The sequence below is a fragment of the Indicator indicator genome, chromosome 4 (genome assembly GCF_027791375.1).
Source record: "Indicator indicator isolate 239-I01 chromosome 4, UM_Iind_1.1, whole genome shotgun sequence".
Lineage (NCBI taxonomy): Eukaryota > Metazoa > Chordata > Aves > Piciformes > Indicatoridae > Indicator > Indicator indicator.
Genome location: NC_072013.1, coordinates 32,918,649 through 32,988,941, shown reverse-complemented (window position 1 = coordinate 32,988,941; position 70,293 = coordinate 32,918,649). Strand labels below are relative to the sequence as shown.

General features: G+C 52.1%; 1 protein-coding gene across 3 annotated transcripts; it reads left to right on the top strand.

Annotated features, from left to right (window-relative positions):
• Window positions 1-39,376: 39,376 nt before the first annotated feature.
• FRMD6 (FERM domain containing 6) lies at window positions 39,377-49,404 on the top strand. Of its 3 annotated transcripts, none has more exons than XM_054400352.1 (13): window positions 39,377-39,475; window positions 39,956-40,046; window positions 40,294-40,373; window positions 41,252-41,328; window positions 42,762-42,948; window positions 43,685-43,840; window positions 45,284-45,349; window positions 45,435-45,503; window positions 46,435-46,609; window positions 47,550-47,885; window positions 47,994-48,119; window positions 48,883-48,974; window positions 49,120-49,404. In XM_054400352.1, the coding sequence occupies exons 1-13, from the start codon at window positions 39,377-39,379 to the stop codon at window positions 49,402-49,404; spliced, it is 1,839 nt and encodes a 612-aa protein (XP_054256327.1). The 3 variants fall into 3 exon arrangements, with proteins under 3 accessions (XP_054256327.1, XP_054256326.1, XP_054256325.1); XM_054400351.1 differs by having other exon boundaries at window positions 40,294-40,409; XM_054400350.1 differs by having other exon boundaries at window positions 40,294-40,436.
• The last annotated feature ends 20,889 nt before the right edge of the window (window positions 49,405-70,293 follow it).

Genomic DNA, 70,293 nt, shown 5'->3' with positions numbered 1-70,293 from the left:
TTAGTAGCTCAGGGACCCTTTGATGTGGGGAGCAGCCCAGACCTCATGCAGGTATCTCAGAGAGGAGATGTCTCCACATCAGCCAGCTGTCTAGACTCCCTGTGCAGAGAGGACCAGCTGGGAGGGTGTGATTCAGCTTGGCTAACAGCCAACGTCTGCATCCCACCCAAGGTGACTCTTCAGAGTAAGTGGCAATGAAATTGCAGCCCTCAACGGAAGCCACGGGGCTAGGAGGCACACCCAGGAACCCATCTGTGCCCTGGGCATGGGGCGAGCTGCTCTATGCAGGCAGGGTTGGCAGGTTGCTTTGCCTCTGATGGTGCTCCTGCTTCACAAACACTTCTACAGGCTCCAATTTTTTCCCTAGATCCTATTTTTTTTCCCCTATATCCTATATTTCCCCTATATCCTGGCTGCCTAGGGAGGTGGTGAATTCATTATCCCTGTTCAAAAAACATGTAGACCTGGCACTTCAAGGCATGATTTAGTGGGCATGATGGTGTTGGGCTGATGGTTGGACTTGATGATCTTAGAGATATTTTCCTACCTTAATGATTCTGTGAATTTACCCTTTTGCATCAGACAGTGAGCAGCAGCCCAGTGCTGGCCTGGGGACCATTTCTCCTGCAGTACCCCAGGCTGACCATCCATTCGAGCTCTGCCAGCACCACCTCAGGCATTTCTCTACACCACCAGCCAGGGACAAGCTGTGCCTGAGTTCTGCATGATTTGGGGTGAAACCAAGTCTTAATTGGAGCATGGGTGTCAAAATAGCTATTGGCAGGCAGCTAGAATAATTAAAGCCCATTTAGGAGAAGGAGCTGCCCTTTGAGCTGCCCTTCCCATCACAGGAGGCAGCAGCTTCATGTGCTCTCATAACGTCAGGGAGGAAGCCATGGACATGGTCATGGACAAGGGGATGCTGCTTGTTAGTTGTCTCTGGCAGAGGAAGTCTTGTTTGTTTGATTAACTGGAAATGAAGGACCACATCTGGAGGACTGGGTCCAGTTCTGGGCTCCCCAGTTCAAGAGAGACAGGGAACTATTGGAGAGAGTCCAGTGAAGGCTATGAAGATGTCAAGGGGCCTGGAGCATCTCTGTGAGAAGGAAAGGCTGAGGGACCTGGGGCTGTTGAGCCTGGGGAGGAGCAGCCTGAGAGGGGACCTGATCCATGCTCAGCAAGAGGGGCAAGGTTGGGCACAAGAGGATGGGGCCAGACTCTTTTCAGTGATGCCCCGGAACAGGACAAGGGCCAATGGGCACAAATTGGAACCCAGGAGGTTCCATCTAAACAGGAGCAGAAAATTCTTTGGTGTGAGGGTGCTGGAGCTCTGGAGCAGGCTGTCCAGAGAGGTTGTGGAGTCTCCTTCTCTGGAAAGATTCCCAACCCACCTGGATGTTGTGATCCTGAGCAAGCTGCTGTGGGTGACTGCTTTAGCAGGGATATTGGACTAGCAAATCTCCAGAGGTCCCTTTCAACCCTCCCCAGTTTGGGATTCTGTGATGGCAGCCATGCCTTGAATGTTTTGGGCAGGCATCTTCTCTGGATTGTTGGAATCATCCTGACCTGGAGAGCTGATGCTTGGGCTTCCTTCTAGGTATGGGTGGATGCCCTATCCCTAGAAGTGGCCAGACCCAGGTTGGATGGAACTCTGAACCCATGGCAGGGGTTGTAACTCGATGATCTTTGAGGCCCATTCCAACCCAGAGCATTCCTGATTCTGTGACTCTCTACATCTGGGAGACAGAGCAGAGTACCTGCAGCTCGGCAGCAAGCTCCGCTTGCTTGGTGCTTTCCCCACTTTTGATCTTAAGAGGCAAATGAAAACACCCAACAAGCAATGACACAGTCCTCTTCCAGGCCTTCCCCACCATCCGTGGTGAGGGCATGGAGCTGCTCCCCTCCAGGCCCTGCCCTCATGACCTTTGGGAAACAGCCACAGGTGAAGACCAAGGCTGTGCAGGGATTTATTCTCCCAGTCTTGATGGGCTTCAAGTATGGTTTCTCTTGGCCTTGTGCCTTCTGCAGGAGACACAAAACCAAAGCAAACTGGATATTAGACTGGATATTAGGAAGAAATTCTTTACAGGCAGGGTGGTGAGACACTGGAACATGTTGCCCAGAGATGTCCTGGATGCCCCCTTCCCGGAGGAGTTTGAGGGCAGGATGGAGGAGACCTTTAACAACCTGGTCTAGTGGGGGGGGTGGAACTAGATGATCTTTGGTGTCCCTTCCAACCCAAACCATTCTACGATTCTATGAAACTCTGACTTTCTACCACTGCCAAGCTTCTCCTGGAAAAAAAGCTCCATGTTCCCACCAGCACACCCTGGAAGTGTTGGCTTAACCCAGGTCCTGATTTCTATCTTCCAGCAGTCGCCGCTCCTGCGATAAAGAGCCACGTGAAGGTTATCTCTCTTTCATTAAATTAAACCAATTAAGCAACGCTCAGGAACCTCTGGTCCCAGCCAGCTTGGTCAGCTGGTGTAGCCATGTTTCCAAAATGTCTTCTCTCTCTCTGCTTACCCTTACATCAAAGCAAGCTGTGGAGCAGCAATGTCCTCAGAGCACTTCAGCAAAGTATGTCAAGAGATTTGGGAAACAGCTGATTTAATGCTGAGGAAATTAGTAACCAAATGAGTCCTTAGCCAAACGGCTCCCCTTCTTGATCTTGGGAAAAGTGGTGTTTAAGTTCTCCATCTCCTGGTTTTGGACTCAGGAAATGTGATTGCACATCTGTCATTATTTTACTCTGCTGCGTTGATGGCTCACATTAAACAAACCACATTCCTGCATGGCTTAGTAATCTCTGCTGTTCCCTTTCCTTGCTGAGGAGACAAGTCCCAGCTTGACATCAATATACCTGTTGATCAGAGCTCCACTGCTAACCAACCAGCAGAGCTGTGTAGACACCAGCTGCAGGGAGCCTTCCCACCACCGACCTCTTTTCTGCAGCTTGCTGTAGCTCTGTATCCCCCCCCTTTTTTTCCTAACTATCCTTTGGATGAAGAGCAGGAGGAGCTGGGTGAGATCCACACCTTGCTGAGATCCATGTGTTTCTCGGCAAGGTGCTTGAGCCTTCCCCCATCTTCCACCGAGCAGGTAAGAACATGTGCTTTGGGGTTGGACACCAGTCAAAAAAGGGTAGGTCTCTCCAAGTGGAGCACAGTTCCCAGGAATCCTGGTGCCTCAGCAGCCTGGGAGGACGTGGTGAGCCCCATGGGATGGGCTCCCCCAGGCTGTGCAAGAGGAACATACCTTAAAGTGTCCCACCTGTGCAGGAGCACTGAGCTTTTCTCTTGGCGGCTTTATCTTCCAGCTCTACTGAGATAATCTTGACTTCACCATGGAGCTGCTGGAGGAACTTGACTGGTAGATGTTGTCAGCATCAGGTAGGAGAACGAGTGCCTGTTTTTAATGGCGTTGGGCTGCGGAAGCAGAAGGAAGGGTGGTGCAGATGGTGACCTGGTTCTGGAGGGGCCATCTTAGCTGGCTCCCAGCTGAGACACGGGGCTGTGGTGTTGGCTGAGAAGTGCCTGGCCGAGTGTTGGTACCTGTGGCTTGTGAATCGTTGCAAATGCTTTCCAGCTGCTGGAAACTCAGCAGAAGATCTCAGGGTGTTACCAGGCTTTGTGTTTTCCCAGTGAGGACATGGCTGGCCAAGCGTTGACAGCTGTGCTCCTCAGGGCCACCTTTTCCTTTATCACAGCATTTTGGCACAGGAGCTGTGCCAGGAATGGTGCTGGTTCTGGGGATGTTTGTGGAGGACGATGCTGTCTTGAGAAAACCATGATTTCCTTGGGAAAAGTGAGGCTGCCTCAGAGATGTATGCAGTTGGTTTAAAGTAACTCCTTTTGTTCTCCACCATCGGAGATCCTGGAGTAGTTTTCTCCATCAACTCCTACAGGAAAAGAAGGGAAGATCCTGGAAATGGGGAACTAGAATGAAATGGTAGTGAGGGTGGGAGGGCAAGGCTTGGCAGCAGGCAAAGGGACCACTCCTCGCCATGGGAAGCTGGGTGGAGGGACTGGGGGCTGCTGAAGGATTGCCAGCCCTGGGGTCTCCCAGAAGGTTGCTTTCCCTGGGCAACTCCACTCCCACCCCCTGCACACCAGAAGCAGGGAGGAAGCTGGTTTCCTTGGCACAGAGCATGGAACGCTCACTCTTCCTCACATACATCCACCCACCCAAGAGTGATCTGGGAAGTGGATGCAGCTCTGCCTTAGGGTCAGAGTGGGAGTGATGGCAGGTCCCAGCTGCTGGTTGAAGCTACCAGCTCATGCATGTGCCATAACCTGAGAAAGGTGCAGGTTGCTGGTCTATTGCTGCAGACAGCTTTGGAGGTTTCTGTGCATGGTTACAATGATGCTGAGGGCCTGGAGCATCTCTGTGAGGAGAAAGGCTGAGAGACCTGAGGCTGTTTAGCTTGGAGAAGAGCAGACTGAAAAGAGATCTTCTCAAACTTTCAGATGATTCTCAGCCCTTCTCTTCAGCCCTAGACCAGACTGCCCAGGGAGGTTGTGGAGACTCCCACCACACCAAGACAAACGGTGGGGCACCTCATGGCAATCCAATAGCGGCATCAAGGGATGACCATGATGCAGACTTCACCCACCTGTCTCCTTGTGGCTGCCAGTGTGTCACATTGTGCTAAACCTGGGCTGGGATGAGATCTTGCTTGAGCTCTTGGGCCATCTAGCAATAGCTTGCATGAGGGAGATGCTATTTCGTCTGAACTGGTTTCATCCAGGGGCCCATGGATCCTCCTCCAGAGTCTCACTCACTCTGTGGGCAGAAGGTAACAGCATGGTGCTGGGTGCTTGGTGTGACCCAGTTTAGGCACGGAGTTTTAGGAGCACTTCAAGGCTTGCTGTTGATCTTTGCTTCTTTGGAAGCATCTGCAAGGCGGCTGACCCTGACACTGGCAAAGTCCTCCAGTCCCAGTGAACCATGGTTGCTCTTGGCAAGCAGAGCGTCTTGGGAGGAATGTTAGTAGAACAGCTTTTTGGAAACAATTAAGAGCTTCTCCAGCTGATTTCCTTCCATGCCCTTGCAGAGGAAATTGGCTTAATTAGCAGTCTTTGTGAATAATTAATTTTCTCCAATTTTTTTGATAGCTTCTTTAGAGCGAAAGGAGGTCCTGAGATGCTCCAAAACTCCCAGCACAGTGTCTCTGCCTGTTAGCTGGTGACCCCAAGACCCATTTCATTCCCTTATGGGTGGTGGAAACATCCTAAAAGTGACATGAGAAGGGACCAGTGGCATGAGCCATTTTCCAAGTGGTTCTTCATCTCCAACATCTCATGGAGATCAGTGTTTAGATTGGATATTAGGAAGAATTTCTTTCCTGCAGGAGCAGTCAGGCATTGGAACAGGCTGCCCAGGGAGGTGGTGGAGTCACCGTCCCTGGAGGTGTTGATAAAATATATGGACATAGCACTTCAGGACATGGTTTAGAGGGCGTGGTGGTCTTAGGTTGTTGGGTTGATGATCCTGGAGGCCTTTTCCAACCCAAACAATTCTGTAATTGCTTCTATGATGCTCTATCAGAGCATGAATGTGTGGCCCTAAATTCTACTGCCCGCCCTTGATAAAACCAAGATGGTAGGAATGCTGAGGCTCCTCAGCCACAAAAATGAGGTTTCTGTTCCACTTTTAATGACAGGAGGGTCTGCTGTTGTTTAGACCTGAGCAGAGAGACTTTAATTACTACTTCTGAGCAGAGCAGGATGTAAATATGGACTCGGGGAAGCAGTGAGGGTTATTAAAGTGAAAAGGCTGTAATTGCTGTGCCCCTCCCTCTCCATCAGATTTTCCTCTCGCTCTGGTTTGGAGAGGACCGGCTGATCCAGTCGGGCTGTCTCTGGCCATGAGTTGCAGGTTCTCCCCAGGCTGCCTGCTGGCAGGGAAGGGATGTACCCACCCCAGTTAGGGCTTCTACCAGCACAGCACACAGCAAGGAAGGAATCCCATATATCCAGGAAGGAAAAGCATTGGAATAGGCTGCCCAGGGAGGTGGTGGAGTCACCATCCTTGGAGGTGTTGGAGAAATGTGTAGATGTGGCACGTTGGGACATGGTTTAGTGGGCATGGTGGTGTTGGCTTGATGGTAGGACTTGATGATCTGAGAGGTCTTTTCTAACCTTGATGATTCTATGATTCTGTGATTCAATTATTTTATGATTCTGTGATTCCATGACTCTATGATTTTGTGATTCCATGGTTCTATGATTCTGTGATTTTATGATTTTAATAGTCCATGATTCTATCCCCAGGCTTTGGCATGGCCACTCAGAGATGTTAGCAGTTTGAGGAGCAGGGCAAAGCATTTTTGGGTGGGTTTTCCTTGGGGAGATCCTTGTGCAACCAAAGAAACTCCCAGCCCAGCTGTAAACAGCCTTTCTCAGATGCAAACACTCCCATGCCTTACTTTATTTTTCTTTTTTGTTGTTTTTTTAAGCTCCTATCTTTGATTTCATTTAATAATGGATGAATTATCAGAAATATGTGCTGGCAGGGAGCCTGGGTGTTGTCAGGAGGCAAATGGCTTCAGTAACACATCGCTTGAAAATATTTCTTCCAAAAAAAATAATAAGAGAGAGAGAACAAATTAAAAGAAGAAGAAAAAAAATTAAATAAGTTTCTGCCAAAGCCTTCAGGGATAGGAAAAAAACAACTCAGCTGCAGAACTTTTTCTCTCTTTTTCTTTCTTCATGCCTGTGCAGAGGGTGGGACTCCTCTCACCTCAACCAGCCACCCCAGACAGCTCAACTGGGTCCCAGATGACATCTGTGTCCCCACCTGGGAGCCCCATCTCTTCCCAAATGTCCAGCACAGCACCTCAGAAATGTGGTGCAGAGAGGAGTTGCCCCCTTAGCCTTGGATGATGCTCTCAACCATGTCTAAACCTTCAACTCTTGCACCTAAATAATGCATTCCCCAGCTGTGTCCCCTTGTCAGTAGCACAGCATCCCTGTGGAGCAAGGAAAGGGTGGCAAGGAGACTCTTCACCCCATGACCAGAGCTTATGGGATGAAGCAATCACACCCAGTCATCAGGCAGGAACGAGGCAAAGCCAGGGCACACAGGAGCAGAGGGGGAGGCAGCAACTCCCCGACGGCATGCACCGACACGCCAGGTGGCACGGCTGGCAGCACCCACACTGCCATCCCACTGGGGTCCCTGCCTGGCAAGGTGGCCAGGGCTAAATAACCTCTTCAGAGCACTCCCTTTGGTCCTGTACTTAAAGGGGACCTAAAAGAAATCTAAGGACAGACTTTTGAGCAGGACCTGTTGTGACAGAACAAGGGGTGATGGTTTGGAGATTCAGACTGAAGAGAAGAGAGAGAATTTTTACACTGAGGATGGTGAGAGGTTGCCCAGAGAGGTGGTAGATGGCCCATCCCTGGAACCATTCCAGGTAAGGTTGTTCCCAACAGCCCTGGGCAGCCAGCAGCAATAGTAGGGCTGACGGGAACTATCTGCTCCCCAAAATTAAAGGGAATAGAAAACGTGGAAGCTCAACTTTGACAAAAGAAAATATCTTGTGCAATGAGAGAGTACCTCAGCTTTGTGTCCCAAGGGGTATAAATGGCTGAGCATTGCAGATCTGGGGTTGTTACCACCATGGAAATGAGGGTGGTGAGACCCTGTTCCAGATTGTCCAAAGAGGTGGTAGATGCCCCATCCCTGGAACCATCCCAGGTCAGATTGTTTGGGGCTGTGAGCAACCTGCTGTAGTTGCAGATGTTCCTGCTGACAACATGGGAGTTGGACTAGATGACCTTTAACTGTCCCTTCCAACTCAAACCACTGTGATTCTATGATTCTGTGATCCCCACTGGCTCTGGACATGTTTACAAGCTTCAGGGATTTGGGATCCCTGCCCTGGTGGCAGCATTCTTCTTCTCCCACGCCACAGTGGCTTTTTGGCTGCATGGAGGGGGAATTCCCACCCTCCCTGCACTTGGCCAGTCTTAAGGTGAAAACAGGGAGATGAGGACCTGCAGCCAAAAGCCCTGACTCCATCTAAGCTGCTTGCTCCCACCAGTGAAATGGCTCCATTTCCCTGGAGAAAGTGATTTCTCTGCTGCAGAGAAAGCGATGGCAGTGCCAAGCAGGTCCCCACAGGGATCCTGGGTTGCAGCAGGTCTGTGTTCAGTGCCCACAGCCTGGCCGCTTGGCTGGGGCAGGAGTTGTGCCCACGCCAGATTTCAACCCACTCTTTGCAGACTGAGTCAGAGTGAGTCAGCTCTCTGGATCGCTCTCCTGCTGCCCTGAGCCAACCCAGCTCATTTATTAGTTAATTAGTTTTCATTTCCTTCTCCTCTCTTTCCTTCCCTTTGCAGCAAGCTCTCTCCCCACTCTCTCAAAGCAAACCAGCAAAGCAAAACTTCATCTTTCCAGGGAGGGGGCACCTCTCTGGGCAGTTTGGGACAAAGTCTCACTACCCTCAGTGCAAAAAATCTCTTCCTTCTCTCCAGTCTAAATCTCCCTCTTCCAGTTCAAATCATCACCCCTTGTCCTGTCACAACAGGTCCTGTTCAAAAGTCTGTCCCCAGCTTTCTTCTTGGCCCCTTTAAATACTAAAAGGCCACCAGAAGGTCTCCCTTGAGCCTTCTCTTCTCCAGCCTTTTCTCCTCCAGCCTGAACAACCCCAGCTCTCTCACCTCAAAGAGGGATATTCAAACTCCACAGGCAGAAGAAATGTTTCATGCTGAGGGTAGTGAGACCCTGTCCCAGGATGCCCAGAGAGGTGGTAGATGCTCCATCCCTGAAACCATTCCAGGACAAGTCATCCAGGGCTCTGAGCAACCTGCTTTAGTTGCAGATGTCCCAGCTGACTGCAGGGGTGGACTAGATGACCTTGAAAGGTTCCCTGCAACCCACACTTTTCTGTGATGATGTGATTCTATGATCCAGGGACCTCCACTGCATGAGCACTCCACCACCACCAAAGCAGCACCCTTGGGCTTGGCTTTCTGCAGAGGGGCCTGTGGCCACCAGATCTTGGTCCTTTGTCCATGAGGTGGGGACAGGAGTAACCCACACTGGAGATGATAGACACAGAATCATTTTGGTTGGAAAAGATGTTTAAGATCATCATAGAATCATAGAACTGCTGAGGTTGGAAGAGACCTTTGAGGTCATGAAGTCCAACCACTTGCCCAAAGCTCACAATCCCACCATTACTGCTAAGCTTCTACCACTAAACCATGTCCCTAAGTACCATATCCACACATCTTTTAAACACCTTCAGGGATGGTGACCCCACCACCTCCCTGGGCAGCCTGTTGCACTGCCTGAAAACCATTTCTGTGAAGAGATTCCTCCTAATGTCCAACCTGAACCTCCTCTGGCACAACTTGAGCCCACTTCCTCTTGTCCTGTCACTTGTTGCATGTGAGAAGATACCAACCTCCACCTTGCTGCTTGAGTCCAACCATTGGCTCCCAGGATCTCTGCCAGCCTTTTCCTCCCTGTAGTCCCACTTTTGTCTTCCAAAGAACCCCCAAAAGGTCATCATTTGGCTTGGTTTTCTGGCAGTATTTCCTGGCCTATCTCAGCACTCCCATGTTCCAGCACAGGGTTGCTGGCTGAGGACTTGGGAAGGGTGCAGGCTGTTATTTTGGCATCCCATCAAGTTCTTGGCAGAGATGGACATGTCTTAAGGATTGTAGGGTAGAGAAGGAAAGCTCAGTGGCTTTGCAACAGCTTGTCCTAAGGCTAGTTTCTCTCCATTTCCATGTTCTTCTCTGCTTTCAGAAGGTTTTATCCCTGGGGAAGTGGCTGAGTGGGGTTGTCACCCATGGGCTGGGTCCTACAGACAGGGTGGGTGCCTGGCTGAGCCCTGCACATCTTGTCCTGCCCACACCAAAAAAAGAGAACTTTGGCTAAAAACCTGAAGGAAAATAGGACTGGCTGCAAAAAAACCCTGCAATGTCACTTCAGCTGCTGGAGGAGAGGGCTCCATGGGGAAGGGGATGGAGAAAGGGATCATAAAATCATTTGCACTGGATAAGACTTTTAAGATCATCAACCATGATGGGGATGGGGATGGGAAAAGGAACAGGTGTAGGGGTAAGTATGGGCATGGAGACGGGAACTGGGATAGTGGTGGGAATAGGCATGAAGATAGGAAGGAAGACAGGGGCCTTGGATAGGACGTAGTAATGGAGAATGGGCAAGCAGGACATGGACACGGATCTACGGACATATGAGACAGGGACTAGGACGTGCTCGAGCTAAGGATCACGAAGGCTTATGTGCCGTTGACCGTGCCGCGGGCTACGTGCCGGTTGTTGGCCAACGGCGGCATCAAGGTCGCATAGTGAGTTCGAGTGGGCATGAGCCGAACCGGTGCGCGCTCATTGCACGGGCAGCCGCTTGGGTCCAGTGCCCGGTCGCCCGCCTCGGAAGGGCAGGGCGATTCCCATGCGTATCGGCATCCTCCATCTGGATGTCCCATGTCGCCACCGCAGTCCCATGCTGCATGGTCATGCGGCACCACCAGTCGGAGTGCTCAATTTCTGTTTCCGCCGACGGCGCATTGCCCCGTGACCCTACGTCCCTGTCCTGCTCCCCCCTGTCACTTTTACCGTTATTGTCCAGCGTCATGCTTCATGTGGTCATTCCATGTTCCTCACATTCCTGTTTCATCCCCATGTGCGAAGTTTGCATCTCCAACAACCACTCGTCATTCTCATTACCTTACCCTCTCATATTCCTTTTCCGCCCCGCACTGTCACGTTCCACTTGTGCATCGGCACTGGCACTGTTATTTCCATCCCATTTTCATGTTTCACTGCATCGCACGTGCCAAGTTTGCAGTGTCCTCACTCCCATTTGGTCATTCCCATTCGTCATTGGTCATGTTCCTCCTACACCACGGTCCCCGTACCACTCCTTGTCGCCGTGTCGACCTGCCTGTTCATTGCCGTTTCCCATGGTGCTCCCACCATGCCCCTGGCAGCCAGCATGGCTAGTCACAACTCACAGCTCCCCGCCGTAAGTGCTGATGCCCTACCGCTTCCCAGCCAGGGTGGGGCGGACATTATTACCGGCCCAGCGCGTTTGCAGCTGCGGCGAAGCAACAAGCAGTCGCCCGCGCGCGTGACCAAAGAATAACCCCAAGCCCTTCCAATGTCATTTCACTTGGAAAATGAATGAATTTTCCTGCTGTTTCCCTTCCCCCACCCTCCGTTCTTCCTCATCTTGTTCCACGCTAGAATAAGGAACCTGCAGGACCAGGGCAGTTTTAATGGGGCATGTTACATCTGATAGGTAATCAGAGCTGTCTCCATCTCATCTGGGGTGGAAAAAAAAAATCTCAGTTTCTTTGGCTTTGCTGATTAAAGTTTAATTACCTTGAATGCAAATCATTTATCAAAGGAACAGAGGTGATGTTGTTTTTAAGAACTTCATGTGTAGACTGGGAGGCGTTGGGTTGATGGTTTGACTTGATGATCTTAGAGGTCTTTTCCAACTTAGTGGTTCTATGAAAAGTGTTTACCAAGCTGCTCATCTGAGGAGGGTCTGTTCCATGCAAGGCAAAACATTTGGGCAGAGGCAGGGAAAAAATTACCTTTGCTTTTTCCCAAATAGCTTCTCCCTCTGTTAAAGATCTCTTGAGCACTTGACAGCATCGTGCAGCCAACATTACCAGTGACTTACATTTTCCTGGTCTCCACCTTTACAAACCTATCACTTGGAACTGCCCAAACTGGGGGAAAATGAAGCTTTTGCTGGTTTTCCATGTTCTTTGTGTAAGTTTGTGTGCTGGGAGATCTGATTACAAAACCAGGCCCAGAGTCTGGGAGACAAAAGTGCAGGTGTTCCCACTGCACTCAGCCATGCCTCTTCTTTTCTTTGGGGTGGTTTAATTTCTTTAGCTAGCTTATCTTTCTAAAAGATGCTTCTTTAAGCCCTGGGCAGCCAGCAGCAATAGTAGGGCTGATGGGAACTATCTGCTCCCCAAAATTAAAGGGGACAGAAAATGTGGGAGCTCAACTTTGAGATTAAGAAAGTATCTCGTGCAATGAAAGAGCACCTCAGCTGTGTGTCCCAAGGGATACAAACGGCTGAGCATTGCAGATCTGGGGTTGTTACCACCATGGAAATGAGGGTGGTGAGACCCTGTTCCAGCTTGCCCACAGAGGTGGTAGATGCCCCATCCCTGGAACCATTCCAGGTCAGGTTGCTTGGGGATCTGAGCAACCTGCTCTAGTTGCAGATGTCCCTGCTGACTGCAGAGGGGTTGGACTAGATGACCATTGAAGTTCCCTTAACCTATTCTTACTACAAGGCCAGGAGACTCCAGTGCCACAGCTGGTCCCACTAGAATGTGGCATTGAAGATGGAGGGAAAAGAACTGCTCTGCAAAATACTCCCCTTTGAGGCCTGTGGAAATAGAAACCACAATAAGTGACACTGTGTTCCCTACCCTTCCCCAAAACTCCCATATGCTTCATCTCCAAAGCCAGTGGAAGACACCAGATTGACCATATGTTGATTGTCCAACTTCCCCTCAGCCTCTTGCAGATGGTGTAAGATGCTCAGGGGCAACCCAGTCTGGCTGCTAACCCCTACCCAAGGAACGAGGGCTGTGGATGTGGCTCACCTCCAGCACTGGCACAAGGGCGCTCCTGCCCTTGGGCGCAGCACCCACGGGGTGAGGGGTGGCTGGGCAGCTTGGCCCTGAGGAATCAGACGCTCCCCAGAGCAGATAAAAGGGATGGAGCTGGCCGCCTGCCCACGGAAAGTCCCAGCTTGCTCCTCACCACCCAATCTTCTCACCTCGAGCTGTTTGCAGTCGTCTTCTTCCCAATTAGCATAAGCAAAGCTAAGCTGGCTGGATGCTGGCTGCAAGCTCTTTTTGATAGCACTAAGCTGCTGCTCCTCTTGGTATTTGAGGCTATTTTTAATGCTCTTTCCTACTCTGCTCTGCCACCTAAAGCATTTCCAGCAGTGACAAGTCCAGCTCAGCATGTCTCAGCTGCCTGCGTGGACAGACAGAGGCATCCTGGTGGCCTTTCATCAGCTGGGCAGTGGCAGCAGGCTCGGCCCTGCCTCACAGCCCTCACCCAGCACTGGGTCAGCCATAGAATGTCCTGTGCCAGCCATCCCCTGGGTTGGGCTGGCTGCTGCAGGAAGGATTTTCTGCTTTTGCATCTCCAAACCGCTGCTTTCGTAGCTCGTAGCAAAAATATACAGAGTCCAAGGTGCAAAACATGACTGCATTTGGAAGCAAATGCAAGGGCATTAACATGGCATAGAATGGTAGAATCACAGGATGGTTTGGGTTGAAAGGTCACCTAGTCATACTCCTCTGCATTCAGCAGGGACATCTGCAGCTAGAGCAGGTTGCTCACAGCCCCAAACAACTTCACTTGCAATGGTTCCATGGATGGGGCATCTACCACCTCTCTGGGTAATCTGGGCCAAGGTCTCACCACCCTCATCATGAAGAACTTCTTCCTTCTCCTACTTTAAATCTCCCCTGTTTCATTTCAAACACATCACTCCTTGCCCTGTCACAACAAGCCCTGCTCCAAAGTCTCTCCCCAGCTTTCTGATCATCTCCATTAAGCACTGAAAGGCCATGAGAGGGTCTCCCTGGAGCCTTTGCTTCTCCAGGCTGAACAACCCCAACTCTCTCAGCCTGGCCTCACAGCAGAGTAGTTCCATCCCTTGCATCATTTTTCTGGCCCAAATCGATCTGCAGAACATTCATAGCCCATTTGCATAATACAAAGATATTATTAATTGCCAATTAGTTGCCAAAGAAGACTAATGGCACCTGCTGCAGTGAATGCAACTGGCCCTTTACAACTGGAAAAACACCTCGTGGTGTGTAATTAAATGTCTTCTCCATGCTCACCCCACCCAACTGGCCTGGGCACTACTGTAAGAAAGCTTCCCACGATGCTAGGATAGGGCACTGACAGGATGGGATGCTGCTCCCAGAGATCACAGAACGCAGGGGCTGGAAGGGATCTCTGGAGATCATCCAGTCCAACCCCCCTGCTAAAGCAGGGTCACCCACAGCAGCTTGCCCAGGATCCCAATGTGCCAGTGGGTTTGGAATCTCTCCAGAGAAGGAGACTGCACAACCTCTCTGGGCAGCCTGGGCAGATGTGTTTTCCTTTCCTAGTGTTGCTGGGATGACCATATCTGCATCACATGCAGGGAGTAAGCTGGTGTGAGTTGGGAAGGAGCAGTTCAAGCTTGGGTGCTGGCAGGAAAACATTGAGCAATCACTGAGGAAGGTAATTAGTGTGTCTGATGGACAGGGGCAGGAGGGAGGTGTGGTATCATCTTAGGCTGGGTGTGAGCCCAACTCAAAGGAGGACAAACCTGGTACTTTTCATGCAACAGTTTAAGATCCAGCCCTGGCATAAACACAAACAGAGGAATGTGATAAAGCATCTGAGCCTGCTCCACAGGTAGGGTTGTTTGCTGAGCTTGGAGGTGGAGAAATAGAAAAGGTCTCATCTGGAACCTGGCCTGATTATATCTGAAAAAAATGGGGATTTATCCTGGGAAAAAATACAGTCAGCATTATTTTCAGTCTTGTTTATGGCCTATTAGGATCACTGGTTGGGCTGATGCACATCTGCAGCAGCATCCCATTCGCCTGAAGAGCTAAGAAAGCCTCAGCCAAGGACAGAGCTTCTTGTCCATGATGTAAAAAGCCCCACCATGGATGAGGGCTGCTCCCTTCTGAGCTAGGTGCAGCACCCAGAGGGTTCCACTCCAGTCCTCTGCACTGGTACCAGCAGGAAAAGGCTCTTCTTGAAACCTGAAAGGTGGTGAGGGGGCTCTAATAGAACCAGTGGAGTCTGGAAGCTTCTCTGAGCAACATGGGCCAGTGCCTCACCACCCTCAGGGACAAAAATTTCTTCCTTCGCTCTAGTCTAAATCTCTCCTCTATTAGTTTTAACCCATCATCCCTAGTCCTGTCACAACAGCTCCTGCTAAAAGGATGATCCCACCCGATAGCCCCCATCTCACTGACCCACAGCCCCTGTTCTGCTCCAAAGCCCAGAGCAGGTAGCACAGATGCCTCCTTCATCTCCAGCCATCCTTGTCCCTAGCCCATGGCACCCAGCTTTTACCCTCCCCTGTGCAAACACAGCCCTCAGGCCCTTCTCTCTGATGGGGTTCATTCATTTTGGTGCTCTGCAGGAGAAAGTGGTGATCCCAAGCACAACCATGGTAACTGAACCCCTGACACCACCTCACCCTGATAGTCACCACTACTGCCATTGCATTTAGCCAGCAGTGAATCCCCTTCCTCTGATTCACTCAGACCCTTCAGCACACAGTTGTCTGTGGCAGAAGGGATCTTTTTTGGTCACCCTGTAGCCTAACTAATCATGGAAACTGGGGTGATCCAGCACTTTGCATGCACAGACATGAAGGGATGTCTGCAAACCCTGGGTCTGGTTGTCAGTGGGTAGCTTTGCACTTCCATGGCCAGGGCATCCCAGCTCCTCCATCATGGGCAGTAGTGCTGGCTGGAGTGGGGCAGGTTGTCCCTGTGAAGGGCTGAAGGTGGGTGGGAGTTTGCATGCACCTAAGTGTGGAATCACAGAATTGAATCAGAATCGTTTTGGTTGGAAGAGACCTTTCAGGCCATTCCCTCTTGTTCTATCACCTGGCACTAGGGAGAAGAGACCAACCCCACCTTGGGCTCCAACCTCCTTTCAGGGAGTTGTAGAGAGCAGAGAGGTCCCCCTCAGCCTCCTTGTCCCCAGACAAAACAATTCCAGTTCACAGAATCACAGAATCACACAGAATCACAGAATTTCAGGGACTGGAAGGGACCTCGGAAGATCATCTATTCCAACCCCCCTGCCAGAGCAGGATCACCTACACCAAATTACACAGGTGCTCCTCAGCTCCTCAGCTGCTCCTCATAATTCTCATTCTCTTCACCCTTCACCAGCTTTGTTGCCAATCCTCTTTCCCAGTCCTTTCCCAGGAAGCCCCCAGCATGCTTCACCTTCATTTGGGTAAGACCTTGGGCAAAGAAACGTTGGCTGAGGGCAGGGTTGTGCAAACAGGTGCTGAGGTACAATCGGGTGAGAAACACCTGGGATTTCTCCCCTGCTGCCCATCACCACCTTCCAGGCACTTTATTTTTAGTGTTTTGTTGGGGAGTTTGTGTTTTTGGGGTTTTTTGTGTGTGTGGTTTGGTGTTTTGTTTTGGTTTGTTATTGTTGTTGCTGGTGGTGGTTTTATTTTGTCTGTTTCTTGTTGTTCGGTTGGTTGGTTGGTTTTGTTTGTTTGCTTGTTTGTTCTTTTTTTTAAAAACAGAAAATGTTAATCTGAAATAAGTGTCCTGGGAAGTGGAGGTTCTGTGCATGGTGGGAACCACCATAACCTCCATCCCTACCTCCAGCTCCTGGCACGCATGAGACTCAGGGCACTGCTTTAATGGATGTCAGAGCTCTGCTGTGGACCACTATTTCCCAGGGCTTTATATCTGGACCATAAAAATTTAGAGGAGGGGTTGGCAGAGAAAAAAAGTCACATAAAAGGGGGTAGTAGCCACAGATGCTTTTGCTTTATTGTGCTCCTACAGCTCATAAACACCCTGGCTTTGCAAAGTGGAGGCTGAGACAGAGGCACTCTGCTGGCTCCTGCCATGGGTCTGTGGTGGGAACCTAGCAGTGTGCAGCACCCCAAAAGCTTCCTGGGGATTTTGGGGGCATCAGGAACATGTGAGTATGCATCAGGGCAGGGGGTTGCACCAAGGGCATGGGTGCTGTCATGCAAGCTATCCCCTCTGCTAGGCACAGCACCCAGTGTTGGGGTGGCACCCCGAAAAGGGGTAGAGGGGCTAACGAGAGGCTGGAGCATTTTTGGGGTCCACAAAGCCTTTGTTCCTCCAGCCACCCTGTGCCACCTCCCAGATGTAGCCTCGAGGAGGGGTGAGCTGGCTCATTCCTTCCAAGTTTGCTTTAATGAAACTAGAGCCTATGCTTCCATCGAGCTCTTCACGTTTTTCCAGTCCAGGGGTGACAGGGGGAGGAGTTATCAGGAAAGAACCCAGGGAGGTTCTCAGTGCTCTGAAAACTGAGCACACTTCTGGTAGCCTTTCAGTTCTTAAAGGGACTGATCAGAAAGCTGGGGACAGATTTCTGAGCAGGCTCTGTTGTGACAGGACAAGGGGTGATGGTTTGAACTAAAAGAGGGAGATTCAGACTGGAGAGAAGGAACAGACTTTTGATGCTGAGGGTGGTGGGACACTGGCCCAAGTTGCCCTGAGAGGTGGTAGAAGCCTCATCCCTGAAACCGTTCCAGGTGGGGGTGTTTAGGGCTCTGAGCAACCTGCTCTAGTTGCAGATGTCCCTGCTGACTGCAGGGGGGTGGACTGGATGGTTTTTGAAGGTCCCTTCCCACCCAAACTACTCTGATTCTACAATTCCATGATCCATGGGATGTGAGGGCACCCATAGCACCCAGTGGTGGATGGCCTGGGCACCATGTTCACCCTGGGGCTTCCCCCTCACCTCAGTTGATGCCAGAGGAATCCAGGATGGAAACCACAGATTCATAGAACCATTTGGGTTGGAAGGGACCTTGAAGATCATCTAGTTCCTGCCATGGACAGGGACATCTTCCACGGACAGGGACACCTTCCACTAGACCTGGTTGCCCAGCCTGGCCTTAAACACTGCCAAAGGGGGAGCATCCACAACTTCCCTGCCCAACCTGTTCCAGTGTCTCACCACCACAGGATATTTCTAATATCCTATCTAAATCCAGCCTCCTCAGGCTTCAATGTAGTCCTCCCCGAGGAAGCTGGTCCCTGGAACATCCCCAACCCATCTGGGCACATGCCAGGTGAAAGGGGTGATGGTGTCGTTTCAGAGCTGTATTTTCCAGCACATTTAAGCTGGGTGATGGTCTGAGACATGATGCTCTGCCTCAACCCTGCCCTGCCTTTTCATGCCTTGCTTCCCATGGGATGCGTGGTCCTCAGGGCAGAATAACGACGGGTGGAAATGTGGGGCTGATCATTTCGGCACGGGGCCGTGCCTGCTGTGCCTGACTCACCATTTAACCACGTTCTTTTCTTTGTGTGATCAACTGGGAGCCGGCGGGGGTGGGGGGAACTGGGCGGCTGACGGAGACGGCACAGCTGCTGCTTCCCGGGGAAATGGTGTGTCTGGGAAATGTTTCCACGGAAAAATCACCCTTCAAACCAAACCAAAACAAAACACAGCGTTCCTCTGCTGCCCAGAAGGGAGGGAAGGCTGCTGGGAGAAGCTGCTCTGATCTCAGCACCATCTCCCTTCCTGCTGGGTGATGGTCTGGTGGCATCACACCAAGAAAAGTCTGGGTCTCATTCCAGCCACACTCCTCACATCTGCTGGGGTGGTGAGCCCCTTTCTTGCACCCCAAAGCAGTGTTGGAGGAGGGGAACCTCAAAGCTGGGGGTTTGGAGAGCTCAGCTGTTACGAGCTGCCTGCCAAGTAGATGTGGGCATTGGCAGGGAGGTGGCAGCAGCAGGCACTGGGGGAATGCCGACTTCCCTGGGCTTTATGTGTACTGGTGGACAAGCAGCTCACCATGAGCCAGCAGCCTGTGCTTGGGGCCAAGAAGGCCACTTGTCTCCTGGGGTGAATTAAGAGCGTGGCCAGCAGGTCAAGGCAGGTTCTCCTGCCCCTCTACTCTGCCCTAGTGAGGCCATATCTGGAGTTCTGGGTCCCCAGTTTAACAGAGACATGGAGCTACTGGAGAGGTTCCAGCAGAGGCTGCAAAGATTCCAGCAGAGGCTGCAAAGATTCCAGAAGAGGTTGCAGAGGTGCTGAGTGGAGCAGAGCATCTCTGTGAGGAGGAAAGGCTGTTTAGCCTGGAGAAGAGCAGCCTGGGAGGGGATCTGATCAACATCTAAAGGTTGGGGATCAAATGGATAGGGCCAGACTCTTTTTAGATGGTGTCCAGTGACAGGACATGGAGCAATGGGCTTAAACTAGAACCCCGGAGGTTCAGTCTGAACAGGAGGAGAAACTGAGGGTGCTGGAGCCCTGGAGCAGGCAACCCAGAGAGGTTGTGGAGGCTCCTTTGGAGAGATTCCAAACCCACCTGGACATTGTGATTCTGGAGGGCCAGACAGGATGTTCCCCCTTTAGCTTCCCCCATGGGTGCTGGTGCACTTCATGTTGATACATCTGTGGTGAGATATTCTGGGAAACAACCTGGGTTGCAAATAGCCTGTGTTTGTTTCTGAGGTGGTGACCACCGCTGGTTGCAGCCTCATAAATGGCTTTTTTGTCCCCAGGGTGTGATGAAGCAGAGGAGGGTGTCCTTGGGGTGAAAGTGGGGGTGGGATGGAGCAAGGGATGTGGGAAGGAGAGAGAAAAAAAGAGGTGGGCAAAGCAAAGGGATGTGGAGACCCAAGCAACACGACTGCAGCAGACAGGGTCCTGCCTGCCATTAATTAAATACAAAAGGATTAACGAGCTATTTGTGGGAGCCCATTAGATAATCATTAGCCAAGTTATGGATCCTGGAGGAGACCTGCTCAGTCCATTGCTCAGAAATCAATTCCCATTTGGCTGGGCATTTAAAGGCTGCCGCTGCTGCTTCAAAAAACAGTGGAATGATCCAAATCCTGCCCTGCAGCACCAGCACCTCTGGAAGCTGTGATGCCAGGTGCCTGGTGCAGTCCAACCCAAACACACCAGCACCTTGCTGGGATTGTTCCAGGGTTTGATGGCCACTGTGTCATTGACACTGGTGTCAGAACTGCTGCCTTCAAAGCACCTCTTTTCCTTCCCATGACACAGACCCCTGGCAAGGGCTGTTTGCACCAGCCCCATAAATTATCAAGGTGTAAGAGTGGGATTGGCTGGATGTACCCGAGGTCCCCAAGAAAGGAAGGAGATATGGCCAGGATGAGCTTGTCCACGAATACATGGCTCCTGATGGGATGCACCCACGAATGCTGAGGGAGCTGGTAGAAGTCGTTGCTGGACCACTCTCCATCATTGAAAAGTCCTCGAGAATAGGAGAGGTATCTGAGGACTGGAGGAAAGCCAGTGTCACTCCAGTCTTCAAAAAGGGTAAGAAGGAGGACCTGGGTAACTATAGACTGGTCTGGCAGTGGGGTAGGACTCAATATTCTTCAAGGGTCCCTTCCAACCCCCATCATTCTGTGATTCTGTGATCATGCTGGCAGGGTGTGAGCAGGCTCTGCTTTAGCCTGGCCTCATGCCCACCATGGGCTCCCAGCCTTTCTCCCCCTTGGCATCTGTGTGTCTCCACACTGAGCAGAGCATTGACCTTGGCTGGGGCTGCTGGGAAGCCCAGCAGCACAAAAAGCTCTTCAGAGTGGTAGTAAATCATTGACAGATGAGTGACAGATCCATTGGGCCACAGCCACGCTCCTCGCTGCCTCGGGTGCTTTGTCCCTGGGGCTGGCAGTGGGGGGACAGGTGGCCTGGGCTGGCTTTTCCCTGTTGCAATCTTGCCTGTTTATGAAGCATGAGGCCAGAGTCCTGTTTCCATGGGCAAAGAGGTGCCTGTCTGCACCCCTGGAGATTCGGGTGGCATCATCCACCTTTCAAAGCATGCTTGAAACTGGTGCTGGAATTTGAAAGGTGCAGATTTTGCAGCCAACCTGCTTGTTTTAAACCACACTGCACAGAGAAAAGCATCTCCATAGTGTGGTGGGACATCTCTGGAGCACGGTGATGGGGATGGAGGTGGTGCCAAACCTGTGGTGCCACATGCAGTGGGGCCTTTTGCAGCCTTCTGCACTGGAGTTGTGGTTGGTTTAAAGCATAAGGTGAGAGCCTCATCTAACTGTCAACCCAGGGCATGAGGGTCCAACCCAAGCTGATCCTTCAGAAGAAGCGTGTTGGACAATCTCCACTTCTAGGAACTCTACTAGTGAGAGTCCAGTGGAGGCTACAAAGATGCTGAGGGGCTTGGAGCATCTCTGTGAGGAGGAAAGGCTGAGAGACCTGGGGCTGTTTAGCCTGGAGAAGAGCAGCCAGGATCTGATCAATGCTGAGCAAGAGCTAAAGTGTGCATGGGCAAGAGGAAGGGACCAGACTCTTCTCGGTGATGCCCAGTGACAGGACAGTGAGCGGTGGGCACAAACTGGAGCTCAGCAGGTTCCATCTAAACAGCAGAAAATTCTTTGCTGAGAGGGTGCTGGAGCCCTGGAGCAGGCTGCCCAGAGAGGTTGTGGTGTCTCCTTCTCTGGAGAGATTCCAAACCCACCTGGACCTTGAGATCCTGGGCAACCTTCTGTGGGTGGCTCTGCTTTAGCAGGGAGGCTGGATTAGGTGATCTCCAGAGATCCCTTCCAACTCCTACCAGTCTGTGATTCGGTGATTCCTTCCAGCCCATCATGCTGGTGTGGGTTCTCTGATGTCTTGTAACATTGGGGCTGCTTGTGACCTCCCTGGGGGGCCCTCACTGGGGTTTCTTTCCTGTTTGGGAGGACAGGAGGAGCCCTGAGGCATCTGCTCTTCCATCAGATAGGACTGAAGTCGGCCGAGCAGGCACACAGAGGGGCTATAAATAGCACCCCACTCCTCTGATCTTTCCTCCCCGCCGGCTGCTGCTGTTCCTGCTTTGGGACAAATTTCCAGGGGCTTTTCAGCAGCTCAGGCAGGCTGGGAGAAATATTTGGGAGTAACCCCCCGGCTCAGATCCCCCAAAGTCCCCTTCAGGGCCCCAGAAAGTGGATGAGGAAGTGGGCAAGGGAGGAGAGTCCCTGGATTTTTTTTTGGGGGGGGGTGGAGGGGGAGGGAGGAGCTGCAGAAATGTTGAGTACAGACTGTGCATTGCACTGGGAGGGCTGCAGCAAAGCTTCCACAGCAAGTCTCTGCTCATCTCACCCCACATTTATCCATCATTTGGTACTCAAACACATCTCAGGTTTGAGTTTGGAAGGGGGGAGGCAATCCCTCCTTCCCATCCAGCCATCCCAAGGAATCTCACAGGCTGGAATTGCATCTGGCTGCTGCAACTCAGTGTTCCAGAGGCTCCTGGGTTAGAGGCAGCTGTAAATCCGGTGAGATGGATTACAGAATCCACTGTATCAGCACTGCCAGAGTAGCTGCAAGCATTTTTTTTTTGGGGGGGGGGGCAGGGGGAAGGAGGGAGGGGATATATGCCTCCCCATTGGGACGCACGCTTAAGTTGTTCTTGATGTTGCCAACAGGTATGGATTTTCCCTCTTTTTCCAGCCCTCTTTGACTTAGATCTTACATAACTCCTTTTGATCTCCATCCTTGCTGCCTTTCCAGGCAAAGAGGGAGAGGATAGGTGGATAAGCGGAGAGGGAGATTTGGGATTCCAGTTAAATAAGGTAACAGCCCATCCCCAGCATGTTTTGGCTGGCAGCACCTCCTCTGTGAGCATCCCCCAGGTCTGGGGGTGGTTCTGCGTTGCTGACATTCCTTCCCTGGAGCTGATGGCATCATGCCACCCCTGGCCACCCCAGCATGTTCAACAGATCATGGAATCAGAGAATCAGAGAATGGTAAAAAATGTAAAAAGTCCCTCCCCAGGTTCCTTGTAGGCTTCCTACTTCCAGCCATCACTTGGATACTGAGCTGGACTGTCACTGGCCCACCCCTTGGGAAGCTCCCCACTGTCCTTAGGGATGCTTAGTACCATTCAGAGCTGGCTCCTGCATGCCAAATAACTGGCTTGCCTAGCCCATGGACTGGGATGGACTGGGATGGAGGGAGTCAGCTGGGGGGCTGTTTCACTCAGGAAAAGAGGAAAGTGGGGCAGCATGAGAAGAAAATCCCTGGGGATGGGTCCTGACAGGCAGCCAGAATTTAATCAAAAACCAAATTAAAGCAGAGGCTTGATTATGTCTCTGCAAAGGGCATGCTTCTGGCCAAAAATCAGATGGTGTTCTCCTGAAGGCCCCACAAAAATGCCAGAGGAAGCACCTGCTCCCCAGCATGCTGCTTGGATCCCTCCATCCCAGTCGCTCCTACACGTCTGCCTCAGCCTGGATGGGGAGGGAAGAAGATCTTACTTAGAAATCGGCCCCAACCCCAGCACAGTCCACTCCCAGTAGCTGATATTTGTTTTCCTATCTGGTCCAGGGAAGAATTTCCACATGTCAGCTGCAGCCCTGATGTTGTGCCAGGCATCACTGAGGAATGGTGACATGCCTGTCCCCAAATGCACCCCATGAGGGTGCTGAGCAACACAGGTGGACACTGAGGGTCCTGTGCAGAGTAAATTGTTGTGCAATCATAGAATCATTAAGGTTGGAATAGACCTCTGTGATCATCAAGCCCAACTACCTGAAAGGAGGTTGTAGTGAGGTGGGGGTCGGTTTTTTCTCTCTAGTACCAGGTGATAGGATGAGAGGTAATGACTAGAAATTAGGAAAAATTTCTTTGCCAACAGAGTGTTCAGGCATTGGAACAGGCTGCCCAGGGAGGTGGTGGAGTCACCATTCCTGGAGGTGTTTGAGAAATGTGTGGACATGGCCCTTTGGGACGTGATTTAATTGCCATAGTGGTGTTGGCAGTCGGACTTGATGATCTTGGAGATCTTTTCCAACCAAAACAATTCTATGATTCTATGATCAACCCAATGCCACCATACCCTACTTGGATGAAGAGACCAAACCCCACCTTGCTCCAAGCTCCTTTCAGGACGCTGTAGAGAGTGAGAAGGTTCCTGTCAGGACACTGTAAAAATCACCAAGGGAGATGCTGAGCACTGGTGGCATCACCCTGTGGGTTGGCACAGCTCCATGGGATTTGGATACAATCCCTGTAAGATCATCTGCCCTTGGGAAAGGGATGAGATCTGGGTGGATTTAGTTGTTACTGTTGCTTTGTTTCTAATTTTTCATCCTGTTAGCAGAACAACAGGGAAACTACATAGGAGATAAGAGAACTGAAGTGTTTGTGGGACCATTCCCACCAGTAACAATGCCTGTACTGAAAAGCTGGGATGGAGGATACTCAGCTGGTGATAAAGCAGGATCACAGTGAGCAGCTGCCATTTCCCATCTTCTCAATATAAACACATTTAGTGCAAGAAAAAAGATATGTAGATTTGATGTGAATGTTTTCAGTCAGAACCACCATCCTGAGATATGCCCAGCCACACAATTAGCTCACTTAAACATTGTCTAAGAGAAAAAAAACACCAAACTTTCATTTATGACATTTTCCCATGTGTGTTTCCTTGGTTTTTGGACTTTAATTATAGGATGGTTTGGGTTGGAAGGGACCTTAAAGATCATCTAGTTCCAACTGCCCTGACATGGGCAGGGACACCTTCCACTAGATCAGGTTGCTCAAGGCCTTGTTCAACCTGGCCTTGAAAACCTTCAGGGAGAGGTCATCCACAACCTCCCTGGGCAACCTGTTCCAGTGTCTCACCACCCTCACTGTAAAGAATTTCTTCCTAATATCCAGTTTAAATCTTCCCTCCTTGAGCTTCCATCCATTCGCTCTCATCCTGTCACTACAAGCCCTTGTAAAAAGTCCCTCCCTGGCTTTCCTGTAGTCCCCTTCATGTACTGGAAGGATGCTGTAGGTCTCCCTGGAGCCATCTCTTCTCTGAGCTGAGCAGCCCCAACTCCCTCAGCCTGTCTCCATAGTGGATGTGCTCCAGCCCTCTGATCATCTTAATGGCCTCCACAGTATTCCAAGTGGGGTCTTACAAGAGCAGAGAGGGAGAATCACTACGTTCCTTCCAGAATTGTTCAAGAGAAATGTCACCAGAGTCCTCTTTTCACCAGAGGAGAGGCAGACACCAGACACTGGCTAAGGCTCATATTTTCAAGCTCTCTCTGTGCCAGCCTAGAGTGGTTCATGCCTGGTGAATTTTCACAGAGATTCTCCCCCAGCCAGGAGAGTATCAACAGACACATGGAGTTTCTCCTCGTCTGGAGACATGGAGTTGCTCTGTGACTCTTCCCCAGCATTAGCAGCTGTGCCATCCCAGTCCATGATTATGTATCTCCTCGCTGGTATTCCAGAGCTCTTCCTGATGTTTTATTTAGCCTCTGCGGCAAGGCAGGCGCTGCCTTACTGGAGTTCTGCATTACACTGGGGAGGGGAGCAGGGGGGGTGGTCTGGGAGTGATGGAGCCATGCAGGACCCCTTCATCCTCCTCATCCTCCTCAGCATCACACAAAGTGATGGGGCCATGCCCTGTTTTCATCCTCCCCAACCCCTAAAATGTTTTAGGAGTTGGACTAACAGAGCTGAAAGGCAGCTCTGCCACAAGCCTGCCCCCACCTTGGCTATCACAGAATCAATCACAGACTGGTGGGGGTTGGAAGGGACCTCTGGAGATCATCTAGTCCAACCCTCCTGCGAGAGCAAGGTCACCCAGATGAAGTTGCACAGGATCACATCCATGTGGGTCTTGAATGACTCCAGAGAAGGAGACTCCACAACCTCTCTGGGCAGCCTGGTCTGGTGTTCTATCAACCTCAAAGTAAAGAAGCATGTGGGGTGTTTCCAGAGTGAATATGGGGGTAAAACAAGCTATTTCTGGATGGGGTGGTGGTAGCCATGATCCCACCTGTGCCCTCTGTTTGGTGGCATTTGGCATGGGCAGATTTGTGGAGGCTCAGCACATGGAGGAAATTCTTCACATTGGGGGTAGTGAGACACTGGAACAGGTTGGCCAGGGAGGTTGTGGATACTTCCTCCTAGAGGTGCTCAAGGCCAAGTTGAATGGGCCCTTGAGCAACCTGGTCTAGAGGGGGGTGTCCCTGCCCAGGGGGTATTGGAGCTAGATGATCTTGAAGGTCCCTTGCAATCCAAACCACTCTATGAGTCTGTGACGTTTCGATGGTCATGGTGGTCTTAGGTTGCCAGTCGGACTTGATGATCTTAAAGCTCTTTTCCAACCAAAATAATTCCACAAGCAGGAGTGAACTGCTGGGTAGAAACGCTCTCTGGGTTTCACATGGCATAGATAAAAGCGTGACAGAAGCCAAAGGGCTTTCCAGCCATGGCTCTGCTGAAAGCCAGGCTGTTTTTTTTCCACGAGAAGAGCAGAGTGTTGTATTCCCACCATCAGTAGCACACACTGGCATCATATAATTACCCAGCATGATCTGCTGAGCTGCAACCACACTTCAGGAATGAGCAGAGCTGCTCTTTATTTAGTTCTGGGAACAAACGTAGTCTCTTCGTGGAGACTGTGGGGGCAGAGCTGGCCTCCCAGGTCATCCCCAAAACCGCCTGTAGATGCTCAAAAGTGAGGAAAAAATAACTACACCAAAAACAACCTCAGCAGATGGCACTTCTGAAGAAGAAGCAGCTCCAGGATGCTTTGCTGCTAATTTATGGGGCTGTTGCTGCTGCTGCTGCTATTCCCACTCCCGGGTCACCCACGGGGAGAGACGTGCGTGTGCACTCGCTGCGTGACGTGAGTGCAGGCCTCACACCGAGGAGGCCAACTCGCCTCTGATCCAGCTGCCAGGACATCAGTGGGGCTTTCAATGGCAACACAGTTCCTAAGTGCTGGCTTCCCATTCCAGGGCTGGGGACACCAGGCTGTTCTTCCGGGGTGCTCAGAGGGCGACATGTGTGTCCCTTCCCTGGAAGATGCCAAGGTGGATGCTCAGCTCCTCCCCCTGGAGATATTTGGGTGAGGAGGTTCAGATCCTTTCATGGGAGATTCCCAGGCCTGCCAGGGATGGTACCCATGTGCCCTTTCCAGGGGATGCTTGGGTTCCTCCCAGGCTAAATTTGTGTTTCCTCAGGAGAACACCCCCAGAACCAGGATGGGATCAGGATCTGTCCTGGGATTGGGACTAGGACCCGTACTGGGGAAGGGACTGGGGTTGGGTCTGGGACTAGAACTTGGACTGGGATTGGGACTAGGACCCATACTGGAATAAGGACTGGGATGGGTAACAGGACTAGTTCTGGTGCTGTCATCTGGGCTGGGACTGGGATTGCAACCAGGAATAGGACTGGGACCAGGACTGGGACTGGGATTTGGACTAGGATCGGGAAGGGGACCGGGACTGGGACTGGGACCACAACCAATCCTAGGACCGGGACAGGCGGGTATCCTATTTCCCGCACCCCCCCGGGCCAAATCCCCGGATTCCCTCCCTGGGAATCTGTGCTGGATTCTCTGCGGAGTCCCTCGGGCGGCTTCTGCCGCCGTCCCCCTCCCCGGGCTGTCCCGGGGCCCAGGCTGAGCCGGGAGGCGGTGCCGGTGCCGCTCGGGGCGGTGCGGTACGGCCCGGGAAGGGGCGGGGGCGGCGAGCTGGGGTGGGCTGAGCTGAGCTGAGCTGGGCTGGGCACGGCTCCGCTAAGCTCGGCTCGGCTCAGCTCAGACGTCTCGGCTCGGTTTAGCACGGCTCGGCTCGGCAGGCAGCACGGTCCCCGGAGCCGCAGGTAGGTGCGTTCTGGGTGTTTGGTTTAGCCTGGTTCGGCTCGGCTCGGCTCGGCTCGGCTCGCGGGGGCTGGGCCCGGCTTGGCTGCTTGTTGCGCTTTTGGGAGGTTGGAGCCCAGGAGCCGGGGGGGTGGGGGGGAGATGAGTTTGTGCCGGAGAAGTGGGAGCTGCAGGAATGCGAGTCATTTCCTCCGCCCGCCCGCCCGCGGGGACGGGGACGGGGACGGGGACGGGGACGGGGACAGGGAAGAGGCCAGGCTACTCTGACCGCCGGACCCTCCTCCCTTACTGGCCACGGCCACGGACCCGCCTGCCCCTCGCCCGCGGGCTGGGTGAGACGCAGGGTCACACTCACCCGTGGGACTTCTCACCCCGGGGTCATACTCGCCCGTGGGACCCCTCCATCCCAGCTCACAATCACCCACAGATCCCCTTGCTCGTGGGTGACACTCGTCCGCAAGTCCCCTTGCCCGTGGGACCCTTTGCTTGTGGGTCACTGCTCACCCACAGATCTCCTCGCCCGTGGGACCCCTTGCCCCTGAGTCACTCTCTCCGGTGGATCCCCTTGACCCTTGGTCCCCTCACCTCTGGGATCTCTGGGACCTCTTGCTCAAGGGTAACATTCTCCTGTGGGTCTTCTTGTCCCTGGATCCCACTTGCCCATGAATCTCCTTACCCCTGAGTCACATTTGCTTGTAGATCTCCTTGTCTCAGGGTCACACTTGCCCACAAGTCCCCTCGCCCCTGGGTCATGCTTGCCTATGAGTCCCCTTGCCCATGGGACCCCATCCTCATGGGTCACATTCACCCAAGGGTTCCCTTGCCCATGGGACCACTCACCTGTGGGTCACACTAACCCATGGGACTCCTCACTCTTGGGTCACACTTGCCCACAGATCCCCTCTCCCCTGGGTCACCCTTGCCTATGGATTCCCTTGCCCCTAGGTCACATTTGCCTGTGTGTCCCCTCACCCATGGGACCCCTCCCTCATGGGCTACATTCACCCATGGGTCCCCATCCCCATGGGCCCACTCACCTCTGGGTCACACTTGTCCATGCGTCTCCTTGCCTGTAGGATTCCTTTGTTGTGGGCCGTACTCACCCATGAATTCCCTTCACCCCTGGATCACACTCACCCTTGTGTCCCTTAACCCACATCCACGCTTGCTCTCGTCTCCTCATTTGCCCATGAGACCCTTTGCTCATGGGCCACCACTCATCCACGGGTCCCCTTCCCTGTGAGACCCCTTGCTTGTGGGTCACACTTGCCCACAAGTGCCCTTGTCCATGGGACCCCTTGCTTGCAGGCTACACTTGACCATGGATCCCCTCACTCATGGGACCTCTTGCTTGTGGGTGACACTCACCTGCTGCTCTGCTCACCCGTGCTGCTCTGCTCACCAGCAAGGGACCCCTTGCCCCTGTGTCACAGTCACCCATGGATCCCCTTGGGTCACACTTGCCATTGGGTGGTACCCATGGATCTCCTTGCCTCTGAGTCACAGTGTCCCATGTGTCCCTTCAAAGACCCATGGACACCATGGCCCTGGGTCACACTCAGCAGTAAGTCCTCTTACCTATGGGTCACACTCACCCATGGGTCCTTTTTGTCTGTGAGAGCTTTTTTCCATGGGTGCCATTCACCCATGGGTCACCTTGCCCACGGGCTGCACTTGCCTATAGGATCCCTCCTCCATGAGTGCCATCATCTGTTTGTCCCCTAGCCCACGATCCTTTTGGCTGTGGATTGTGCTTGCCCATGGGAGCCCTCATCCATAGATCCCTTTCATCTGTTGATCCCCTCACCCATGGGTCTTCTCATCCATAGACGCTCCTGTTTCTGGGTTACAGTCACCTGTGGGACCCCATTGTCCATGGGCACCCATGGACAGTCATAGTGGTGCCATGGCTCAAGGTGCCAGCTGGTACCTGGTAGCACCACTTACAGTCTTTTCCATGTTTCCCACTGGGAATGCAAATCCCCAAGAGGTTCTGGAAGTGGGAAGGATAAACTCATGGAGCTCTTCAGCTGGGCTCTAACTGCCACCATGCCGATGGGGGCTGATCTGTCCCAGGATGGAGCTGAGCTTTCCCAGGCCCATGCTTGGTGTTCCCGTGTCCTTTGACTGGCATGTGGGAGTGAGGCAGTGCCCATCCCACCAGCCTCCCACCACCTTTCCTGTCATTTTATGGTCCCTCCTCAGCTTTTTTTAGCTCACACTGATGCATTTTTGTCCATGAGGATGTTTTTTCTTTCTACAAAGCTGGAGTTTTTCTGGAGATGCTTCTGATGGAGCTGAGCATGGGGAGCTTTGCTGCACAGCCTGGTTTGTGTCGGTGTTTTTCCATGGAGCTCACTGATTCTTGGGATAGAACTGGCATTAATTTGAGCCCTTTTTGCTTGAAAGCAACATTGTTTGGTCTCAAGCTCCCAGTCCCACAGGCATACTGGGGTTTGGTTGTAGGTACTGGGTTTTTTTTTTTTACTATCGTTTGGTAACGGGTTTGCTTTTTTGAAACTGGGTTTTAGTCAGGCTCTTTAAACCCAGAGTCTGTTAGCAATTATTCCATTACATGAAAGGCAGGACGCTGGAAAAAAAAAAAAAAAGATTAATTCAGACCAGATGTAAAAATAAATGTGAATTTCAAATTCAGATGATGTCAGCTCCCTCCTGCTAAAAAAAAAAAAAAACAACCAAAAAAAACCAACACAACAGAAGCAGCCTTTGGGCTCCAGATGGAGGACACGGCGATGGCAGTGGGTAAAATACCCGCCTGCTCCTTCATGGAGTTTTATCTCTTTTATTTTTAGGTTTATCGTCTCTAAAAAGCAGGGTTTGGTTATTTTTCAAGCCAAATAAAAGCTTCTCCCCGTTGCTGCTGGGTAAGGGAGGTTGTGGTGTGGTTGAGGAGCTCTCCCAGATGAAGAACCAGAGAGCAGCGCTGCCGGGGGAAGACAAATCCCCCGGATTTAATTTCATTTTAATCTCCAGGATTAAAAAAAAAAAAAAAAGAGAGTTACTTGGTTTGACTTTGGTTTGTCAGAGCTGGAGACAAGGGTGCTGCAGGGGTGGAGAGGACTTGGGATATTCCAGATATCGTTATGTGCTGTTTGGCATAAAATGGAGCTGTTTGGGCTCTCGGCTGTTTTTGCATCCCTTTTTTTGTCCTCTCCATGTTCTCCAGAGTGAGGATGGGCTTGGATGATGTCCTACACAGAGGACTGTGCCCAAAAGTGGGGCAGTAGGAATGTGGCTTGCTAAAAATTGCTCGCCCCCTGGGAAGGAAGGATTCACCCAGGGCTGGAGCATCTTGGAGGGGTTTATTCAAGAGGCAGGTCTATGGTTTGGAATCTGGGGCTGTGCTGGCTGCGCCATGGGGATGCAGGATTGTGACGCTGGCCCTTTATGGATGCTTTGTGGTTCAGGGATCCCACAGCCAGGCCAAATCCCAAGGGATTTACAGAGGCTAGTGTGGGCTGCAGCCTGCCCACAGAGTGGGGAGCAAAGGCTTTGTATCCGTGTGCATCCTTAAGAGTGGTGCCTGAGCTTGGACTTGTTGCTGATGATACTGGGGAATGATTCATAAAACCCTCGGGAATGCAGAGGAGGGGGCAGAATCCAGATCTGGACTGGGAAGCTGGGGTGTCCTGATCCCTACCCCACCCCAACCTTGATGCAATTGGAATGCTCTTAGCAGATATCACTCCAATCCCAAAGACTTGGGGCGAAGTTTTCCGGAAGGAAATAAGATAGAAGGGGCTGGTTGAGCAGCAGCAGAGGGAAGAGGAAGCGCAGGCGCCGTCCCTCCCTCTCTCACTGGAGCCTGTGCCAGCAAAATCCATTTCTGTGTGAGCCTCGGTGGAGCCCGGGATGCTTTATTTATGTTTTAGTGTGCAGAAGGAAAGGGGAATGAAAAGGCCTGGGATGGCTCTGCTCTGAAGCTTCCAGGCTGGATTCAGCTGGCAGGAGGATGGATGGGAGGAGAGGTTTCCTGAGCTCCTGAGGCATGACCCATGTTTCCCCATGCCCTGATGTAATGTCCTGTGGCACTTGTCACCAGCACTGGCTGCAGCACTCTGGGATCCCATTTTTGGGATGATGCTCTTGGCTTGTCCATCCCTGGGTGTCCCCAGCATGTACTCCACCCATTGCTGTCATCCCACTGCAACAGCCAAAGCCAAGGAAGGAAGGAGGAGGAGTGAGAGGAGAAGTGTTGCAGAGGTGGAAGACAAGAGAGCTCCTGGGGTGACCTTCCTTGTAGAGCTTTTTTGGACACCTCCAGCGCTCAGGGGCTGCTGGTGGGGCTGGCCCCTGGCTGCCCAGGCTGAGTTTCCAGCATCTAAATAGGTTTTGTGGTGGATGAAGTAATGTAATATTTATAACGGAGTCCTTTTTCCCAGTGAAGGTCCCTTTCATCTGCCTCTCTTCATTAGGAGGAAACTGTTGAGTTCATGAAGAATTGGAGACGGTTTTAATTACAGGGTAACCGCAAGCAGGAATTAATCTGGGGTTTGGGTAGGTAGAAGGTGCATTAAGTGAGGACCTGAAAACTTGTAAGAACAGCTCATGCATACCTGCAGCCTGTGATGTGGGGTAAACCCAACTCTTAAACTCTTCAAAAACAAGAAATTCCTGCCCTGTGAATTCATCTTCCCATCTCATGCTGGAGCCTCTCGCTGCAAGACGGACAGTGCCTACGTGTGGGTCCTGTGCTGAACCCCTTCCCTGCTTCCTGCTGTGGCTTGGAGAGCTGGAACAAAAGCCTGGAGATGTGTTAGAGGTCTGATATGGCAGAATTATTAAAGAAATGATGTTTTGGCAATGAGGGGATGAGTTTGGGAGTTGCAAACAGGTCAAGGGTGGGGATTCTGCCCCTCTGCTCTGCTCTGCTGAGACTCCACCTGCGGCACAGGAGTCATCAGCACAGAAGAGACATGGATTTGTTGGACCAGGGCCAGAGGAGGCCACAGCAATGGTTAGAGGCCTGGAAGCCCTCTGCTGTAAGGCCATGCTGGGAGAGTCTGAGTTGTTCAGCCTGGAGAAGAGAAGGTTCCAGGGAGACATTTCTGGTGGCCTTTCAGTGCTTAAAGAGGCTGAGGAAAAAGCCAGAGACAGACTTTTGAGGAGGGCTTGTTGTGGTAGGACCAGGAGTGATGGGTTTGAAGTAGCGGAGGGAGATTCAAACTAGGGAGAAGGAAGAAATTTTTGATGCTGAGGGTGGTGAGACCCTGTCCCAGACTTCCCAGAGAGGTGGTAGATGCCCTATCCCTGGAACCATTGAAGGTCAGGTGGTTTGGGGCTGTAAGCAACCTGTTTTAATTGCAGATGTCCCTGCTGACTGCAGGGGAGGTGGACTAGATGATCTTTAAAGGTTCCTTCCAACACAACCCATTCAATGACTCTATGGATAAATGGGGGGACCTGAGTGGGAGCTGAAGATCATGGCTGGGTTGAGTGGTCAGCATGGTGATGGTCTGGTGGCTACTGTGGGGATACAAACCTGACCCAACACCATGGGTATGGAGCCTCGACCACTTTTAAAGGTGATTAATTACATGAAGGGCTGAAGAAGCACTGCCCATGCAAACCAGCCTTGCTCCACATGCATCTTTGGAAGAAAACCACACCTCAGCCAGCAAGTTTAATTGATGTTAAACCTGGTATTGCATCCAAATTCCCTGTAAGAGCCTGGCAGGCTGCTCCAGCACCTCCATCTGAACCAGACCTGGGCTCTGCCTGCCCTGGGCCACGTCTGCATGCCCCAGTGCTGGATAAATCCCTGCCTAGTCAGCAGCGCCGGCTCCAGCTGTGTTTCCAAGTGGGCAGCTTTGGCTGCTTGATGTTTTCTTTACTGGGCTTTATCCCATAGTGTTGGTATGAGGCAGGGACATGGTATTCCCACAGCCTGGGCTGGAAACCAGGAGGACTGAGGACTTTTCTCCACGTAGTGATGGAATCCTAAAATCATAGAATGGTTTGCTTTGGAAGGGATCTTCTCTAGAGGTCCCTTCCAACTCCTAACATTCTATGATTCATAAATTCATAGATTTATAGAATGGGTTGGGTTGGAAGGAACCTTAAAGATTGCCCGTTCCAACTGCCCTGACATGGGCAGGGACACCTTCCACTGGACCAGGTTGCTCAAAGCCTCATCCAACCTGGCCTTGAACACCTCCAGGGAAGGAGCATCCACAACCTCCCTGGGCAACCTGTTCCAGTGTCTCACCATCCTCACTGTAAAGAATTTCTTCCTAACACCCAGTCTAAATCTCCCCTCTTCCAGCTTCAATCCGTTGCCCCTCATCCTGTCACTACAAGCCCTTCTCCAGCTTCCCTGTCACTACAAGTCCCTCCCCAGCTTCCTTGTAGCCCCCTGCAGGTACTGGAAGTCTGCTCTAAGGTCTCCCCAGAGCCTTCTCTTCTCCAGGCAGAACAGCTCTGACTCTCAAAGCCTGTGCCCATAGGGGAGTTGCTGCAGCCCTCTGATCATCTTGGTGGCCTCCTCTGGACCCACTCCAACACTCTTATGCTGGGGGTGCCAGAACTGGATGCAGTATACCAGATAGAGTCTGACCAGAGCAAAGTAGTTAACAAGGCATTTTGCAGCATATCCCATGGAGTTTGAGTGCTCTTTTTCCTAGAGCAGGGAAAACACAGCTGGAATACATGGATCTCCCAGTGCTACTGAGGCTGATTCATGCTGGAGTTCACATTCCCAGTGTTTTCTATAGCTGTCCAGATGGAAAACCCCCCACAAAACTGCCTGAGGAGGACATTCCCACTTGAGTTGTGAGGTGACCTGCGTCACCTCCTACCCTAGCACAGCATTCCGGGGTGGGTTTTCTCAGCAATCCAGGCTCTTTCCAACTCAGATCCAGGCATATCCACGCCTCATGGTGGTGAGGGCACCGCCACAGGGTCCCGGCGAATCAAAGCTGACATTGTAGGAATGAGCAGCAGATGCTTGGAAAGAATTTGCCTGCGTCTGGCTGGGGCTGCTGGAGGCCAATCACCCTGGAAAAGGGTTTTTTGTGCCTGTTTGCTAAATCTGCTGTGGCTCCAGCTGCAAGAGCCCCGGAGGGAACTCCTGGAGCTGAGGGAGGTCCCACAAAGCTGTTGTCCACCTCTGTGGTGCCCTGTGTCCAGCCCTTTGGTGCCCTATGGAGTTGTCTGATGAGGTGTTTGTATTCAGCAGCCAAAACTGGAGCATTTTTTCTATATACACCAAAATACATGGTATTTTTTGTCTCCAGTGTTGTGGTTGCTCTCAGAGGTAGAGTTCTGCAGAGCTGGAGGAGATGTTTTCTTTGGCTTCACAGTGCTGTTCACCAAACCACACAATGCCAGCTCATGTGTTTTAATCTCTGATGCTCAGGGGCCAATTTAGGCTGCAGGAGGAGGAGAAAATACATTGAGTGATATGGGGACAAACAGCCATGGGATGCCAAGAGCCATGGGGAAGCTCTCCTGAAGGACACCCAAGCTTCATGGTGAGGCCCAATGCCCCACCCCTGCCTGGGTTTTAAAGGTGGTTTGGAGGCAGCAAGGTGATGAGCTGTGACATCAGGAGCTTTGCCAGCACCTTGAAGATTTGGGTTCATTTCCAAGTGTTCTTAAGAAGTTGTTTTCCTTGGAGATCCTCCTGAAGGAGGCTTGGTACAGCAGGTGTAGTGGAGTAGGAGCCTGTTCCCAACTGGCTGCTCCAGGCTTGTTCCCGTGATAGGAGTGCTCTTGAGTGTGTGGAGCTGGTGGTGGAGAATAACCTCCTGGTGATGGTGATGGGAAAAGAAATCAGGGGTGGTTTGTGTTTGTGGCTGTAGTTCTGGATTTGATGGTGGGCTGTTTGGTGGATGAGGAATTGGTTGGATGATTGCATCCAGAGGGTAGAGGTCAATGGCTAGATGTCCAGATGGAGGTGGGTGACAATTAGCATCCCTCAGGGGTCCATACTGGAACCAGTGCTGTTAATATCTTCATGAATGTCCTAGACAGTCATTGAGGCACATCAGAAAGTTTTCAGATGCTGAGTGGTGTGGTCTACACCCCTGAGGAACAGGATCCATCCAGAAGGCCTGGAAAGGCTTGAGAGCTGAGCCTGTGGGAACATCATGAGGTTCAACAAAGCCAAGTGCAAGATCCAGCACCTGGGTCAGGGCAAACGCCAGTATCAACATGGACTGGGGGTGAAAGGATGGAGAGGGCCCTGAGGAAAAGGACTTGGGGTGCTGGTAAGTGAGAAGCTGGACATGAGGTGTTGGAGTGCGGCCAGAGGAGGCCACAGCAATGGTTAGAGGGCTGGAAGCCCTCTGCTGTGAGGTCAGGATGAGAGAGTTGGAGTTGTTCAGCCTGGAGAAGAGAAGGCTTCAGGGAGACCTTCTGCTGGCCTTTTAGTGACAGGACAAGGGGTGATGGTTTAAACTAAAAGATGGAGATTCAGACTGGAGAGAAGGAAGAAATTTTTTGCACTGTGAGTGGTGAGACCCTGTTCCAGGTTGCCCAGAGAGGTGGTATCTGCCCCATCCCTGAAACCACTGCAGGTAAAGTTGTTTGGGGCTCTGAGCAACCTGCTCTGGTTGCAGATGTCCCTGCTGACTTCAGGGGGTTTTGGACTAGATGACTTCAGAGGTCTATTCCAGCCCAAACCATCTGTGATCCTAAGATTCTACAATTCTGAGCCGGCTGTAGCCTATGGGGCTGTGGTGGGAAGATGTTGTGGTGCATCTCAATGAGGCTGCAGGAGAACTTTGGGTGGGAGCAGGGTGTGGAGGGTGCTGGAAGGTGCCCCAGGACATGACTGCTTTGCACCCTCCCTGCCACAGCTGACACAAGTCTCTTCATGCCCAGCCCCACATGGGTGCATGAGAGCTGCTGGGCACCCAGCCGGGGTTGGGACGTTGCCAAATGCCTTCAGCCCCATTTTGTTCACTACTGTGATTTGTAATGAACCTTGAAACCAACCTGGCTTCTGCTCCAATGGCTTCTGGTTGGGATCAGTCCTGTCTGGGCACAGCTATGGTGCATGGCTGCAAGGTATGGATGCAGTGTACAAGTGCAGTGGCAATGGTGCATGGCCACGATGTCTGGATGCCATACCTGGGTACAATGCATGGCCATGATGCATGGGTGCAATGCATGGCTGTGATATGTGGATGCAATCCATGGATGCAGTGCATGGCCATGATGCACAGCTGTGATACATGGATGCAATGCATGGCTGTGATATGTGGATGCAATCCATGGATGCAGTGCATGGCCATGATGCACAGCTGTGATACATGGATGCAGTGCATGGCTGTGATATGTGGATGCAATCCATGGATGCAGTGCATGGCCATGATGTACAGCTGTGATACATGGATGCAGTGCATGGCCACAGAGCATAGCCATGATGCACAGGTCATAGAATGGTTTAGTTTGGAAGGGACATTAAGGATCATCTCATTCCAATCCCCCTGCCATGGACAGGGACACCTTCCACTCGACCAGGTTGCTCAAGGCCTCATCCACGCTGGCCTTGAACACTTCCAGGCAGGGGGCATCCACAACCTCCCTGGGCAACCTGTTCCAGTGTGTCGCCACTCTCACTATAAAGAATTTCTTCCTAATATCCAGTCTAAATCTCTCCTCTTCCAGCTTCAACCCATTGCTCCTCATTCTGTCACCACACACCATTGTAAAATGTCACACCACACCATGGTGAGGGTGGTGAGACCCTGGAACAGGTTCCCAGGGAGTTTGCTGATGCCCCCTCCCTGGAAGGTGTTCAGGGCCAGGTTAGATGAGGCCTTGAGCAACCGGTTGAGTGGAAAAGTGCTCAAGCTGATGGCAGTGGGGTTGGAACTAGATCTTGAAGGTCCCTTCCAACCCAACCCAATGATTCTACGATTCTGTGCTGCACAGGTGCCATGCAGAGCTGTCATGCATGGCAATAATGCATGGATGCAATGCATAGCCACAGTGCATCACTGTGGTGCTTGGATACAGTGCATGGCTGGGCTGCACATCTGCACAGGTCCTCAGCGGTGTCAGCCTGGAGCAGTGAGGTGAGGGAGCATCACCTCTGGATTCCCCAGCTTCTGCAGAACATCAGTAGCTGCCTAACACAGTGTCACCTCTGGGTGCATTTTTTTCCCCTGCCATACAAATCTGTGTCAGGGTTGGACTAGATGACCTTTGGAGGTCCCTTCCAACCAACCCAGAGCATTCTATGATTCTGTGAAGTGAAACCCTTTTGGGAGCCAAAGGCAGTTTCATGTAGACCAAAGCAAATATTTGGTGAAGAGGGAGACACTACACTGTCCTCAGTGACAGAATAAATCTGTGGATTTGGAAAAGGGGTGACCTGGTTTAGAGTTTAAAGATACTGGTGTGTGGCATGCGTTTGTGTCCCTAGGGATGGTCATGGAGTAAAAAGTGCTTAGGGAATATTGACCTTTAAAAATGAGAATTGTCTGGAGATAGTGCTAGGAGCTCAACCCTGGTATGGATCTAGACATTGCACATTTGGCACTTCAGGACACAGTTTGATGGTCATGGTGGCGTTGGGTTATTGGTTGGACTTGATCTTAGAGGTTGAGGGAGGTCGAGGGAGGTTCTTGTCCCTATCCACTCTGCCCTGGTGAGGCCATACCTGGAGTATTGTGTCCATTGCTGGGCTGTCTGGTTCAGGAAGGACAGGGAGTTGCTGGGTAGGGTACAAAGGGCTAGAAAGGAGATGAGGGGACAGGAACATCTCTCTTCTGAGGAAAGAATGAGAGAATTTGAGCTTTTTAGTCTGGAAAAGAGCAGATTGAGGTTGGGATCTCATAAATGCTGATCAATACTCAAAAGGTGGGTGTCAGAAGGATGGGACCAGCCTTTTTTCAGTGGTGTCCAGTGACAGGACAAGGGGTAATGGGCACAAATTTGAACATAAGGAGGTCCATCTAAACATGAGGAGAAACTTCTGTATTTTAAGGGTGATGGATCATTGGAACAGGCTGCCCATAGAGGTGGTGGAGTTTCCATCTCTGGAGATCTCCATTCAAAACCCACCTGGACGTGTTTCTGTGTGATTTTTCTCTAGGTGAACCTGCCTTGACAGGAGGGTTGGACTCGATGATCTCCAGAGGTCCCTTCCAACACCTACCATTCTGTGATTCTGTGTCTTTTCCAACCCAAACAATTCTATGATTCTAGAGGATGGGAAATAGCAAGAGGCAGCAATTCCCACCTGCCAATCCCTGTTACACCTTGGATTGTTTTACTTAACTCCCATAAGGAACCAGAGGTGGAGGGGAAATGATGCTGGAAGGTCCTACCATGGGACCCTGCACTGGCCCCTCACCTTTTTGCTGCTGTCAGCAAAACCTCCCACTCCATCACAGCTTGTTCCCAGCAGATACTTTTTATTTTCTTTAATTATTGTAAATGTTGTGAATAGTGTATATTTGTACATATTCATTGCATTCCCTCATAGATTGTAGATTTGCTTGTAAGTACAGCTTTCATTGGCTTCCAGACTGAGCTAGCCTGGATATTGTCGATGGGGGGGATTTCAGCTTTCACACTAATACACAGGAAAAACCTTTCCTGAGTTTTTTTCCCAACCCCAAGCCACAAAGATAAAACTGCAGGGTCAGGGTTTTTGGGCTCTGCTGCAATCCTCAGCTGCCCTGACCACGGTGCCAGGGCTGGGATGTGGGGTGAGGGGGATCTGGGGACACCAAGCTTCCGGTGATGAGTGGTTCAGGGATGTCGCAGATGCCCCAACCCTGGAGATGTTCAAGGCCAGATTGGATGAGGCCTTGAGCAAGCTGGGATAGTGGAAGGTGCCCCTGCCCATGGCGGGGGATTGGAACTAGATGATCTCCAAGGTCTCTTCTAACCCAAACCATTCTGAATCTATGAACCTTTCGTTTGCCCACAGGGATGGCACCTGCGGGGACTGTGGCCACCCCGGCCCACCGGTGAGGTGCCCACTGCCCACCCTGAGCCCCAAGCCTGGACCACAATGAACAAACTGCCGTTCCACAACAACAGAGTCATGCAGGACCGCCGCAGCGTTTGCATCTTCCTCCCCAATGATGACTCCCTCAACATCATCATCAATGTAAGGCGGTGTGGTGGGGTGAGGGAGTCAGGGACACTCCTCTGAGCACCAACTTTTTCATCACACCCTGCTGTATTTGCAAGCTCTGGTCCTTCCTCCTTCTATCCTCCTTCTGTCCTTCTTCCATCCTCCTCCCATCCTCCCTCCTCATATCCATTGTGGATGATGGTTCAGCCTTGTGTACCCCAGCGGATAACCGGGAGGGGGTTGGCTCGGATTTGAATGTAGAATTGAATGTGAAATTCCCCCACTTTTGATGGTGTTAATTCACCACCCACCAATATTCTGCTTTCTGCCCCCAAAACCAGTACTGACCCTGCTTTTAGGCACTTCCATGGTGGTCCCACAGGAAAAATGAGCTCAAAACCCAGCCTGTTCCCCTCTGGTTGTGCTCAGGGACCCGATGTGGGGTTTAGTGCCACCTGTTTGGCTTGGATGGTCATAGACACATCCAAGACCACATGTGTGTGGTTTTTGCAGGTGAAGATACTGTGCCACGAGTTACTGGTGCAGGTGTGTGACCTCCTGAGGCTGAAGGACTGTCACCTCTTTGGGCTCAGCGTCATCCAGAGTAAGTCAAGGGCTGATGTCACAAGTGGGCCAACCTGATGCCATCATGGCTAAGCGAGGCATGATGCCACCAAGGTGGGGGTGTATATTTGCCCAAGGGTGGGTGCAAATTTACCCAGCCCTTTGGTGGCCTCCCATTAGGAGATGAGGAAGTTACGGACCCACAACACACCAACAGGTTGGGGGAGGCTTGGAAGGATTCAGGGGACATGGTGGGGGGGTGCTGATGCCACCTCTGTCCCACCCAGACAATGAGCACGTGTACATGGACCTGGCCCAGAAACTCTACAAGTACTGCCCCAAGGAGTGGAAGAAGGAGGCCAGCAAGGTCAGCGGTGAGGTCTTGCATGGAGAGCTGACGGCAGTAAGGCCACCTCTGTCCCCACCGCAGGTCACTTCCAGGACATGGGAACACAGCGAGGGGTTGGGAGGGGGCACGGGGCTGTTGCAGAGTGTGGGACAGGGTGGGGGGTGAGCAAAACGGATGGAACCCCAATGACAGGATGATGTGGTGGTAGGACAGGTGGTGATGATTTCAAACTGAAAGAGGGGAGATTTAGATTGGATGTAAGGAAGAAATTATTTACAGTGAGTGTGGTGAGGCAGTGGAACAGATTGCTCAAGGGAGGCTGTGCATGCCCCATCCCTGGAAGTATTTAAAGCCACGCAGGATGGAGCTTTGAGCAACCTGGTCTAGTGGAAGGTGTCCCTGCCCTTGGCAGGAGAGTTGGAACTAGATGATCTTGAAGGTCCCTTCTGACCCAAACCATTCTGTGATTGTAAGATCCTATAAAGTCAAGTGTTTGGGTTTTTTTCCCCCCAAAGCACCTTTCAGTGATTCCAATGCAATGTGCCATGGAGGTTTTTCTGAAGGCTCCAGTGCTGGTGCTGAGTTGAGACCCAAAATAGGGATGGTAGGTGGCAGCCTGGGGAGAGGTGGGAGAAGGACAGTGGTGGTGAATGGCTGCAGACCCCTGGGGGTCTCTAACCCAGCCATCTCCTTCCTTAAATCTAAATCCCATTCCCATTTCACAATATTGGGGGAAAAATGGGACCACTTAGTGAGTGAACTCTTCCTTGTGGTCTTCACCTAGTGAGGGGCAAGGGAGTGGCCCAGATGGACTTGGCCCTGGGCAATCCAAGACAAGGGACCAAGGTTCAATGCCATGGTCTCCACAGAAGCCCTGAATATCTCCTCCCTTCCAGGGGATTGACCAGTTCGGGCCCCCGATGATCATCCACTTCCGAGTGCAGTACTATGTGGAGAACGGCAGGTTGATCAGGTAAGGATGCACCCACCCCTCCCCACTACAGTGGGCACCCACCTGGGGTGAGCACTTTACTGGGGGAGCACCCCAAGGTGCCCCTGGCTGGAAGGGTGCACATCCTTGGGATGCTCTGGGGTGCTGCAAGCTGCTGTAGGATGCAGCCCCAAAGCTTTTTTCATCTGTTGGAGCTGTTTGTGGTTGGGTGCCAGGAGCAGGTGGGAACACTGCTCCCAACCAACAATGACGAAACCTTCCTGGGGGAGCTGAGGACGTCATATTTAGGTGGTTTGTCACAGCTTAATCCTTGGCACAGGTGCAGGTTTTGTTTCTGGGGAAAAGAGGATTTTAAAGCTTTTGGGTACATGGGAACATGGTGGCATCACGAGGATACTTTTAAGGGGGGTTGTGGCTGTGGGAGGAAATTTCAGCACAGTGAAGTGACTGCAGTTTTGCACCACTTAATGGGAGCTCCAGCTTCAGGGAACTGAGGAAAAGGGAGAAAACCAGTTGGCACCCAGCCCTGCTTGCTCCATAAGAGCTTCCTACCTGGGTGGGAAGGTGCTGGAGATTCATGGTTGGACTCCATGATCTTAAACATCTCTTCCAACCACATTCTATGACTCTGTGAGTTGTCTCTCATAGGTCTTGGTGATAGATGTGGCAATCCTAAGCACAAATTCAGGCTTAGTGAGGAATTGCTTGGGAGCAGCCCTGAGGACTTGGGGGTATCAGTTGATGAGAAACTCAGCATGACCTGGCAATGGTCGCTTGCAGCCTGGAAGGCCAACTGTGTCCTGGGCTGCATCAAAAGAAGTGTGACCAGCAGAAGGAGAGAGGTGATCCTGCTCCTCTGCTCTGCTCTGCTCTTGTGAGATCACACCTGGAGTACTGCATCCAGTTGTGGAGCCCCCAGCACAAGAAAGATACCAGACTGCTGGAGTGGGTCCAGAGGAGGTCATGAAGATGATCAGAGGGCTGGAGCACCTCCCTATGGGGGCAGGCTGAGAGAGCTGGGGCTGTTCAGCCTGGAGAAGAGAAGGCTTCAGGGAGACCTAGAGCAACCTTCCAGTACCTGAAGGGGACTACAGGAAAGCTGGGGAGGGACTTTTCACAAGGGCTTGTAGTGATAGGATGATAGGGAATGGATTGAAGCTGGAGAAGGGCAGATTTAGACTACTAGGAAGAAATTCTTTACAGTGAGGGTGGTGAGACACTGGAACAGTTGCTGGGGTAGGTTGTGAATGTTCCCTCCCTGGAGGTGTTCAAGGCCAGATTTGATGAGGCCCTGAGCAACTTGTTCTAGTGGAAGGTGTCCCTGCCTGTGTCAGGGCAGTTGGAACTAGACAACCTTTAAGTTCCCTTCCAACCCAAACCCATTCTGTCATTCTGTGATTCGTTGGGTGTCCTGCTGATTCCTTCTGCTCAGTGTTCTCCTCTGCTCCCTGTAGTGACCGGACTGCACGTTACTACTACTACTGGCACCTTCGGAAGCAGGTGCTGCACTCACAGTGTGTGCTGCGCGAGGAGGCTTACTTCCTCCTCACTGCCTTCGCCCTGCAAGCTGACCTGGGGGACTTCAAACGCAACAAGCACTGTGGGAAGTACTTTGAGCCTGAAGCTTATTTCCCTGCCTGGGTAAGCATGGTCTGGTGAGGTCATCTGCTCTAAACTCAAGTGAACCCCCATGAGGCTGTTGATGTTGGGTTGCTTGGAGGCTTCCTGGGTGGCCGCCATTCCTGCTGCCTCTTCATCCCCAGTTTAGTTCCAGTTATTAATAACCTTTGACAACTGTGGGCTGCAAATAGCTGCAGGCAGGGAGGGTCTGGGCTAGTGGATTAGCTCATACCACTGCTGGGGATTTCTCTGTGTGTGGCAGGGATTTTCTTGGGGGCTTCCCTGCCTGCCACGTGCCATCAGGGCATCACCGCATAATCATGTGCAGCCCCTGGGGCTTTGTAGCCCTTTGGGAGCTGGTGTTCTCGGTGCTGGCAGTGGCCATTGGCAGCTCTTGGGATATCCTGGAGGGAAAATGAGGAAGGACATGGAGTGACACCCATCCCCAGGTCGCTTCTGACCAGCAGGCAGAGCTGTGTGCTGGGCTAATGCCATCCCAAAGACTTTGCACAGGAGTGGAGTAGGGAGAGGTTGCATATGGCATGGCAGATCTGCTTCTCAGAAGACTTGCACTCTAGATCCTTCACCAGCTTCACTGCCCATCGTTGGACAGGCTCCAGCTCCAAAATGGAGCTTATTGCTCCAGGTTCCCTTTTCTCTGAAAGTCGTGGCTGCCCAGGAGCATCGGGGCCAGTGGCCAGCCATGGGTGAGCACGGAGCAGCAGCCTTGGATGAGCTTCTCTTCTCCTCCAAACAGGTTGTTGCTAAGAGGGGCAAGGACTACATCCTGAAGCATGTCCCAAACATGCACAAGGATCAGTTTGCCCTGACAGCCTCTGAAGCCCATCTCAAGTACATCAAGGAGGCTGTCCGGCTGGATGATGTGGCTGTGCACTACTACAGGTTGTACAAGGTGAGCCTTGGCCACCAGCTCAGGCTGGGCATGGGAGTCAGGGATGGGTTTTATTGGATGGAGCAACTGCCAAGCAATTTGAAGGCATTTTGGGAAAAGCTCTGTTTGATTTGTCTGGAAGAGAGCAGTCTTGAGGGCAGGGCTTTGCTCCTGGAGACAGGGAGATCATAGAATCATAGCATGGTTTAGGTTGGAAGAGACCTTAAAGACTGCCTAGTTCCAGCACCCCTGCTGTGGGCAGGGACACCTTCCACTAGACCAGGTGGCTCAAGGCCTTGTCCAACCTGGCCTTGAACACTTCCAGGGAGGGGACATTCACAAGCTCCCTGGGAAACCTGTTCCAGTGTCTCACCACGCTTGTAGGCTTCCTTCAGGTACCAGAAGGCTGCTATAAGCTCCCCCCAGAGCCTTCTCCTCTGAAGGCTGAACAGCCCCAACTCTCTCAGCCTGTGTCCACAGGGGAGGTGCTCCAGCCCTCTGATCATCTTTGTGGCCCTCTTCTGGACCTACTTGAGCATTGAACATGTCTCTCTTGTGCTGGGGGCACCAGAACTGGATGCAGTACTCCAGGTGTGGTCTCACAAGAGCAGAGCAGAGGGGCAGGATCACCTCTCTCCTCCTCTCTCTCACACTTCTTTTGACGCAGCCCAGGACACAGTTGGCTTTCCAGGCTGCAAGTGACCATTGCCAGCTCATGCTGAGTTTCTCATCAACTGACACCCCCAAGTCCTTCTTCTCAAGACTGCTCTCTAGCCACTCCTTGCCCAGCCTGTATTTGCACTTGGGATTGCCCCGACACAGGTGTAGGACCTTGCACTTGGCCTTGTTGAACTGCATGAGGTTGGCTTGGGCTCACCTCTGAAGCCAGTCCAAGTCATTCTGGATGGCCTCCCTTCCCTCCAGCAGACCACACAGCTTGGTGTCATCCCCTCACTTTCTGAGGGTTCACTCAATCTCACTGTCCATGTTGCTGACAAAGACAACGAACAGCACTGATCCCAGTACTGATCCCTGAGGGACACCACTTGTCACTGGTCTGCATTTGGACATTGAGCTGTTGATTACAACTCGCTGTGGATATCCAGCCAATTCCTTCTCTAGCAAGTTGTCCACCCCTCAAGTCCATAATTTTCCAATTTGGGGACCATGATTCTCTGATTCCAGTTGCTGGCCAGTGAAGGGGTGAAGGGTGACTGAAAATGAAACATCCACATCAGTGGATGTGATCTGGAGTTGTGTGCATCACTAATCAACCAGTTGGACTTGATGATCTTAAGGATCTTTTCTGACCTAAATGATTAAGATGGCAACTACCACAAGTGGCTGTTGCTGGTTCATGGGAGATGAGGTGATTACAGGAGGATCCCTGGTCTGGAGGTCAGGTTTATCCACTTCATGCTGCAAACTGTGTGCTTCAAAACCATGTAATTTTTTCTCCTGTAGGACAAAAGGGAGGTGGAAGCCTCGCTGACGCTGGGGCTGACCACACGAGGCATCCAGATCTTCCAGGTAGGTAGCTGAACCAGGGGGAGGATTCAGCTCCCTGCCCTCTGCTAGTGTCTTCAGCTGGGCTTGTCCCTTTCTCCTTTTGCAGAACATGGATGAAGAAAAGCAGCTGCTCTATGACTTCCCCTGGACTAACGTGGGGAAGCTGGTGTTCGTGGTGAGTGCCACCATCCCTAGGCAGAGCATCTCTACCCATGTTGCTCCTGGGCTCAAAGTCCTGCACCTGGGGCAAGGCAGACCTCAGGGTCAGCATGGGCTGGGGATGAAAGAATGGATAGCAGTGCTGAGGAGAAGGACTTGGGGGTGCTGGTGGATGAAAGGCTGGACATGAGCCAGCACTGTGTGCTCACAGCCCAGAGCCAGCCCTGTCCTGAGCTGATCCCCAGCAGTGTAGGCAGCAGGTAGAGGGAGGAGATTCTGCCCCTCTGCTCTGCTGAGACCTTACCTGCAGTGCTGGGATCAGCTCTGGAATCCTCAACACAGGAAAGACACAGACATTGTTGGAGCAGGGACAGAGGAGGCCACAGCAATTATGGGAGGCCTGGAAGTCCTCTGCTATAGGGCCAGGCTGATGGAATTGGGGTTGTTGAGCCTGGAGAAGAGAAGGCTCCATGTGGCCTGTCGGTGCTTAAAGGGACTTACCAGAAAGCTGGGGGCAGACTTTTGATCAGGGCCTGTTGTGACAGGACAAGGGGTAATGGTTTAAACTAAAAGAGGGAGATTCAGACTGGAGAGAAGGAAGAAGTTTTTTGCATTGAGAATGATGAGACCCTGTCCCAGGTTGCCCAGAGAAGTGGTAGATGCCCCATCCCTGGAACCATTGCAGGTCAGGTTGTTTGGGGCTGTGAGCAATCTGCTCCAGTTACAGATGTCCCTGCTGACTGCAAGGGTGATTGATCAGATGACCTTTAAAGGTCCCTTCTAACCCAAGCCATTCAGTGACTCTGTGATTTGGGCATGGGCTGGTGCTGCATAGACCTCCAGCCAGGTGGTTGCCAGCTGTGGGTTCAATGAGTGGGCTGCTGCAGGACTGGGTGAGAATTAGGGTATTTTTCTCTCTCAGCTGATGTCCCTCCTCTGCCACACAGGGCAAGAAGTTTGAGATCCTACCAGATGGGCTGCCCTCAGCCAGGAAACTCATCTACTACACAGGCTGCCCGCTGCGCTCCCGCCACCTCCTGCAGCTGCTCAGCAGCAGCCACCGGCTCTACATGAACCTGCAGCCCATCCTGCGCCAGGTCCGCAAGCTGGAGGAGAACGAGGGTAGGTGTCCCTCTCCCCCCGAGGGTAGGTGTCCCTCTGCTCCCAGCCCAGGACACAAATCCCCCCAGTGCTGAGCTCCCTCCCACCTTTTCTGCCTCTGCAAGCACCTGGTGCTTGCTCCTGCCCTGTGGCTTGGGAGTGTGTCGGTGGCTGTCCTCATGTCCCCACTGACCATGTGTTGGTGCACCCTGGCCCTGCTTGACCTGCATACCCCGTGCTGGCTGGGTTGGTGCCAAGAGGCCCCTCACAGCTGCTTAGGGCTGGGCACAAGCCCCACTCTGGTCCCTGATGGTCCAGTTCTTCCCAGTGCCTCAGAGGAGTGCTCCCAGTGCACTGTGTCTCATATCCAATCTCTAAAAAGCCTCATGCATGCAGAAGATATTTCTTCTTATCTTCTTCTTTTCCCTCCTCCTCTTCATCCTTCTCTGCTTCTCATCACCATTCTCCTTCTCTTTTTTCCTCTTCTTTTTCATACTCCTCCTGCCTCTTCTTCTTCTTATATTCCTCCTCCTCATCTTCCTCCTCATCCTCCTCCTCATCGTCCTCCTCATCCTCCTCCTCATCCTCCTCCTCTTCCTCCTCTTCTTCCTCCTCTTCTTCCTCCTCTTCTTCCTTATCTTTATTCTTCCACCTCCTGTTCTTCCTCCTCTTCTTCCTTATCTTTATTCTTCCACCTCCTGTTCTTCCTCCTCCCCTTCTTCCTCCTCCATCATCTTCTTCCTCTTCATCCTCCTCCTCCTTTGGAGGGATGGCACAGCACAGAGCACAGCAAGTTTGAGGCTCCCCTCCTCACCAGCCCTAAAGGGCACCAGGTCAGGGCTGGCTTCTGATGTGTCACCTTACAGGGCTTGGGTGGCAATGCTTCTGGGTGCCCCTTGGTTTGGGGTGGTGGCCATGGCACCCTGAGGGGCTGGGGTGCAGGTTGTTGCTGGCCTTGCAGAGAAGAAGCAGTACCGCGAGTCGTACATCAGCGACACCCTGGACCTGGACATGGAGCAGCTGGAGAAGCGGTCGCGGGCCAGCGGCAGCAGCACCGGCAGCATCCGGCACAAGCGCCTCTCCCGGCACTCCACCGCCAGCCACAGCAGCTCCCACACCTCAGGCATCGAGACCGACCCCAAACCCAGAGAGGTAGGACCGGAAGATGGCTTCTCAGGCTCTGGTGTCCACCGCAAGCTGAAGACTTGCAGCTCCATGACCAGCCACGGCAGCTCCCACACCTCTGGGGTGGAGAGTGGTGGGAAGGACCGGCTAGAGGAGGACTCTCAGGACGATGGTGAGACACCAGCTGAGAATGGGCTTTGGGTCCCACAAGGTCACGGGGGTTGGAGAGTGTTCTGAAGGTGCCCACCAGGGACTCATCCCACCTCCTCCTTGCCTGCAGAAATCGAGATGCTGGTGGATGACCCCCGGGAGCTGGAACAGGCTGGTGAGATGGAGGTGAGCCCTGACATGTGCGTCTACATCACGGAGGACATGCTGCTGTCACGCAAGTTCAACGGGCACTCAGGTAAGGCGTTCCCCAATGCAGGTCATACCTGTGGTGTTCAGCAGAGTGAAATCAGCCCAAGGTGACCATCTGGGATGCTGGGAAAAGCTGTGAGTTGAAGGAAAGATGGGATCAGTTTGGTGAAGCTGTGAAAAGAAGGAGTTGCCCAGGAAAGGTGAAGGTTTTACTTGGAGCAGGATTGATCACATAATCTCAGCATGGTGGCAGTTGGAAGGGACCTCTGGAAATCATCTAGTCCAACCCTCTTGCTAAAACAAGGTTACCTGCTCCATGTAGCCACCCTGTGTGCCCAAGCATGCAGTGTTATTTGGATATCACCAGGAGATGGTGGTAGGAGCTGCCCATGGGTGATGGACATAATCTTGGTGATGTTCTCAATTGCTGTCCCCAGCTCTCATTGTCATCACAACCCTTTGCTTATTCCCATGAGCATGGATGCTGTTATCACGTATGTGAGCCTGGCTTCTCCAGAGCTCTACTGGCACCCAGAGTCACCTGCATTTCCAGCTCCATACTGGGAGCTACTGGGAGGTCTCTGGGGTGCCATGCTGTCTGATGATGCCATTTTGGGTCAAATTCAGGTTGCTTTGGAGGTAAAGCTGGTTGCAATGGAGCTGTTGAGCTGAAGGCACCCTCTCAAGCTGAGGTTTCCTTTCACCCCAAAACAATGGCAAACCCCAAGAGTAGCAGGCATGGATCCTAAGTGAGCTGAGAAGCCTTGAAATAGCCTTCACACCCTCCTCTTCCTCTCTGCTCCATGCAGGGCTTATCGTGAAAGACATCAGCTCCTCCACCTCCAGCTCCTCGGAGACAGTGGTGAAGCTGCGAGGGCAGAGTACTGACTCCTTACCCCAGGTATGTGGTGCTGGTGGAGACCCAAAGCCCTGGTGAGGCCCAAAGCCTTGGTGAGACCCAGAGTCCTGCTGGCACTGGGGTTTTGGGTTTCCTTTACCTCTTTGGCTCCCCAGCAAGTCCTGATCCTCCTCTCTGCTTTGCGCAGACGACATGCAGGAAGCCGAAGACCTCGACAGACCGGCACAGCCTGAGCCTGGATGACATTCGGCTCTACCAGAAGGACTTCTTACAGCTGGCCAACCTCTGCCAGGATACGGCCCAGAGCTACACCTTTGGTTGTGCCCATGGGCTGGAGGAGGAAGGGCTCTACTGCAATGGCTGCTTGGCCCAGCAGTGCATCAACATCCAGGAGACCTTCCCCGTCAAAAGAACCAGCAAATACTTCTCGTTGGATCTCACCCATGATGAAGTCCCTGAGTTTGTCGTCTGAGCACTGCGGGGCCAGGACTGGCTGCCCACCCATGGTGGGGAGGCTGAGGCTCCTTGCCCTGCACTGGGGGCTATCATCACTGCCTTTCCCCCCACCCCACACAGCTCCCTGCCAACCAAGGCTGTGGAAACCATTGCACTTGGAGGATTGTGGGATGGAGACCTCCAGGCATGGTGGAGTCCCACCAGCGGTCCACCCTTTGGAGTTTGTGCCAAATTGTCTTATTTCGGCTGGGAGAAGCCCAACTCATTTGAGGTAGCAGAAGCCAACTGGTGTTTTCTCATTGCCTCATGGCAAGGTGGCCTCTTCTCCTCCTTGCCCCCATCCTCCACACTACCAGCGGCTCCACCAGTAGCTTGGTGGCAACCGAAAAAGTGCCAGACTGTTGTGTTCCAAGTCAAGCCAAAGAAATGTAAATACACTAAAGGCCAGTATGGGGAGGGAGGATTCAGCAATAACCAGTTGGGAATCTCTAGCCATGGGTGATGTCCCATGGAGGAAAGGCACAACCAGCAGCAGAACATCAACCCAGTTGTTCTTTCAGAACCGTGTGCCGGAGGTGAGGCCAGAGTGGTCCCAGCAAGGTGGCTGGGAGCTCTCAGAGCTGTTTTGCAGCTTGGGTTTTCTTTCCTTCTATTTTAGAGGGAAGACAAAACAAAACCCAAGCCTAAAACAACAAGAAAACCCCCAAACCAACAACAAAAAAATAAACAACCACCCAAGAGAAACAAAGGCAAAGAAGGGACGAGAACATGAGATCATCTAGGAGGTCACTTGGGAGGTCACCTGTAAGGATATTGCAATAACACATCCCAAACTTTGAGTATATAGAGGTTACATATATAAATATATCAAGGTATGTATGTTTATATATGTCTTGGATCTTATAGACCCATTCACATCTTACTTCTGCTCTAAAATCCCTTTCATACAAAGAATCTGCCTTTCTTCTTCAAGGAACCCTAAAACCAAACCTGGTTTTGTCTAAGCACCAAGGTGAGAAAGACTTTGGAGAAGGTTTCATACACAACCATGCTGTGAGTGTGGCTCTTCCCAGTGTGACCTCTGCTGGGTTTCACCAAAGCTTCTCATCCATCTCTATGTTGTATAGTTTGAACAGTTCTGCTAAAGATTGATTGTGATGTGCTAGGAAAACCCCAGTTTCTGCTTGGGGCACTCCAGGGTGACTTCTGGGTCCTGGAGCACTGGAGCAGGCTGCCCAGAGAGGTCTTCTCTGGAGAGATTCCAAACCCACCTGGACATTGTGATCCTGGGCAACCTGCCATGGATGACCCTGCTTCAGCAGGGGGGTTGGATGAGATGATTTCCAGAGGTCCCTTCAGTCCCTGACCAACCCACTCTGGAATTCTGAGTGTGTTCAAGGGACCAGGTGTGATGTTGACCTTCAGTAGCTGAAGGTGAAGCATTCCAGCAGGTGACATTCACAGCACAATGCCTTTCTAGTTGAGATTTTTTAACCAGAGTCAAGCAGTTGACAGCCAAAGGTTTGCCATATTTTGATACACTACCTTTTTTTTTTTTTTTTTAAACTGGAAACTTTTTCTTAAGCCAAAAAAAGAAAAAAAAAAAAAAAGGAATTCTTATTTTATAAACAAGCACAATCTTATTTTTGTAAGAAATGTTGGGGAGGGAACTGATACTGGTACCAAAAGAAAAGGATGGTGCAAAAAAAATCCCACCTCAGTGTTCTTGGGTGTAACAGTGTGAGAGCTGGAGTATCAGGTGCTGGAGGACCATGGCACCAGCATGGCATGTCCCCCCTCCTGTGTGTAATCTCACCTGGTGATGTTGGATAATATGGGAAAGTACAGTGGCTAGCCCAATGCTGACAGGGTGGTGGCCCCAAAAGCCTCTTTGTCTTCTCAAAACTACCCAGGACAGCCGGTGGGATGTTCCTGGAGGACCTGGGGCTCTGTGCACCATTCTGGTTTTGAGGGAACTCCAGAAAATACCCCAAAACCTTTCTTGTGGACGCCACACACCCCCCAGGTTGGGTTTGCTAGCAGTATCCCTACTGCAGACTCCCATCCTTGGGCAGGGCACCAGCAGTGAGGGTTTGATGGAATTCCGTGGGCTGCTACAGGCAGGAAAATTCCCCCAGATTCATCTCTGGCCTCCTTTTTTCCCCCTGGTGCCAGGCACAGCAGGGCTGCAGCACCCAGCTAGGGAGTCCTGGGGTGTCCTTCATGGGACCTTCACCCACTACTCTGACAAAATGGGTTTAGAGGGAGCAAAAGGGTGAAAAAACCCTGTGTAAAGAAACAATCAACACTATTCAGAAGGCACTGAGGGAGGGTGAGGGGGGCAGCTGGACCAGACCATCCCCATTTCTTCCTCCCCTCCTTTCCCCTTACTCCCACCATTACCCTGCAGCCATACCCTTAACCAAAAGTCCTCCAGATAGGGTTGGAGTGATGCTAGAGGCCGTGATGGGGCTCCTGGGCAAGCAGGAATGATACTGGGTGGACCAGTGGGGCTGGGAGGTGGGAAGGGGAGATGGCCACAGAGGTGCCATTTATTCCACAAGTGTTCATGGATGGGAGGGACAGAGATGGGGGGGTGGCAGTGCCCTTGGTGCCTCTCTCCTGGCAATAATGAGCTGTCTGTCCCTGCATGAACCAAATAATCCTTTCTGTGAAAGGATCTTCCCATCCTTGGGATGGGAGAGCCACTCACTTGTGCTGCCAAAGGACAACACAAAGGGAAATGCTACCCAACCCCCCACAAAGAAAAACCCACCCCTAACCCACCAAACCCCCCCCTACCCCACAGCACAAATGATTTTTTGTACCCATGAAGTTTGTGGAGTGCCTTTTGGGGTACAGCTGGAAGGGACAATAAAGTGACAGTTGTTTGCATTGATTTGGCTCTTTGAAGTGCTCCCCTGGGATGAAGGGATGAGGGAATAATACGGATGGGATCCTGGGTTTTGGTGGTTTCTACAGAAGTGGGATCCAGTTCCAGCACTCCCACATGGGGAAGAGATGTGGAGGGACCTACAGGAGTTGTCAGATTAAGCTCCTGTCCAGCTCTGGAGTCCTCAGCACAGGAGAGACATAGACCTGTTGGAGTGGGTCCAGAAGAGGCAACAGCAGTGATGGAAGCCCTGTGCTGTGAGGCCAGGCTGAGAGAGTTGGGGTTGTTCAGTCTGGAGAAGAGATGGCTCTGGGGAGACCTCCTGGTGGCCTTTCCATACTTGAAGGGGCTGATCAGAAAGCTGGGGACAGACTTATGAGCAGGGCCTGTTGTGACAGGATAGGGGGTGATGGAGTTAAACTAAATGAAGAAGATTCAGACTAGAGAGAAGGAAGAGAATTTTAACACTGAGGGTGGTGAGACACTGGCCCAGAGCGGTGACAGATGCCCCATCCCTGGAACCATTCCAGGTCAGATTGTTTGGGGCTATGAGCAACCTGCTCTACTTGCAGATGTCCCTGCTGACTGCAGTGGGGTTGGAATAGATGACTCCCTAGGAAAAGAGGAAATGGCCTCAAGTTGCACCAGAGAAGGTTTAGGTTGCACATTGGAAGAAACTTGTTCACTGAAAGGATTCTCAAAGACTAGTAGAACAGTCTGCCCAGGGATGTGGTTGAATCTCCAGCCCTGAAGAGATGTGATGTTGAGGAACATGGTTTAGCACCAGACTTGGTAGAATTAGATAGTGGTTGGACTTCATGATCCTAAAGGACTTTTCCAACCAAAATGATTCTATGACCTTTAAAGGTCCCTTCCAGCCCCAAACATGCCCAGGTCTATGAAGATGAAGAGCACTTCCCATGGAGAAGCAGCATCAGTAAAACTTTCTGAGCAGTTTCTCTCATTCTTTCTGCCACCATCCTGCAGGCCTGGCTGTGCCCACATGCCACACTAACATGGGACCACTGGGGTTGCCACCACCTCCCAGGATCCTGGGGCATCCCTGGGACCCACTTAGCCATCCATCCCTCCTCCAAATACCCTGGGAGAGGGATGGGCAAGAAGTTATCTAAAACCAGCCTTTGTCCTCAGCAAGGCAGGTGCTGGCCACAAGCTTTGGTGACTAAGTTTAGCCTCCAGATTTCATCCTTGACCTCTGAAAGCCTGAAATTTCTTAAGCGCAGATGTTGAATGGTTTTTCACCCCAGGGGAAAGAGAATAGGTTATCCCCTCCCCATGGGCTACTTAGCAAAGGATTGTACCTCCAGCAAAGCTTCTAAATGAACCTTCCTCCCTTTGAAGGCATTTGATGACTCCACTGCTCCCTCATCTCACCACAGGAGAGGTCTCCAGGGGGGTAAAAGGTCCTCCGGTTCCCATCCCAGCATGTCCCCAGGCAGCCTTGCACCCACGCTGGCCTTTACCCTGGGATGCTCCTTCTGCTGCTCCACATGAATTGAAGCTCTCAGAAGAAAAAGGCTGCACTCAAAGCTCTTCATCTCCACTCACTCCACTTCCAGATTTTGCATCTCCTGCCACCACTTCATGGCAGCCTGAGAGGTTCAAGACTTGGGATTTGTAGGGTGGCAACACACAAATGGCACTTTCAAGAAGCCAGCTGCAACATGCCCTTAAAGAAGTGAAGAGGCTCAGAATTGTCCTTATTTTTGTGTTAAATTTTGCTGCTGGATCAAACCAGGTGGGTCTTGCTCCTGCTGTGAAGCACTGGTGGTTGTCTGCAAGCAGGTGCCTCGATGAGCATCCTGCTTTTGTCAGCCCTCCCAATCCACAAACCCTTCAACATCACCCAATTAGGCACCAATGACTAACTGGTGATAATTACTAACACCCCATGTGCCAGTGTTTCTTGAGGTTGGGGATCTTCTGCACCCTGAAATCATCAGCAGTTTCATCAGTGACATGGATGGAGGGATGGAGTGGACCCTCAGCCAATTTGCTGATGATACAACACTGGGAGCAGTGTCTGACAGCCCCGCAGGCTGTGCTGTCATTCAGTGAGACCTGCACAGGGTGGAGAGCTGGGCAGAGGGGAACCTCATGAAGTTCAACAAGGGCAAGTGTAGGGTCCTGCACCTGGGGAGGAATAATCCTCTGCACCAGCACAGGTGAGGGGTGACCTGCTGGAAAGCAGCTCTCTGGAAAAGGTCCTGGGAGTGCTGGTGGAAAAGAAGTTCACCATGAGCCAGCAATGTGCTTTTGTGGCCAGGAAAGCCAATGGCCTCCCCAGTTCAAGAAAGACAGAGTCCAGTGGAGGCTATGAAGATGCTGAGGGGCCTGGAGCATCTCTGTGAGGATCTGAGGGTGTTTGGCCTGGAGAAGAGCAGCAGCCTGAGAGGGGATCTTCTCAATGCTCAGCAAGAGCTAAAGGGTGGGGGGCAGAAGGATGGGGACAGACTCTTGGCAGTGGTGTTCAGTGACAGGACAAGGGGCAATGGGCACTAACTGGAGCCCAGGAGGTTCTGTCTGAACAGGAGGAAAAAATTCTCTGCTGTGAGGGTGCTGGAGCCCTGGAGCAGGCTGCCCAGAGAGGTTGTGGAGTCTCCTCTGGAGAGATTCCAAACCCAGCTGGACATTGTGATCCTGGGCAACCTGCTCTGGGTGCCCCTGCTTTAGCAGGGGGAGTTGGACTAGAAGATCTCCAGAGGTCCCTTCCAACCCCTACTATGCTCAGATTCTGGGATCACCATTGGCTGCAACACTTCATGCAGCATTGCACAGCCTCTGGCTCCTGTCTGGGGTCAGTAGCTCCAAGGCTATGGAGTCGGGGGTGGGCGGTCACTGCCAGGCCCAGCCCTATGCTGGGTGCTGCCTGGGATGGGTGCCATGTCACCTGGGTTCTGTGGGTGCCAGGGTGTCCTCCTGCAGGAAGGAAATCACAGAGTGTTGCTGCGGAAACAAGGGGAGTGGGGGGGTGGAACTCAGGTGATGGCAACCAGTGACCATTGCCCACTCATGGCACAAAATGATGCTGCTGTGGGCATGGGCATGGCTTGCATGGATGTTTTGGGGATGCAGATGGAGGAAAGGAAAAAAGCCACCTTTTAAAAACACCCAGCCAGCACTTGCCAAGACTCTGGAATCTTCCATCTGAATTCCTAAAAGCTGGCACATCAGTGGAAAAGAAAATATCAAATATTGAGTGCTGTGTGTGTGCCCAGTGGCCGGGGGGACTTTTGGGCTGGGAAGAGTTTGAGGGTGGCAAGCAAGGGGCTGGGGGTGCTGGAATGGCTGTGTCAGTCAGGAAGCCCCACAGCAGAGCAGAGGTGAGAGCTGGGGGTCTTGAAGGTGCTCGGGGTGGGGCAGGAGAGGAGATGCAGGCATGGAGTGTTTGGAGCTGTGAGGGGTGAGATGGGTGCAGGGGAGCTGTGGGTGCAGGGGTGGGTGTATGGAATGCAGGGTGTGTGATTGGGGGATGAAGGGTGTGGGGGGAGTGTTTAGGGTGCAGGGTGTGTGATGAGGTACAAGGGAGTTTTGGGGTGCAGAGGTGGTTAGGTGCAGGGGCTGTGATGGGTGCAGGGGGTGTGATGGGGTTTTGGGGTGCAAGGGGGTGTGAGGGTGCGTTGGGATCTGAGGGGGTTTTGGCATGCAGGGGCATTGTGGGTGCAGGTGGTGTGATGATGTGGGGGGGGTGGTGTGCAGGATGGGGGTAGAGAGGGTGGGTGTGAGGGTTGTGGGGTTGGTATGTGGCATGCACGGGGTGCGGGGTTAGAGGGTGGGGGAACAGGGACAAGGAGCAGGAAGGAATGGCAGCAGAAATGGACAGAGACAAGGAGAGGGACCGAGGCAGGGGAAGTCTGGAGAAGAACGAGCTGTAAAACACGGGGATGGGGTAGGATAGGGTGGGATGGGATGGGGTGGAGCGGGATGGGGTGGGAGAAGGAGAGGAAAAGGAGAGGAGAGAGAGAGAGGAGCAGCAAATGCAGGAGGAGGAGGAGGAGGAGGAAGTCGGGGCCGAGCCGCTTCCTGTAGGCAGAGGGATGAGCGCAGACAAAGCTGGGTGGGGACTCGCCGCTCGGGGCTGCTGCTGACCACCCTCCTTCTGCCTCCATCCCTTCATCCATCTCTCCATCCCTGCGTCCATCCCTCCGTCCGTCCATCGTTCCATCTGTCCCGCCGCAGCTCGCCCCGCGGGGGACTCAGAGCAGCACCTCCAGGTACCACCGGGAACAGGGCGGGGGGAACTGGGGCTGGGCTGGGGGGGCACTGGGAACACTGAAACGACTGAGATTGGCAGCACGGGAGCACGGTGGAGCTGGGCAGGGCGGTTCCCAGCCCCGTAGACACCCAAACCGCTCCCAAATCAGCCGAAAATCCACCGCCCCACCTCCCGGGTACCAGTCCTCACCCCATGAGAGGGTCTTGAGTGACAATGGAAGCTACGATGCCCATCGCTGGGGTCCCATCCTTCAAGGAGAAGGTGCCTGGCACCAAGAGTTCGGTCTCCCCAACAAAGGTTTGATTCAGAGGGTCTGATCCTCAGTTAATCAACGGATTTGCCATCACAGGAAAGGTTTTTTCCGTGGATGAATGACCCATAGTGTTCTTTTTCCTCTTAGAATTTTCCTCCCTGGGAGACATTCCCAGCCCTAAATCTTCACAGGAACCTCAGCTGGGATGCATATGGCCCCAGCTGGGCTTGATTTGGGGAGTCATGGCCATGCAGGCACCCCCCCTCCATCCCCACTGTGGCTGTTCTCTCCCCATGATCACTCCCATCAAAATCCTCATTTTTCCCAGCAATGGTTTGTGGGATAAAGTAAGGCTGGGGAAATCACTGGGAAGATGTGCTGGGGCAAACCCACCCAGCTCAGGGCTTGCTTGCCCTGGCACAAGGTGGGGAGATCTAGCCCAAAACTTTTGCCTTCCAGGTGGAAAATGGATTTATATTTAAGGAGAACCTTGGAGCACAGCGATCCCCACAAATTGCTAATGAGTTACTAATTAACTTGAAGCTTGCTACTCCAAAGGTTAGCAACTCAGAGCATGGATGGTCAACCACTGCTCTACCTACTAGGGATCAAATATCTTCTTTATTTCCTTGTTTCCCCCCAAATATTAGATAGCCAGATCCCACAGCAAGCCCATGCTCGTGGGTAGAGCCATACGGGTGGCAGTGGCACGTACCTTGGCAGCAGGCTGGGGCCAGGGACAGAAGATTTTTTCCTTATAACTGGATTTCCCTGGATTTTAATCCTCTTTCCCAACATATGGCTGCTGGCTGGATTGAAATATGACTCAATTAATTATTGCCAGGAAAGCCCCGAGGTAAAGCCTTTCTCTAGGAGGATGCTCCTGGGGTTATCATGGGGCTTTTCTCAACCTGTGCCACAGAGTCTGGGGGCACATGGCTCAGCTCCAGCCTTCCCCAGCTCCCATGTTGGACCCACAAGGCTGGGCATTGGCCATGCTGCTCCCTTGACACCAGTTTTGGTGCTTTTGGGGGCTTTTTTTCAGTCTTGCAGGAGGAAGCAGGGTCTGCTGCTTGACTGTGCTGCTTGACTGTGTGCTGCTTGACTGTGTGCTGCTTGACTGTGTGCTGCTGGCTGCTCACCTGTGACACGAGTTTGGCAGCTTCAGCATTACCTGGGTGATGACTGGAGCCAGCCTCACTTCCAAAATGGAGTACCCCCAGCTTGGAGGGACCTGTAGGTCCCACCACCACTAGCACAGGGCTTGCACATACCCATCCTCTCTCCCAAATTCCCTGGGAGCTGCCAGCTTTGCTCCCAGCGATCCACATCCTGGTGTTAAGGATGCTCAGTGTATTTTCTCTTTCCAATTGTGAGCTGGTGGTGGCCCCCTGGGGCAGGTTTTGCATGTGGACTCAGATGAGTGGCTGTACCGTGGCACAGTTAGCCCTGGCACGGGGCTGCTTGATGGCATGGGGGTTACAGAGACCAGGAGCAGGGAATTAAGAGTCTAAATAGAGTCCCAAGGGTAGATGGCTGTGAGCTGGTGACAAAGCTGCATTATTATTATTATTGCTGTTGTCATTATTATTATTATCATTATCATTATTGCTGTTGTTATTATTGTTGTTGTTGTTATTATTATATGCTGAGGCAGCCTGCTGCTTTGCTGCCCTATGCCAGTGCTTTGGCCTCCGAATTGTGGCGGCCAAGGCACCGCTTCTCCTTTGGAAACCCAGTGAGTCACCGAAGGAGGGCAGCCAGGCGCCGGCGCAGACTGTTACCATAGTAATTAGGGCTGCCAAGCTGGCATCAGAGCCCCATGGACCTCCCTTGTGCCCCCACAAAGCACTGCCCAGGGGGGTGGCCCTGCCTCTCCATCCCACTCATCAACGCTGGGATGCTCGAGTCCGGCACACGCGTGACACGTGCTGCCACCAGGGACTGCCACCAGCCTGTTGCCCCATTTTGGGTGGGGATAAGGGGTTCACTCTAGGAAAAGCATCATTTTGGGCGTGAGCTCTCTCTGTTCTCAGTGTGTTTTCTCCAACCCTTTCCAATCCTGCTCCATTCTTGTGCCTGGAGCAGGATGTGGGAGGAGGGATATATCCATGTGTGTTCACATCCAGGCATGCAAACACAAGGAATAATCAAAGGGATTAGGGTGGGTTCCCAATTTTTCTTGCTTCTCAGATGCTTTTCTCTCTGTTCAAACCATCACACACCCTCTCTGGTTTCTTGCTTCATGGGGTCACAGCAGCTGGCAGCTGCTGGGAGGAAAGATGGGATGAAGGGCAGTGGGAGACTCTCCATGGGTCATTGGGAAAGGGATTTTTGTCCTTGCCCAATTTTATTCCCTGTCCACTTTCCAGTGGGGCTTCAATCCTCCCTTAGGTGTATTTTTTCCTTCTTGCACCATGCAAACACCCCCAAAACTGATCACTTTCAAGTGCAGGAGCAACTTTACTCCCTCAAACTCATGGGGAGAAGTTCAAGGTAGGGGGAGGTCCTGCTTCTGCTGCTGTGGGGTGTGTGAATGGCTGTGGGGGAAGGTGGGCTGGCTGTCCTGGAGCTGTTGGCTCTCCCAGTGTTGGTTCTCCTGCCATTGGCCCTCCTGGTGTTGGCTCTCTAGGTGCTGGTTCTCCTGGGGTTGGTTCTTCCAGTGCTGGCTCTCTTGGTGTTGGCTCTCCTGGCATTGGTTCTCCTGGCTGTGACTTTCCTGGCATTGGTTCTCCCAATGTTGGCTCTCCTGATATTGGCTCTCCCAGCTTTCCGCACAAGCCTGGCATGAGCTCTTTGGCACTCGCCCTGTTTCGAGGCAGCTCTGAGCTCAAGTTCCAGGGATGACATGGATTTGGCTCTCTGGAGAAGTAGGGCTTGCTCCAAAGCCCAGCTGCTGTGGCTGAAATGGTGTCTGTCGGGTCTCGGCTTTGGGTCAGGTCAGTGATTAGTTAGCGACGTCTCCATCAGAGCAGTGTAAGTGAATCAAAGGACTTGCAGGTAGCTGTGAGGATGGAGCTCAGCTGAGGCTGAAGTCTAAAGTCATGCATCTCCTGCATTTCACAGAATCCCAGACTGGTGGCAGTAGGAAGGGACCTCTGAAGATCATCCAGCCCAACCCCCCTGCTTTAGCAGGGGCTTCCACAGCAGCTTGCTCTGGATCACAATGTCCAGGTGGGTTTGGAATCTCTCCAGAGATTCCACAACCTCTCTGAGCAGCCTGCTCTACGACTCTGCCACCTTCATGGCAAAGGCATTTTTCCTCATGTTCAGACGGAGCCTCCTGGGTTCCAACCCTTTGTCCTGTCACTGGACACCACTAGAAAGAGTCTATCCCCATCCTTTTGCCCCCTACCCTTTAGCTCTTGCTGAGCATTGTTCAGATCCCCTCTCAGGCTGCTCTCCTCCAGGCTCAACAGCCCCAGGTCTCTCAGCCTTTCCTCCTCACAGAGATGCTCCAGGCTCCTCAGCATCTTTGTAGCCTCCACTGGACTCTCTCCAGTAGTTCTCTGTCTCTCTTAAACTGAGGAGCCCAGAACTGGACCCAGTATTCTAGCTGTGGCTTCCCTAGGGCAGAGTAGAGGTATGATAGCCTTCAAACCCCAAACCCAATTTTTCACAGGTTCAGTGGGCAAAAAAAACCCAACCATGAAATGGCTTCTTGCCAAACCTTCATAATGTCACCTGCTTGTTATTCCCACAGAGCTGGAAAACCCTCCACAATTCCTGGGCAGCAGCAGCTGCTGCACCAGGACCTTCTTATCTTACCAAACACAATTAATTTTCATCCTCCATCCTTATCTCCTCCTTCCCTGGCTTTTCACACAGCAATTCTCATCCCTTGTTTCCTGTCATCATCATTGGAACTTGGGCTAATTAGTTTAGCCAAGGGCAGGTCCATGTGTTGCTGAGTGGTGGTTTGTGGGTACCAGCATTGTGGGGAGGTCTCCAGTGGTGGGTGATGCTCTTGTGTAGCATCCAAAAGCCTGCTGAGATGCATGGAGGGGTTGGTTATTCTTAGGGGGGATGATGTGAACCCCAAAGTGGTGTAGCCAGTGTGGGGTGGAGGTGCTGCTGTGGTGGGTAAGCTCCTCTATATAAGCCAATGTCTTGGTTTATCATCCCACCCTCACTTGCTTCTCTGAGGGCTTTGGGAAGGAAAGGTGGCTCTGTCCCTCCTGTGATGCTCCCTGGCTGGGAAGATCTTGGCTGGGCAGCTGGGTTGGTAAGAGGAACCAGCATGGGGGAGATGGAACAACCTTGAGCAAGCCTTAGAGCTCATCGAGCATTCATGCTCCTTCCTGGATCAGGAGAGATCCCTCCAAAGGGGAAAAAACCCTGGCACAGCATGGGATATTCACACTACAAACTCTGCTGTGTCCACAGACCCCAGCCCTGAAGCCTGGCAGCTGCCTGTGCCCCATCTCCACAGGCAGAGCCATCAGCTGCAGCGGCGACTGTGGGGACATCGGTGCCCTGTGCCACCACCAGCATTTCTGTGCAGAGACACAGACCTACTTATGGAAGATGCTCAGAGTAACTCAGGGCTGAGAAAGCCCCTTTCTCCTCCTGCTCATGCAGCAGCAGCTCAGCACTCCCTTGCCTGGCACCTTGGGGAAAAATAATGAGAGGCTTTGGGTGGGTTTGTGACCTAATTATAGTTGAGCTGTGGCCAGATCGGTCCCTGCAGCATCACTGTGTCCCATCCCTGCACATCCCGAGGCTCTGAAACCACCATGGTGAGGGAACTGGAATGGGGCTCACCAGTGGGCTTGGGCTTGATCGCTTGGCTGTCAGCTGTGGAGTCCCCAGCCCCTCCAGGGGCTGGGGACTCCACAGCTGACAGCCAAGCAATAGCAGTGGTCATGGTGGGACAAGAGATATTGCAATTCCCCCAGCCTGGAGGCCTGGGGACAGGCAGGGTGTCCCCATGCAAACACCAGCATCCATGTGGATGTGCAGAAGCCATGTTTTCTCTTGCCTGCTCCCATCTGAGCTGTGTTCCAGCAAGATGAAGCTGGATGAAGCCCAGGAGCATGAACCTGTTGCAGCTTCCCCTGGGATGGCACATCCAGGCATTCAAGAGTCATCAGCCTGCAGTGCAATCCCCTTAATGGGGATGCTGAAAGAATGCTTTGGTCACCTTAGCCATGATTCATACAGTAATAGAATCATTTTGGCTGGAAGAGACCTTTAAGAGCATCAAGTCCAACCATTAACCCAGCACTGCCAGGTCACCACTAAAGCATGTCCCTCAGCACCACCTCTACACAGCTTTGAAATCCCTCCAGAGATGGTGACTCCACCACTACCATGGGCAGCCTGTTCCTTTTGGGGAAGAAAATCCTGCAGACTGAGCACATTGTGCTAACCATGGGTTTGGAGGAGTTGGGCTTTTGGGAGTTTTTTGGGTAAGAAAGCAACAGTCATCAGCAGATGTGAGATGCTCAGTATTGGCTGAGTTCCTTTCTAGTTCCAGTGTCTTTGGTTTTGTTTTGGAGTAGATGCAGTGAAGGTAGGAGAGCAGAATAAGGATGATGTTGGAAGTCAGAGAATGAATTTGGAATGGCATGGGGTGCCAGAAACCTGCCTTCATGATCCCACTGTCACCAGGATGGTGCCAGCATCTCTCCCTGCCATCATTAGGGCTTTGCTATTTTACCCCAGTTTGGGGTGAGGAGCAGCCATGAGATGAGATTTGGGCGCTGGGCTTGTCCCTCGACAGTGTAGGTGAGTCTGGGTTCTCCAGAGGGTTGAACCCAAAGTGAGGAGCTGTGGTACAGCTGCTACAGCCTCAGACTTGCTGTGGGGCTGCACTGGGTTGGCTCAGACCCTCCATGGTGAGTTATCCATCCCCCATGGGGGTTGAGAAGAGCAGGATGGTGATTGTTAACCGTGTCAGGGTGGAAGGCCAGGGCTTCAGCTTGCTCTCCTTGCTGGAGAAGGTGACACGTGAGCCATTTCAAGGCAGAAATAACCTTGCAAGAGTTTATTCTCCATTTCAATGTGTTCCTCCTCCATGGGGTTGGGGCTGTCTGCCTTGTGCAGGGCCATGTAAGCAGGGGACACTGTGGGGCAGGAGATAAGCTGAAGGACTACCTTCTTCCCTACTGCTGCTTTTAGTTTAACATCTTCAGACACCATTCTGAATGGGATTAGTGTGTGCAGATATCTTCTCAGGACAATGTGGTGTTAATGGCTCTTTAGGTATGGGCCACATTGAGGTTTATGGCTTGAGAGAAGATTAAATGTCTCTGAAGGTCCCTTTGCACTCATGGAATCCATGGGCACTGTTCCTCACTGCACTGCTGCTCTCAAACTGTCCTGCCAGATCCTTCCTGCCTTTTGTCTCTTGATAGGATCATGTTGGAGGGACACTAATACCTTGTTCTGAGCTTCCTGAGGACCATAGCATCAGGAGAACTTCTCAGTGCCCATTTTTCTAAGGCATTATGGGGACAGGAGCAGCCCTAGTGCTGGTAGTACCTGTAAGGAGGGAGTTTCCCATGGGTGTTTCCTCTTTGCAGCCTTGGGAAGCCCTGAAGTGTGGCCTGAACATACCAGGAGCTGCTCAAAGCTGGTTAGTCACTCTGGAGGAGAATGAACCTCATCTTGAGTTGCTTGATTGTAAACCTCATGACATTTCCTCCTCTTTCTTCCTATCTGACCAAACCAGACCTCTTGTGATCTCCATAAGGTTAAGCTGTGCTGTTTGCTGCTCTGACCACAGCTGCTCATGGGAAGTGTCTCGGGCTGGTGCTTCCCCTCCACCCTCCAGCAAGGCTCTTGTGAGCCCTGAGCTTCTGCAGGACACCAGATCCTTTGTGGGCTGCATCCTTCTTCCCAAGGTCCCAACGGGTGTGCAGGAAACACCTGATTTGCATCCTGGAAGCACGGTGAGTGGCCATGGCCCTCCACATACAAGGAGGTTTGGTTCCATCCTCACAGTTGTGTTTTGGCTTTCTTACCTGCTCTGGAGGATGTTCCATCAGCACATCATGCAGTTTTAGCTCACTGGCATTGTGGTTGCATTGGCTCCAAGGGCTCCTTCTGCTTGTTTTGGTTCTTGAATTTGACCCATTTTGGCAGCAGCTGGATGAGGAGCGTGGGCTGATGGTTACCTCTCCGTGGCAGTCTGGTCCAACTGGAGAGAAAGGAGTAGGCTGACTGGTTTTCAGATCAAGTTCTGGGTGTTGGTTGCCTTTGCTGTGGAGGTGTGTTATGGAAGAAGTCTCCAGCTGTGGTTTTGGCTTTCTCCAGGCTGGGATGTGTCAATCCCAAGAGCTGGTGGCCATGGGAAGAACTGCCTGAGGATTTGTGCCACCACCCCTTCACTTTCGTGTTGTTTTCTGGATCCCTTAGGGGTTTTGCAGTGAGTAAACAGGGATTTCAGTAATGAACCAGCATGGTCATTAACTCATTTAGGATGGAGGACTCTGGTCCCTCCTCTTGTTCAAAACAGGGCCAATGCCAGAGGCAGGTAGATCAGTGTTGTCCCCACAGGCACCATCTGAGTTCATATGGGTTTAGGTGTCCCCAGGGTGTCACAGAGAAATGTGGCCAGGTCTCCATGGGGCCAGATCTTCTCCACATCTCTATGTGCCTTCTTGGGGACTTCCTACTCCCTCACTGAGTCTGCAGTGGTTTGGGATCCTTTCAGGGGGCATCTGCCACCCACAACCTGTAAACCTATGGAGACTTCTAATTAGTCTACAGGACCATGGTGCAGCTGGAGCAGTTCTGCTCACATTGGAAAGTGCCCAAGCAGAAGTCTCTCACCTTGGATGGGTGAAAGGTCTGGGGGAGTCATAGAAAGTCTCTCACCACTGCCCTGGGCAGCCTGTTCCAGGGCTTCACAACCCTTTTGGGGAAGAAGTTGTTCCTCATGTCCAACATGAACCTCCTCTGGTGCAACTTGAGGCCATTTCCTCTTGTTACTTGGGAGAAGAGACCAACACCCACCTCACTCCAACCTCCATTCAGGGAGTTGTAGAGAGTCAGAAGGTCTCCCCTCAGCCTCCCTTTTCCAGGCTAAACAACCCCAGTTGTCTCAGCTCTCCTCTAGACCCATTACCCTGATTCATTGCCCTTCTTTGGACCCACTCCAGCACCTCAATGACGTCCTTGGAGCAAGGGGCCCCAAAAGTGAACCAAGTATTCAAGGTGTGGCCTCACCAGTGTTGAGTACAGAGGGACAATCACTGCCCTGGTACTGCTGGCCATACTGTTCCTGATCCAAGCCAGGATGCTGATGGCCTTCTTGGCCACCTGGGCACATGCTGGCTTCCCTTCAGCTGGCTGTCAACCAACATCCCCGGGTCCTTTCCCACCGGGCAGTTTCCAGTTCCCTCCGCCACAACCCATCAGACCTGGCCCATGGGTTTGTGTAGGACCTTCTGAAGAACCATCCCTCTGTTGTCTTTGCCACGGGGCCAGAGCTGTGCTGTGTCCCCAGGACAGCCCTGCAGAGGGTTTTTGGGCTGGGTGATGCAAGTCACGGCGCCCTGATGGCTCCTCATCCCTTGTGTTTTTCCTAGGCGCTGGTGTTTTTGCGGCGCTGGCAGCGTGGCTGCTGTCCAAAGCCGCTGCATTATTTATCAGCTGATTTCATCAAATTGCTGCTCAGCCTCACAACCTCGCCTTGGGGGTGCCTTGGATTCATGTCCAGTGCTTCCCTCACTCTCCAGTTAACGCTGGTGGTGGTAGGGACCTGCCTCCTCCCTCCATGACAGCAAGGAATAGAAAGATGATATGAATGCAGCAGCCCAGGTTTGTGGGGAGGTGTGAGCAGCAAATAAGGGAGGCACTGATTGATTTTTCTTTTAATCCTAAAGCTACACCCTATCTGAGGGATTCCAGAAAAAGTTGGCTGTGGATTGATGCTGCTTCTCCATCCTACCTGGAATCAAAGCCAAAACTACCCCCAACACACATCCACCACCACCAAAAAACAAAAAGCAGCAGCTGCCTTCATTGATTTTCATCACTCATGCCAGGAAAAACATAAAGGAACAGCACAGCTTCCCAGGTAGGCAGGGAAAGGAGCCTTCTCTTGGGAAGCAGAGCAATGAGGGAATGTTCAACAGATCCAGCTCATGTGGGAGAAGGATAAAGCTCCAGGAATGGGCATAGGGAGTGGGATAAATGAAGCACGTGGGTCTCATGGCATGTGGACGTGCTGTGGACCGATTGTCAGCACAGCAGACGCCTGAGAGGGTGAGCCAGCATGGGTCACACATCTTCAGGGTGGTGAGACACTGGAACAGGTTGCTCAGGGAGGTTGTGGATGCCCACTCCCTGGAGATGTTAAAAAAGCCAGGCTGCATGGGGCTTTGAGCAACCTGGTCTAATGGAAAGTGTCCCTGCCCATGGCAGTGTGGGTGGAACTAGATGGTTTTTAAGGTCCCTTCCAACCCAAACCATTCCATAAGTCTGTTATTCTATGATCTTATTCTGAGCTTTGCACAATTTCTTTGGCTTCCAATATTTTTCTTTTTCTTTTTTTTCTTGAAGCTTGATATGGGGAGGGTAAACTTACACCACCACCAAGGCTGGCAGCTCTAGGGTGGCTTTTTCCTCCTGTCTGAGTAATATTGGTGTTTGCAGAGAGTGTGTCAATTCCAGATCCAACCAGAATAACGTGGGGTGGGAAAAAACAGGGCCATTGACTCAGCAGGAAGCGTGGCTGAAAGGAGAAACCAACCTGGTTCAGGGATTTTGGGTATCATGGGAAAACCCAAATGATGTCTGTGGAGCTTTGTGGGCAATGAGCATGATGAAGAAGTGGGTGAGGATGGAAATGGGCTTGGCAAGCATGGCAATGGTTCTGAGGGCACAAAGAAGCAAAATTTGCTGTTTTGCAGGAGTGCTATGGTCAGGAGAAGTGCAGGTGGGTAAGGATGTGAGCAAAGAAAAGCTGCTGAGCCTGTGGCCAGGGTGCTGATGCCTCTTGATCCCTCACCATTCAGAGGTTCATGGAATCACAGAATGGTTTGGGTTGGAAGGGACCTTCAAAATCACCTAGTTCAAACCCCCCTGCCATGGGCAAGGACACCTTCCACTAGACCAGGTTGCTCAAGGCCTCATCCAACCTGGGCAACCTGTTGCAGTGCCCCACCATCCTCACCGTAAAGAATTTCTTCCTATGTCCCAGTTCTGCCATTGTGGCCATGGCCTCCTCTCCTCATTGGGAAGGACCCAGGCGTACTCACTGCCTCTGTAACCAGGTCCTAATTTAGACCAAAAAGCAGGGGAAAAAAATAATAGAGGCAGCAGCAGGCTGCAGAAGTTAAATTTAATTGAGATAATATGGGTCAGCTCACAGACCCAGGACAGAGGAGCAACCTACTTCTCCCCAGCCAGCCCCAGCTAACCTGGTTTGCAGCACTGCCAGGGATCTGGAGCCCTGCTCTTATCCCCTGCCTGTATCCCTGCCTGCAGCCCTGCTCACATCCTTGCCTCTATGCCTGCCTGTATCCCTGCTTGCATCTCTGCCTGCATTCCTGCCTGTACCTCTGCCCATAGCCCTGCTCTTATCCCTGCCCCAGACAATCAGCTCCCCACAGTAACCCCAAGTTTGCCAGCAGGGCAACTTCAGGCCACAAAATGCCTAGGCCAGCACAAGCCACCACAACTTACTTTTCAAAGTTCTTGATTATGAAAATACAGAATTCCCAGAAACCTCCTAAAATCACCCACGGTTAGTTGTGTTCCCTCACCTGCAGCTTGGCCACCAGCTTTACTCATCTTAGTGATGCTGTAGCCTCACTACAACAGCTTTGTAGCCAAACCTTCATAGGGTACCTGGAGCTGCCAGATCATAGAATCACAGAATGGTTTGGGTTGGAAGGGACCTTTAAAGGTCATCCACTCCAAGCCCCCTGCAGTTAGCAGAGACATCTACATCTAGAGCAGGTTTCTCAGAGCCCAAACAACCTCACCTGGAATGGTTCTAGGGATGGGGCATCTACCACCTCTCTGGGCAACCTGGGGCAGGGTCTCACCACGCTCAGCATCAAAGATTTCTTCCTTCTCTCTAGTCTGAATCTCCCTCTTTTAGTTTAAATCCATCACCCCGTGTCCTGTCACAAGTCCTGTAAAAAAACTATGTCCTCATCTGTGTTCAGATGTGATATTGGGTTCAGTTTTGGGACCCTCACTACAAGAAGAACATTGAGGCACTGGAATGGGTCTAGAGAAAGGCAATGAAGCTGAAGGGTCTGGTGAGCAACTGAGGGAACTGGGGTTGTTCAGCCTGGGGTAAATGAGGCTGAGAGGAGACCTCGTTGCTCCTTACAGCTACCTGAAAGAAGGTTGGAACCTGGTGGTGATTGGTCTCTTCTCCCTAATACCAGGTAATAGGACAAGAGGAAATGGCCTGAAATTGTGCCAGGGAAGGTTTAGTTTAGATATTAGGAAGAATTTCTTTCCTGCAAGAGTGATCAGACTGCCCAGGGAGGTGCTGGAGTCACCGTCCCTGGCGGTGTTCAAGAAATGTGTGGACATGGCACTCTGGGACATGGTTTAGTGGTCATGGTGGTGCTGGGTTGAAGGTTGGACTTGGTGACTTTGGGGGTCTTTTCCAACTGAAACAATTCTATGATTCTTATCAACACCTTTAAGCACTCAAGGGCCACCAGAAGGTCTTCCCAGAGCCTTCTCTTCTCCAGGTTGAAAAACCTCAAAGCTCAGCCTGGCCTCGCAGCAGAGGGGTCCCAGATGCATGTTTTTACCCCAAGCCAAATCTCCCAGAGGAATTCCCTTCTCCCATTTCCATGCTCTGCAGTAGCAGTTCTCAAAGCACCAGGTTTGGCTGCTGTGAAAAAAACCCTGGAAAAGATGAAAAGAAGGGGAAAAAAATCTCCTCTCCCACTTTTGCTGCTTTGGTGGGAAGAGAAACACCAGGGAGTAGCAGCAGCAGCACTAGCACTGGGGCTTTGCTTCACCAGAAGAAGGCTGTGACCTGTTTGCTGTATTTGAAGCTTGAAATAGAGCCTTATGAGTAATGTGGTTCAGGTGCTTATCACTAATTAATTAATTCTTTTGTACCTAATTAAAGCAGTGGCAGGTAATTCCTGTGGGGGGGTTAAGCTAATGGGATGGCTAACAGGGTTATTTCTTTGCTGCTGTGAGTTGCTGGGTGATTCCCAAGGGTTAGGAAGGGTTGTTGGGCTTTGTGTGAGTAGTACTTAAAATAAACCTCTCAATAAAGGTTTGGTTTGGGTGAAATCATCAAGAGGCTGGGTTCTCATCAGGATGAGTTCTGCAGCCTTCAAGTGCTGCAGATGTTGTTCGGGTGAGAAGGTTCTTGCACTGCCAGTGAAAGAAACAGGTTTGGGTTTGTTCTGTCCGGGCTGAGAAATGCTTTGTAGGAAAGCCTTGGACACCAGGTCCCACAGCTTCCTCCTGGAGAAACTGGCTGCTCAGGGCTTGGATGGGTGGGCACTTCAATGTGTAAAAACTGGCTGGCTGGCCCCAAATGTGGTGGGGAATGGAGATAAATCTAGGAGGCAGCCAGACAGCAGTGGTGTTCCCCAGGGCTCAGTGCTGGGGCCAGTTCCCTTTAATATCTTTATCAGTGATCTGGATGAGGGGATCAAAGGCACCCACAGTCAGTTTGCAGATGACACCAAGCTGGGAGGGAATGTTAATCTGCTTGAGGCTAGGGAGGCTCTACAGAGGGACCTGGACAGGCTGGATCAGTGGGCCAAGGCCAGTGGGCTGAGGTTCAACAAGGCCAGGTGCTGGGTCCTGCACTTGAGTCACAACAACCCCATGAACACTCCAGGCTTGGAGCAGAGTGGCTGGAACCTGCCCAGCAGAGAAGGACCTGAGGGTGCTGGTTGATGGCCAACTGAGGATGAGCCAGTGTGTGCCCAGGTGGCCAAGAAGGCCACCAGCACCCTGGCCTGGATCAGCAATAGTGTGGCCAGCAGGACCAGGACAGGGATTGTCCCTCTGTACTCAGCACTGGTGAGGCCATGTCTCAAATACTGGGTTCAGTTTTGGGCCCCTCAATCCAAGGACATTGAGGTGCTGCAGCATGTCCAGAGAAAGGGCAATGAAGCTGGTGAAGGGTGTGGAGAACAGATCTGGTGAGGAGCAGCTGAGGGAACTGGGGCTGTTGAGCCTGCAGAAAAGGAGGCTGAAGGGAGACCTGGCTGTCTACAACTCCCTGAAAGGAGGCTGGAGGGAGGTGGGGGTCGGTAACTTTCCCAAAGAACAAGTGATGGGACAAGAAGAAATGGCCTCAAATTGCACAAGGGAGGAAAAATTTCTTTGAGAAAAATGTTTGTGAAGCTTTGGAACAGGCTACCCAGGGTGGTGGTGGAGTCCCCATTCCTGGAGAGGTTTGAGGGATGTGGTTTGATGGTGACCTGGCAGTGCTGCATTAATGATTGAATTTGATGACCTTAAAAGTCTTTTGCAATTACAATGATTCTGTGATTCTGTGATTTTAGGATGAGCCCAGTAGCTTGGCACTATGGCAGGAGTTCCTGCAGAATCCACACCCTCCTGTTTC

What these genes read in the sequence shown, in the direction of transcription:
- FRMD6 (XM_054400350.1), top strand. Translation starts at nt 39,377, where the DNA reads ATGAACAAACTGCCGTTCCACAACAACAGAGTCATGCAGGACCGCCGC. An exon ending in TGGGGAAGCTGGTGTTCGTG is followed by an intron (nt 45,504 to 46,434) that starts GTGAGTGCCACC and finishes TCTGCCACACAG; the next exon opens with GGCAAGAAGTTTGAGATCCT. An exon ending in GTACTGACTCCTTACCCCAG is followed by an intron (nt 48,975 to 49,119) that starts GTATGTGGTGCT and finishes TGCTTTGCGCAG; the next exon opens with ACGACATGCAGGAAGCCGAA.